At 37.9% G+C, this 72,089-nt stretch overlaps 1 protein-coding gene across 1 annotated transcript; it reads right to left on the bottom strand.

The window, feature by feature from the left end:
- Nucleotides 1-5,614: 5,614 nt before the first annotated feature.
- Nucleotides 5,615-25,400, bottom strand: VCAM1 (vascular cell adhesion molecule 1). Its single transcript, XM_004026199.4, has 9 exons — nucleotides 24,808-25,400; nucleotides 23,981-24,256; nucleotides 21,393-21,713; nucleotides 19,817-20,083; nucleotides 15,289-15,564; nucleotides 13,150-13,470; nucleotides 11,984-12,250; nucleotides 9,896-10,162; nucleotides 5,615-6,537 (listed from the first exon to the last, which is right to left on the bottom strand). The coding sequence occupies exons 1-9, from the start codon at nucleotides 24,869-24,871 to the stop codon at nucleotides 6,377-6,379; spliced, it is 2,220 nt and encodes a 739-aa protein (XP_004026248.2). The 5' UTR covers nucleotides 24,872-25,400; the 3' UTR covers nucleotides 5,615-6,376.
- Nucleotides 25,401-72,089: the final 46,689 nt, after the last annotated feature.

Consider the following 72,089-nt stretch of genomic DNA (forward strand, 5'->3'; position numbering starts at 1 on the left):
GTGGTGATATCCCCTTTATCATTTTTTATTGTGTCTATTTGATTCTTCTCTCTTTTTTTCTTTATTAGTCTTGCTAGCGGTCTATCAATTTTGTTGATCCTTTCAAAAAACCAGCTCCTGGATTCATTGATTTTTTGAAGGGTTTTTTGTGTCTCTATTTCCTTCAGTTCTGCTCTGATTTTAGTTATTTCTTGCCTTCTGCTAGCTTTTGAATGTGTTTGCTCTTGCTTTTCTAGATCTTTTAATTGTGATGTTAGGGTGTCAATTTTGGATCTTTCCTGCTTTCTCTTGTGGGCATTTAGTGCTATAAATTTCCCTCTACACACTGCTTTGAATGCATACCAGAGATTCTGGTATAACCAATACAGAGAAGTGCTTAAAGGAGCTGATGGAGCTGAAAACCAAGGCTCGAGAACTACGTGAAGAATGCAGAAGCCTCAGGAGCCGATGCGATCAACTGGAAGAAAGGGTATCAGCAATGGAAGATGAAATGAATGAAATGAAGCGAGAAGGGAAGTCTAGAGAAAAAAGAATAAAAAGAAATGAGCAAAGCCTCCAAGAAATATGGGACTATGTGAAAAGACCAAATCTACGTCTGATTGGTGTACCTGAAAGTGACAGGGAGAATGGAACCAAGTTGGAAAACACTCTGCAGGATATTATCCAGGAGAACTTCCCCAATCTAGCAAGGCAGGCCAACATTCAGATTCAGGAAATACAGAGAACGCCACAAAGATACTCCTCGAGAAGAGCAACTCCAAGACACATAATTGTCAGATTCACCAAAGTTGAAATGAAGGAAAAAATGTTAAGGGCAGCCAGAGAGAAAGGTCGGGTTACCCTCAAAGGGAAGCCCATCAGACTAACAGCGGATTTCTTGGCAGAAACCCTACAAGCCAGAAGAGAGTGGGGGCCAATATTCAACATTCTTAAAGAAAATAATTTTCAACCCAGAATTTCATATCCAGCCAAACTAAGCTTCATAAGTGAAGGAGGAATAAAATACTTTACAGACAAGCAAATGCTGAGAGATTTTGTCACCACCAGGCCTGCCCTAAAAGAGCTCCTGAAGGAGGCGCTAAACATGGAAAGGAACAACCGGTACCAGCCGCTGCAAAATCATGCCAAAATGTAAAGACCATCGAGACTAGGAAGAAACTGCATCAACTAATGAGCAAAATCACCAGCTAACATCATAATGACAGGATCAAATTCACACATAACAATATTGACTTTAAATGTAAATGGACTAAATTCTCCAATTAAAAGACACAGACTGGCAAGTTGGATAAAGAGTCAAGACCCATCAGTGTGCTGTATTCAGGAAACCCATCTCACGTGCAGAGACACACATAGGCTCAAAATAAAAGGATGGAGGAAGATCTACCAAGCAAATGGAAAACAGAAAAAGGCAGGGGTTGCAATCCTAGTCTCTGATAAAACAGACTTTAAACCAACAAAGATCAAAAGAGACAAAGAAGGCAATTACATAATGGTAAAGGGATCAATTCAACAAGAGGAGCTAACTATCCTAAATATATATGCACCCAATACAGGAGCACCCAGATTCATAAAGCAAGTCCTGAGTGACCTACAAAGAGACTTAGACTCCCACACATTAATAATGGGAGACTTTAACACCCCACTGTCAACATTAGACAGATCAACGAGACAGAAAGTCAACAAGGATACCCAGGAATTGAACTCAGCTCTGCACCAAGCGGACCTAATAGACAGCTACAGAACTCTCCACCCCAAATCAACAGAATATACATTTTTTTCAGCACCACACCACACCTATTCCAAAATTGACCACATAGTTGGAAGTAAAGCTCTCCTCAGCAAATGTAAAAGAACAGAAATTATAACAAACTATCTCTCAGACCACAGTGCAATCAAACTAGAACTCAGGATTGAGAATCTCACTCAAAGCCGCTCAGCTACATGGAAACTGAACAACCTGCTCCTGAATGACTACTGGGTACATAACGAAATGAAGGCAGAAATAAAGATGTTCTTAGAAAATCTTAAAGAATCTACGAAAAACTACTAGAACTGAAGTAGGGAGTTTAGCAAGGTTGAAGAATACCCAATCAGTATACAAAATTGATTGCATATTCATATATTAGGAACAAACAACTGGAAACTGAAATTTAAAAACCAATATCATTTATAACCACATCAAAAACCATGATATACTTAAAGATAAATTTAGCCAAGAATGTATAAGACTTGCACACTGAAAACAGTAAGACATTGGTGAAAAAACTAAAGAAGACCTAAGAAGATGAAATTATACATATGTGTGTTGGAAGACTCAATATTTTTAAGATGATAATTCTTCCCAAATTAACGTATAGATTCAATGAATCCTAATCAAAATACTTGCAGGGTTTTTTACAGAAGTTGACAAGCAGATTCTAAAATTCATATGGAAAGGCAAAGGATCTAATCTAGCCAAAAATTTTTGAAGAAGTTTAAAATTGGAGATCTCACACTATCTGATTTCAAGGCTTATAATATAATGCTACGGTAGTCATGATAGTGTCATATTGTGTATGAAGAGATATATCAATCTATGGAACACAAAAGAAAGTTCAGAAATAGCCCCACACACACATGCCTGTAGTCCCAGCTACTCAGGAGGCTGAGGCAGGAGAATTGCTTGAACCCGGGAGGCAGAGGTTGCAGTGAGCCAAGATCATGCCACTGCACTCCAGCCTGATGACAGCACAAGACTCTGTCTCAAAAGAAAAAAAAAAAAGCCCCACATAAATATGGCCAATCGATTCTTTGCAAAAATGTCAAGGTAATTCATGAGAGAAAAAGTCCTTTCAACAAATTGTGCTATAATGGTTGAATACACATATGCAAAAATGACTTTCACCATGGCCTCACATCATACACAAAATTAATTTGGATTGGGTCATAGACATAAATGTAAAACTAAAAGTATGGTGCCTCTAGAAAAAAATGAATGAGAAAATCTTTGTTGCCTTGGGATAGGCAAAGCCACTGTTAAAAAAAAAAAATGAAAATGCAAGCCACTGCAATTACTGAAAGAAAACATTTGCTAAATGTATATTCCATAAAGAATTTCTATTCAGAATATATAAGAGAACTCTTAGAATTCAATAAGAAGACAACCTGATAAAAATTTGGGTGATGGTTTTTAATAGATGCTTCCCCAAATAAGATATATAAAAATGATAAATATATGAAAAGATGCTCAATCTAATTAGTTACTGGGAAATTAAAACTACAGTAAGATACCATGACCCAACACTAGAATGGCAAAAATTTAAAATACAAATGCCAAGTGTTTATGTAGATGTAGAGTAACTGGGACCAAAATCCTAGGTCTCTCTCTTTCTTTCTCTCCCTCTCTCCATATATATATATATATTCACATATCCACATAAATATCTGTATTTAAATATTTATACCAGACTTATTAACAATAGCCAAAAATCATAAACAACCCAATTGTCTACTGATGACTAAATAAGCTTTACCATAAGCATTCAGTGGTATGCTCTAACAATAAAAAAATAACAAACCGTTGATATACATAATGACATAAATAAACCTCAGGAGAGTCAAGCTAAGTGAAGGAAGACAGACATAAAATACTATATACTGTACAATCTCATTTATATAAAATTCTAGAATAGGCAAGAGTATAGTAACAGAAAACAGATTGATTTTTGCCAAGGGCCAGAGGAGGTGGTGGGTGGGGAGATTCACTGCAGTGGAACCTGATGGAAATCTTAAAGTGACAAAAAAAAGTTGCATTTCTTGATTGTGGTGGTAGTTAATGAATTTTATTGTATGAAAGTTATACCTCAAATAAACATAATTTTAAAGATACTGTGAATAATAGTATAAAAATCCAAACTCCATAGAAATAAATTTTTAAAAGGAATAAGGCGTTTATGAAATTAAAAAAAACATTTCTGTAAGACATCAAAGATAATCTAAAAATAATAACTATACTTTGTTCATGAATTAGAAGACTCAATGCTTTAAAAATATCAGTTCTATTCAAAGTGATCTATATATTCAATATAATTTGAGTTAAAAATCCTAATTTTTTGTTCTATATCAACAAAATGACTTTAAAATTTATATGGAAGTTCAAAAACTAGAATAATCAAGAGACATTTATAAAAAGAAATATATATTAATTTATGAATATAAATATATATATTCATATATATAATGAGCTTTTCAATAAATGGTATAGGGACAATTGTTTCATACCCACCCTGCGTTGTATAAACAAATCCATTCCAACTATACAGCCATAAAAAAGAATGAGATCATGTTCTTTGCAGAGATATGGATGAAGCTGGAGGCCATTATCCTTAGCAAACTAACACAGAAAACCAAATGCCACATGTTCTCACTCATGAGTGGGAGCTAAATGATGAGAACACATGGACGCATACAGGGGAACACACACACTGGAGCCTTTTGGAGGAAGGAGGGTGGGAAGAGAGAGAGGATCAAGAAAATCAGCTAATGGGTACTAGGGTTAATACTTGGGTAATAAAATAATCTGCACAACACAGACCCCCATGACACAAGTTTACCCATGTAACAAACTTAAACTTGTACCCCTTAACTTAAAAGTTAAAAAAAATCCATTCCAAGTGGAGAAAAATGAATGACCTATAACTACACAAATGTATTATGAAAAACATAACTTTGAGTGAAAGAATAGTTACAAGGCAAATGTATAATTGGATTGTATTTATATAAAATGCAAAATCTGGCAAAACTAAGTAATGTACTACTTAGGGATACATAGACAGGTATAAAACCTCCAAAGGGGCGAGGCGCGGTGGCTCACACCTGTAATCCCAGCACTTTGGGAGGCCGAGGCGGGCGGATCACGAGGTCAGGAGATCGAGGCCATCCTGGCTAACACAGTGAAACCCCGTCTCTACTAAAAATACAAAAAAATTAGCCAGGCGTGGTGGCGGGCGCCTGTCGTCCCAGCTACTAGGGAGACTGAGGCAGGAGAATGGCGTGAACCCAGGAGGCGGAGCTTGCAGCGAGCCGAGATGCGAGGTGGCGCCACTGCACTCCAGCCTGGGCGACAGAGCGAGACTCCGTCTCAAAAAAAAAAAAACAAACAAAAAACCTCCAAACGAAGCATGGAAATGATCAATGTATGATTCACGATATTTATGGGTTACTGCTCAGTGAGGGAAGAGTGTTGCCATCACTATGTGGTATGTAAAAGGCTCTGAAGAATAGTTATACTATCTCTTGCTCTTAATGTTCTGTACACAGGTGTTCATTTGTTGCCCATTAACATGTGCATGTTCATCTGCATCAAATCTTTTTATGTATATTTTTCTAAATTAAAAAATTGCAGATTCCAAGGACCAAAAACTAGACACTTCTATTCAATGTCTTAGTCTGGCACCAAGAAATCTACATTTTTATCAAGTTCCTACAGTAATTTTAATAATAGTAGTCTGAGGGTCACATTTTGAGTATCCGTATTATTTCCATAGTTTGAATATTTTACTCTTATAACTTAGCACTTCAGAAAGAGCTACAATGTGACTAAAGGAGGCAGTTTATAATAAACATACAACCATTCTAATTCCAGAAATTATCACTTTACTATACAAAAGAACCTAAACATTTACAAAATAAAATAAAAAGAAGTTGCATTTTTAGGCCACATTGGGAAAGTTGCACAGGAGTCTGACGAACAAACTTCGTGAAACATCTCCGTACCATGCCAGTACTATACAGAGAAACCCAGTCAACCATTATACCATAGGTTGAGGTATTTAGTACCTGAAAGCCAACCCAGTGCTCTCTTTGCTTATTATTTGTCTACAAAAATATAAAACCCGGCATCTTTACAAAACCTGAAATTATTGTCAATAAACTATATAGGAATAAAATTTTGTTAAAGGGAATAAAATAGAAGAAAGATGACAAAGGTTAGCTGTCAGCAAATATTAATGTGAAATTTTCCTAACATGCATTAAATTATAACAGTCCAAGCAACACTAGTTATTTTAACAATCTAAATATAGAGTGTTGCTATTTTAAGCAATCTTGCTACGGCATAATTTTATTTTACATATGTACAAATTATGTTATTGTATATACAGATCAAGGAACTCCTCCAGTTCTCTCATCTTGATGGCAGTTACTGTTTTTCAGGCAGCAAGTTTTACTTTGACTTCTTGCTCACAGCAAGGGACATAGATGGGCATTTCTTTCCAAGTTCAATACATTCAGGGAAGTCTGCCTCTCAGCTCATTGTTTTTCTCATGGAATGATGAGCAGTATCAAGGATTTGCACAGATAAATAGTGTCTCCAGTTGAACATATCAAGCATTAGCTACACTTTTGATTTCTGTGCTTCTACAAGACTATATGACCCCTTCATGTTGGCTTTTCTTGCAAAGTAAATTATCATTCCAATGGCAGGTATTATTAAGGAGGATGCAAAATAGAGCACGAGAAGCTCAGGAGAAAAATAGTCTTTGCTGTTTTCTCTTCCTGGAAAATAACGAAATGGATGCAATTAATATCTAGTACAAAAAGATAGCATTTAATAACAACAGTTACATGTTTATTATAACAGTACAACTAGTTCTCCAAAGAGAAGGGAATCAAAGCAGTGATAAGGACCATCAGGACCCAAGATGCATGTTTGTCTGAATTATCCAAATAATCAGTTGGTGGTTGCTATGGTCATGATGGATCTAAAGATGATAGTTGTTGGCTTCCACAAACTTGGATTCAAATAGATTCAGGTTCAGTTGTAAAATGGCAGGGAGGGTACAAGTTTTTAACAAGAACAGGAATTGGAGAGAGGCAAGAACAGGAATTGGAGAGAGGCACTTGCTTGGGGAAATAAAAATATCTACTAAAGAACTGGGACTCTGATGACCATGAATTGAAATGACTAACCAGTTCTCTAAGAAAATCCTTATAATATTCAGAGTGTGACCATTATAGCTAAATGCCACAAATAAGATCGTGAGAGAAAAAAAAATCTTGCCAATGGCTTTCTCAGAGATATATAGAAATTTCTATGTTTTTTATGTCAGAAATAGGGCATATTAATATGTTTTTCCTCTTCAGCATTTATATCATCTTTTGATAAACTGGAGTTCTTTGGACAGTATTATGTTACAGCTTAAATGTTTCTTAGAGGCATTCTCTGATCTATATCTCCCTCATTCTAAATTAAGAACCTCAATATATTCTCAAAACCCACTCGTTTTCCCTTCAAAACCCTTATTACAGCTTTTAATTAAACATTTATCCATGTAATTACTTATTAAGTTTAGTTTCCTCCCCTAAGCTAAAAATTACATCAAGACATGTATATCTATTTTCTTCTTAGTCCATCACTGAACAGCCAGCACCTGACTCACTGCTTGGCCTAGTTGGCACCAAAAAAATATTTTTTAAACACTAATAACATTTTTTTCTCTCTACATTTTGCTTTTGCCACTTAGTTGTAAATGGAGTACAGTAGGTAACAGCATACAAAAACTTTAAAATTAGTATTCTTTCTAATCTGCTAAAAAAATCATCTGACAGCTGCTATACTGCTTAACATCTTAACTTTATAAGAGCAGCTGAAGAAGATAGTGTGTCATTTACTGAAGACTCACTTCTGTTTATACTTTGCACAGCATCATGTGACCACACAAGTATTAAGTTTCACCAAGTGGCATATACATTGTCTCAGTCCTGGCAGAAACTAGAGATCTGACTTTGGTGATTACTACATTCTTTCCAGAGCTTTCTAATCACTGGAGGTCAACCAAGTAAAAAGAATCACGAGCATCAGATGATGTGAAGTCACTTTTTCAAATTATTGAAGAAAAACAGTTCACCCTAAGCATAATGATAATTGTCTCACTTTTTGACTTTCCCTTGCTAGAGCTGAGCTAGTCAAAGTATAAGGGTAATATTTGAATGGGATGTCCATCAACACGGTTATGGATAGGCATCAATATTGATGATATGCTGAGAAACAGAAATACTATTTCTATTTCTTTTCTTTCTTTCTTTTCAATGTAATATACATTATCTTTTGCCTTTCAGCCTTCCCCACAGGCATTGGCAGAAAAATACAAATTTGCTGCCAAGGTAGTTGCCAGGGCAACCTTCAAATACAATTTTCTATTTGTCATATAAACACTGAATATCTTTAAAAAATCCTGATGATTTCTATTAATGGAATACGTTCAAGCTAAGACAAAATGAAACAAATAAAAAATCCAGCCAAATGCAAAAGAAATCTAGTTCAAAATACCCAGAAAAATATCCATTTTTTGGTCTTCATTAAAATTTAGCTAGTTTAAACTATATTCAGTTTGGGGGCATGAGTTTCTAGCTGAGTGCTTAATATTCTTTGATTGTTCATTTAAATAATGAGTAAAAAGTAGCAACTGTGTAAGTGGCTAATTTGATAAAGCAATTAGAAAATAAAGCAATGTGTGTGAGACAGAGTCAAAAAGTAGAGAAGCAGGTTTGATGTGTCTTTAAAAGGTCACAATTAATTAACAAAAGAATTACAGAAATGTTAGGGGACCAATTTCCCAGGGCTAGGCTTAATTAAAGGTGGCCCAGAGGCATTAAGGATTAAAGAAAATAGGGATGAATAAATTCAACCTACTCATAACTGAGATTGCAATCTGTCCAGAATCATCCCCAACCTCATTGGAAGCACTGATTACATATACCCCTGAATCATTTTGAGTGACATGATACAAAGTAAATGTTCCCTTCTTTGAACACGTAGTAACTTCATTGGCTAGATCAATTCTTTTCAGGATAATCACTGCAGGTGGATGACTAGAAGTTTCATATATAATCGTGATGTTTTCCCCTTCTTTAACATTTCTAGATGGATGTATAGCTATATAGCTATTCTCATGTTTTGAGGAGGTACTGTGAAGATGGAAAACATACATATGGTAAGGCTTGCCATTTTGAGAAATTTGGGTAGACGAACAAAAATTTTACCTGTTTTTGATGTAGATTCAAATTTTCTCTGCATTGACAAGTGATTGCTCACTCCAATAGCCAAGTGCCAGACCTCTTAAGACTTGGCATTTGTTTGCAGTCCTGTTTGCACTCCACCGCCAAGTATGGCCTCCATTACACAATAGCAGCTAATTGGTGTGCAAGGGGTGCGATACTGATCAGCCAAGGCTGATGTATTTTGCTTACACCAATAAGATCAGCAGATCCTACCAACTGTGCATTCACAAGAGGGCTTAGGAGATTAAGGGGCCCCTGAAGTTTCTCCAATGAGGATACTGCTCCTCTCTTTCTCTGTCCACCAGAATAGAGTAGGATGGCAAGTGGGTTGGAATTTTAATGAGGCTTTTCGATAGTCTAGAGATTTTTTTATGTTGTTCAGGATCAAGTTTACTATTCCCAATTATTATCCTGAAAAGAGCCAATCCAGAAAATTGCAGTTACTCCATGTTCAGAAAATAGTGTTTCCTTCTGGTAGAAAGGAAGAGGGTCTGGATAGAACCCTTCTTTTTCAATGTGCCAATCCTACTTCTTTAGTTTCCTTATAACCTCCTGGGAAAAGGTTTGAAAATATGGTTAAACATTTAGCAACTGCAAGACCTCAGAGACAAATGATAAATTGTAAACTGAAAAAAGAAGCAGGAATTCCTCAGTCACGAATGATTAATGTCAACTTCCTGGCTAAACTTTATAGGATAAAGCAGCTGTGCTTGATTTTTCCAAGAATCCTTAAGAAATAAACCACAGCTCCATTTTGCCAACTCATTCATCAAATATTGGAAACTCTTAGTAATCCTTGGAACCTCTGAACTATTACCAAGAAAACAAAAACAAAAACTCAAAACAAACTCACCTTGAACATCAAGTGTTAAACTTCTTAATTGTGAGCCAACTTTGTTTTTAGATTCACATTCATATACTCCCGCATCCTTCAACTGGGCCTTTCGGATGGTATAGGCGCCATCTATAGATTTTAGTACTGTGTCTCCTGTCTCCGCTTTTTTCTTCAGGATTATCCATGTTTCTGGAACATTTCCACATGTACAAGAGATGATGACAGTGTCTCCTTCTTTGACACTCTCAGAAGGAAAAGCTGTAAGTTTTATGTCCTTTGGAGTAACTGTAAAGAGAATTTAAAAGGCATCTCTGATTGAGTGAAATATAAACCAATTCCATATTAATTTAGCAACATCAGCAACAGCTTCCCTGGAGCTACTTATGCTTAGTGTTTGCATTAAATGTTAAGAAGGGCAAGTAAAGAAGTCAAGCATTGCTGGATTGTTGGAAATGATCATGTTTTAACTAAGAGAGTACATGGCTTATGCTTCTTTCATGTTCCTTAATATAATTATTTACCCAGCCTAGCACAAAGAATAGGTGTTTGATATGGTTTGGCTCTGTGTCCCCATCCAGGTCTCAACTTGAATTGTAATCCTCACGTTTTGAGGGAGGAACCTGGTGAGAGGTGACTGGATCATGGGGGCTGTTTCCCCCATGCTGTTCTCATGATAGTGAATGAGTTTTTACAAGAACTTTTGGTTTTAAAGTGTGGCACTTCCTCACTCTCTCTTGCCTGCCGCCATGTTAAGGTGTGCCTTGCTTCCCTTTCTCCTCTGCCATGATTGCACATTTTGTGAGGTCTTCCCAGCCATGTGGAACTGTATTAAACCTCTTTTATAAATTACCAATCTCAAGTAGTATCTTTATAGCAGTGTGAAAATTGACAAATACAGTGTTTAATAAAGAGCTATAGAATTCAGATGTGAAATAGAAACTTAATTTTTTGTAATACTGTTTTGCAAAAATTTCCTTGAAGTACAAAGGCCTTTACAGGTTTCTGAGTTTTGAGTTGGATCCTTCAATCAAGAAGTTAAGCTGTACAGACGTGGCTTTTTCACTATCCTTAACAATACTACTGCCATTTATTAAGTTCCAAGCACTGAGCTAAGTACTTGACATATAACATCTCTATTAATGCAACAACCACTGGAGGCAGGTACCATATCACCAATTTTTAATCCCTATTAAGGTCTTCTATTTTGTAAGTCGATTTGAAATTCTTTCCCCATCCAAGGTCATGACAACCATCCAAAAGGTTTTTTTGTTTGTTTGTTTGTCTGTTTTTTAAGGATGTGTATTGTCTTTCCAATATTCTTCTTCTAAAATACAAATCTTATTGAGTTGAGATAACAAGAAAGTCACTAATATCTTAGTGGGAATAATGCCAAGGGGTAATAGAGGAAATGACAACCCTGGCAAAGAAAAGAACCCTGATACCCAAAAGGGATGGGATAGAGGAAATCCACATTGATCACCTGATGATTTTGCTCTTAACTCCATATGGCTTCAACCTGCAAACTAAGAATTGTCTTGTTCTCAATCTTGGGTCTCCATCCTAAAGAGAAGGGGCCTAGATCTGTTGACTTAATCTACTTTAGTGGTTCCATGCTCTCAGGCTGATGAACCAAAGGACAGAGTCATGGCTACTCATAATCTCAGAATTTGCAAAAGACTTAAGTGCCAGCTTAGGCTTCTAAGCAAATACTACTGGCCATCTTGTGAGATTGCCACTCAGAGTTCAATTCAGCCAGATATGGTAGCTTTAATCCTACATAATCCCAAATGCAGATATTCCTCTTCCTATTCTTATTTCAATACCATAACCATTGCCTCATAAGTGTAACTGGAACTTCTGACACAGGTTCTGAAGGCTTGCATTTTACTTGAGTTTAAAAGAATCTCAGGATAAGAAACTTGTAACAATTCATGAGAAAGGACAATTTCAGGAGATTTCTCCATACATTGGAAACATCATAAACTCTTCAAAACCCTCATCACACTTTTGTAGTAAAAATTTTGTTTTCAAAGACTTTACTCATAATCAGTAACATAACCAAAAACATTACTAGCAAGGATAACTCATTACTCACACTCTGCTCACCTTGGATAATTAATTCCACTTCCTTTCCGCTTCTTCCAGCCTGGTTAATTCCTTCACATAAATAAACCCCAGAATCTTCCATTTTTGTAGAAATTAAGGTGAGAGTTGCATTCTCAGAAAGAGGCTGTAGCTCCCCGTTAGGGAGCTGCCTGCTCCACAGAATTTTCGGAGCAGGAAAGCCTTGGCTCAAGCATGTCATATTCACAGAGCTGCCTTCCTCCAGGATGGAGGAAGGGCTGACCAAGACGGTTGTATCTCTGGGGGCAACTGAAAAGGCAGAGACGCTTGTTAGCTTGACCTATTATGCCCTGAGTTCCAAAGAGTTTTAATAATGTTGCAAAACTGGGCTATGGATTCAGCAGACTCAAAGAGTTTGTAAACCTTGATAATTTACCACAAGAGGTTTTGGTCCTCATTTACTTTAGCTGATACCAAATGATAGAGTAGAACATGGACACGTCATGGTGTTTTCTAATGGAAGTAAGTTCAATATACACTTCCTTGCAACCAAAGAATGACGAGGGTCAATGATAGTGTGTACTGCCATTTATGGTAGAGTCAACATGACTGTGAATTATTTGAATCTCCTTCTGTGAAAAGATGTGGTCTATTTTTCCACCCCTTGAATCTCTAGGCTGGCCTCATGACTCACTTTGACCAATTGAATGTGGAAGAAGAAGTAACACTGTAGGACTTCCAAACCCAGGCCTTGAAGAGGCTGCTTTCATTTACACCTTCTTGAAACACTGAGCTCTGGAGAGTAAATCTAGGCTACTGTTCCTCAGGGTGACACCACATAAAGAAAGAGAGGCCAAGTCATCCCAGATATGGCTCCAGACATGTGGGTGAAGTCATCTGAGACCAGCCAGCCCTGCTAACCTTACTGAAAATGCACGAGTGAGCTCAGCTAATACCATATTGAACAGAATAACTGCCTAGCTGGTCCCTTCCTAAATTGCCTACTCAAAGCATCATAAGCCAGTAAATAGTTACTATTTTAAGTTTAGGGAGGGTGATTTGTTACAATCATCATTATTTTGAAATTTCTTTTCAGTAATGTTTTTTCTCCACAGAGGTTTTAACGATTAACCTTATGTTAACTATTGCCTGGCAAACACGATAAAGAGACAGGTATTAAACTGTAGATACCTCACATATGTACTTACCATTGACATAAAGTGTTTGCATACTCTGCCTTTGTTTGGGTTCGAATTCCATGTCATCAATATGTAACTTAGCCTGACAAACAAGAGCTTTTCCAGTATCTTCAATGGTGGGGATGAAGGTCATTTCCAAACTTTTGTTCTCTAGAGATTTCATATCCGTATCCTCCAAAAACTCTATATTCTCCAGAATAGTCTCCCCCTTAAGTAATTCAATCTCCAACCGGTCAAGGGGGTACACGCTAGGAACCTTGCAGCTTACAGTGACGGAACTCCCATTCACGAGGTCACCACTCATCTCGATTTCTGGATCTCTAGGGAATGCTGCAAATCGCAAGCAAAAACGATTTTTATTCTTGATATTCAAGGAAAAATTGAGCTAAGTTTTATTAAATGTAAAGCCCTAAAAATGACAGCTTTAAGTCACCTGGGATAGAATGACTGTCAATATATAAGTAATGACAGTATTTATAAATGACATATTTATGATATTATATATGAATAATGTTAGAAACAAAAACTACTTAGTATATCCAGTCATTGAGTAATAAATTTTCACTTATTTTTTTTTCTTCTTAATATGCAATCTTGCTGTGTGCCATGGCTTGACCTTTTCTAAGTACACATCAGTTTCCACCATCTTATTTAGTAAGTATATATTTCATGTTTTAAAATTTGCCATGTTATGTTGAATACTTATTGTAAACTAGTCCCCTAATATTCATTATCTCAGTCTTCAAAGCAGCTGCGTAAAATGAGTATTACTTATTTTACAGCCAGGAATACTGAAACATATAGAGGCTAAGAGACTTTCTTCACACATTATACCTAGTAAGTCACTGAGATGGGCTGCGAATCCATATTTCTCTGACCTCAGAGCCCAGCTTTGGTTTTACAGAGCTGTGCAGTCTCTCAGTATCAAATAAGACAAACAAGGAAGTTCTCAACTTAGTTTAAATTTTAATGACCAAATTTAGGCAGCAAGTTTTAAATATTTCTCAGATAATACTTGTAATCAAGAACTGCCTTAACTGTGTTCTTTATAATACAGTACAAATCAGTAAAATGAGACTAAGATAGCTATCAAGGGCAAGAATAATGCTTAAACATTTTTTTCCTTAACCAAAGTGTTGTTAAAGTGATACATGCTCAAATATTTCTATGTTGCAATAAGACTCCACTGCTGGTTCTCATTTCTGCTGGGAATGTGCCTATCTCAGCAGATCATGGACTCTGGGTAATATGATAATGCAAATAAAATTTATCTTTCTTTGGAGAGACCCAAATCCCTTTACAGGCATACTGTAACTCATTCTGAACAAAATCCTGAAGGGTAACACAAGTTTGGTCAGGGTTTCTGGTAGAAAATCTCTACAATATGTTCTCTTGAGTTCTACTGAATAAAACAAGGCAGAGTGACCCCCTCAAAAAAAAAAAATAACTTTATGGTCACTTTGCATATTTTGTTCTTCATTCAATATGGACTGAGGAACTCCAGCAATGTCAAGTTCATAGAGATTTGAGGTTGCAAAGAATGTTTATTAAGACAAAAGAAGAGTGAGAGAAAGTGTAGTATATGTAGGTGGCATAAATCAACATTAAGATCTAGTGCTGCTTCCTGATTCTGCTTTTCACCTGAGCCACTGCCACTGACTATCCCCATCCCCAATCTAACTTCTTATCTTTAATTTTGGCTTCCTTCTGCTTCCTATTCCCTTATTTTTTTCCCATCCTGCAGACAGCTCTTCCAATGTGCCTTTAAAACAGTGCCTTAAAACAGTTTAAAACTACTCATTCCCAACTGGAGTAGCTGAACAGTAGTCACCTCCACCCAGTCCTCTGAATGGGCACTGACCCCAATGCGCTCACCTCCAGCATGGAGTGTGTTCAAGTGCATGATGAGAGAGTATTGACAAGGCATAAACCAAGGATTGTGGGTGCTGTGTACATATGTAATATATACTTAAGATTTAGGCTAATTATGTTGCATCAAACCATTCTGATTCAGATTTAGGAACAAAATTCACAAGGCTAAATTCCTTTTCTAAACATAAGGATTTCATTGCACTTCACAGACTTGCATTCTTTTTCTTCCAATAGAACTGAAAAAAAAACCAATAAACAATTCTGAAAACCACTTACAGTAGAGCTCCACCTGGATTCCCTTTTCCAGTTTCTTATGTCCACAAGTCACTGTGCACAGATAAGAGTGTTCGTTCTCAAAACTCACAGGGCTCAGGGTCAGCGTGGAATTGGTCCCCTCACTCCTCACCTTCCCGCTCAGAGGGCTGTCTATCTGGGTTCTCCAGGAGAAAGATGGGGATTCACAGCCCATGACACTACATGTCAACATGACTGAGTCTCCAATCTGAGCAGCAATCCGGGGTCCAGGGGAGATCTCAACAGTAAATGGTTTCTCTGGGACACAGGTGGAAAACAAGATGAAAAGAACATAAGATTCTTTTCTTCTTTCATCACATTCTGACATATGATCTTTATTTTTCCTGATCTCCTTTCAGCTAATATCCATGCCAAGAAGAAATTACTCTTTTCCACCTTGGGACCATCAGAAATGAGACCACATCTTTTAAGAATGAAACCACGATAGTTTGTTGATTCATTCATTTAACAAATTGAATAGATAAAAATTTGTCAAGAGAGGTTGCTATCTCTTCACAGCAATAATAGAGTATCTGCTCAAATGTAGTTTATCAAATCACTGTAAGAGTGGACAATCACTCACATAATTTAAGTGGTTCTTGTGTGTCAAGCACTATCTAAATTACCATGTATATATATATATATATATATATATATATATATATATATATATATATTCTCATTTAATCCTCACAACAATTTCGTACACTAGTACTATTCTTTCCTCTTTGCCTTCTCTTTCTGCTTCTACTCTTTCTCTTCCTCCTTTTCCCCCTCCTTTTTCTTCTTGAGGAAATTTAGGCTCAGAAATGCTAAATAACTTTGCCCAGTTTGCAAGCAGCAAAATTAGGACTTGATGCCAGGTGGGTCTGATTCAAGATCCCAGCTTTTCAGTTGCTACAACAACTAAATCAAGTCATCCTCATATGGCGATAAAATGGTCTAAAAGAGGTACTGGAAAAAGCTACAAAAAAATGTCTTCTAATTAGATACAATGCCCACAGTGGACAAGCATTTAGAGCTTCTGTTCCAATAATACAGTTATACCACTGAAAGTCACATAGCATCATCCTGAAATCAAAGTCAAAATCTAAGCATTAAAATGATACATAAGTCACCTCCAAAATTTGCCTGATGCAATATAAAAATATTTTACAATTAATTCAGGGTCTGAAAGCCGAGATGTGAGGGCAAACTCCTAAGATTCAAATATCCAGGAATGCTCTTTGGCCATCAGCGCTATCCCGGCTGGGTGCATGGGCTTCTTTTGGATGACTGCTATTTAGGGAGAAAGGGAACACCACATCTTGGCTCTGTTTCCCTGAAGAAACTGGGAGTGTTTGGGCAACTTTTAAAGCAACAGATGAGACCCCCCATAAAAATCACTGAAATCTTACTTGTAAATTACAGGCTTAAGGTAAAAGAAAGAAATCTCAATATATAAATAATCCAAACATATTATATTTTGCATGGTTCTCATCTGTGCCATAAGTTATTTTTCTCAATAGGTTTGTCTAATTGTGACATCTTAGTATTTTCTGAAGAAGATTCTCCTCAATAAACTGATATGCTATTAGATTTTGAAAGAGAGCTCATTCACAAAAACGACCAGAGCTTCTGAATTTCTTATATGCTAGTGTGAGAATGAGGAACTTTAAAAAACAGATCCACTGCCTGTCTGTGAACATTTCTCAAGTCATTCTTTACAGTGGCCACATGTATTGCCATGTGAACTGGGAACCATTGGAGGAGTAACTCTTTTAGGTAGCTGAAGGTTTCTCTGAAAGTACTTTCAGTACTTTAGGCCAGTAGTATCCCATGTGATGCAAAGTGCAAAACAACTCTCCCCAGCCCCAAAATACATGTCCTTTGTACATTTAAATAGGATACAGTTTATTATGGAGTGGCATTATTCCAGGGTGAATGATTAGCTTTACACACTTTTAGTAGTATAACATCTTTCCTGGTCACTTGAGAATGCTAACCTAACATCCAACCGAGATAATCTACTTATGGTGAGTTTGATTTTTATTTTAATCATCCAAGTTTAAATACCATGTTTTCACAATTTAAAAATTTGTGTTGAGCTGGGTGTAGTAGCACGTGCCTATAATCCCAGCTACTCAGGCAGCTAGGGTGGGAGGATCACTCGAGCCTAGGAGTTTGACTTCAGTGTGGGCAACATAGCAAGATCTCATTTCCTAAAACAAACAAACAAAAGACTATGCTGCCCATGTTTATAATCTATTCATTAATTCAGCAAACATTTACTGAACATTTATTATGTGTTAGGTACTGCTAAGAATCCAAACATTCACACACACACACACACACACACACACACACACAGAGAGAGAGAATTCCTAATTTTAAGGAGTTTACAGATTTTTTAAAAATTAAATAGAAACAGGAGGTCTCACTATGTTGCCGAGGCTGGTCTTGTACTCCTGGCCTCAAGCAATCCTTCCACCTAAGCCTCCCAAAGTGCTGGGATTATAGGCTTGAGCCATTGTGCCCGGAGCAGGAATTTACAGTTTAGTGGAAAGACACATTTAAAAAGATATATTATTTTGGCTCTTACTAAGGAATATGTGAGTTACCTATTTATATGCCTGTCCTTCCTTCCTAGTTTGTATGCTCCCCTAGGGCAGTTGTCATATCTTTTTCATATCTGTACCCCCAGTACCAAGTACAATTCTTGGATTCTTGGACAAGGGCTCTTAATATTTGTTGAACTGAACAGAATAGCATACATGACTATAAGGAGTGTTGAGTGTACACGAAGGAAAGAATATGTAGTTTGGTCTGACACAGTCTGGAACTGGGAGGCTGACATGAGCTTCGTATTGGAGAATGGCTAAGATTTTGCCAGATGAAGGAAGGAGAAAGGCCATTTCAGGCAGAAGGAACAGCATAAGCAGAGGCACTGAGTCATCAACAGATCTGCAAAGGTAGTTTCTGACCAGATCATAAAGAGTTCTGTGTGACAGTTTTAAGAAATGTGATGGAAGTTATAGAAAATGAGCACCTTTTTGTTTAAGGTAATAAACCCTGGGAGCAGTGCATAAGATTGATTATATTAGGGACAGAATGTTAGCAGGGAGACTATTTAAAGATAATTAGCCATAAAATATGTGAAATATTATTCAGCCTTAAAAAACAAAAGAGGAAATTCTGTCATTTGCAACAAAAGGGATGAACCCAGAGGACACTATGCTAAGTGAAACAAGCCAGGCACAGAGAAGCCAGTACCTCCTGATCTCACTTACATGTGGGATCTACTTCTAAAGTCATAGAAGTAGAGAGTAGAATGGTGGTTACCAGAGGCTGGGGCGAGGAGTGGAAGGGAACAAGGAGATGTTGGTCAATGGGTACAAAGGTTCAGTTAGACAGGAGAGTAAGTTGTTTAGATCTATTGTACATCATGATGACTATAGTTAATGATAATATATTGTATATTTAAAAATAGCTAAGAAAGTGAATTTCAAATGTATCACCACAAAAGAGCAAGTGAGGCAATGGATTTGTTGACTTGACTTAATCATTCTACATTGTATACCTATACCAAACATCACATTGTAATCTATAAATGTATACAATCATGATTTATCAATTAAAAATATTTTAAAAAAGAAATAATAAAGACAATTAGCTATAAAATTAAAAAGGCAAAGGGGTTTTCATTAAAATGAACCTGCATTAAAATCATAGTAAATGCAACTAAAGAGCTATTTAGCCCCAGGAAAAGTATGAACTATGCTGAGCCTGGGTTTTTAATAGTGTTGTGGTAAAGATTAATGAGATAAAATATATAAAGCAGAATATAGAATTCCTGGGAAATATTAGGTGTACAATCAATAGGTGGTGACATTATTAATCTCTGGGAGATTCCACTCTCTCATCTGTAAAATGAATACAAAATACTTACTTTTTAGTTATTTCTTGAGGATGGCATATGGAAAGTGCCAGAAACCTATCTGGTGTTTAGCAAATGCTGTTATGTAAGAATATCTTGCAGGAGCTCAAGTGAGAGATGATAAACTAAGGCAATGGCAAGTGGGGTGAAGAAGAGGTCATATTCCAGGGAGCATTTTGAGGTAGAACTGACAGGATTTAACAGCATGGAATTGGAACATGAATTTGGGAGCAATCAACATATTGTAGTCCAATTCTTGGGAGTCTAGCGTGAGAACAGAAGAGGACCCAGGGGTGTAAACTTGAAAATACCAATATCCAAGGGGAAGGAGGAAGAGAGAAAGTGCAGGAATGAAGCAGAGAAAAAGTGATATGAGATGAAAAAGAATCAGAAAAGCAGAGCCATGGAAACTCTGGGAGGGAGGACTTCCACAGAGTACTAGTAAGATAAACATATATTTGTGCTAAAGGATATGGCAATCAGATAGGTCATCAGTGAAACTAAGGGAAGCAATTTCAGCATTGAAGCTGTGTTGACTATTGCTCAAATCCCACTGACAGCACCTTTATCATTCCTTTTTCACATTCTACTCACCTTGAACAATTAATTCCACCTCTTTTCTGTTTTTCCCAATCAAATTAACTCCTTCACACACATAAATTCCAGAATCTTCCATCCTCATAGCAATTAAGGTGAGAGTTGCATTTCCAGAAAGGTGCTGTAGATTCCCATTATCTAATTTCTTACTCCAGAAAATCTCTGGAGCTGGTAGACCCTCACTGGAACAGGTCATGGTCACAGAGCCACCTTCTTGCAGCTTTGTGGATGGATTCACAGAAATAACTGTATCCTTGGGTGATACTGAAAAGGCAAAAATAATATTAGCAATTGCTAAGCATCATCCCAGTGCAACAGAGGTAATGTATTTCTCTTAGTATTTATGTGCTTCCACCAATTTGATGAAATTACTCTGCCAAATTAGTATAAAGAACTGCTGAATCATTCAAAATAGTCTATCCAGTTTCTGACTAAACTGATCAAGTTTAGTTGATGTTTCATATTTTTCAGATGGTTATAGATACTCAGAAATTCAGAAGAACCATGTGGCTTAACCTCCCACTTAAGGGTAGGAGTCCCATTTAAGCATTCTTGCCAAGTGCCCATTCAAGTCAGCTTCAACATTTACTGAGAGAATCAACCCACTGCTTTCCAAAAGAGTCAATTTGATTTTTGGACAGCTCTACATATTAGCACATTTCTCCCCATTGAGCTGAAATCTTCTCTCTATACTATTTTAAACATATTGGCCATAATTCAGCCCTGTGCTGTTACAGAATAAGGTAAATCACTCTTTCATATAACTGTCTTTCAAATGCTTAATTAGATGTCTTTTCCAGCCAGGTTTTGTATTCTCTTCAGAAAAATATCCTCTATCTTGACTATTCTTCTCAAAATATTGTTAAAAGCCTTCCCAGCTCATTCTCTTTCAGCTAAACATGCCGTAGTTGGCAATACTCCCTTTAAATGTGGTACCCAGTGCAGAACATAGCATTTTAGTCCAGAACAGAGCACAGTGAGCCCACTCCTACACAACGCTGGGACTACAAGACTCCCACAAATCCCCTGGCAGTATCAGGGAGACTGAAGGCAATCAAACCCCGTCATTTTTCCCCTGTCCAGTGCACATATGTATGTATGTGCATATGCATACACACACACACATACACACACAGAGAGAATAAGTGATCACCTTGTCAAGTTTCTGTACCTGTGCAACTAATAGTTCAAGGCATACTATAAGAGTTTACAAAACAATATTAAAATGTTTTATCATTTGAGCCTATTTCCCACTACCCAATCAGGTGGTATTACTATTCCCCTTTTATACACTGGGAAATAGAGAAATTAAGTAACCCAAACTCACACAGTTAATAGAGCCAGAAATTAAGCTCAAGCCTTCTCAGTCCAAATCCAGTGTTCTTTTCACTGAATTATACTATTGGCAAACATTATGTTCTGAATGAATACAAATGGAATACAAACTATGTACAAGGGTTTTTTGGTTTTTTTGTTTGTTTGTTTGTTTTTTTACTTTTCTGCTAAGTTTATTGCTATACACAACCAAGGTGGGATTCCCACAAAGACTGGAACACATCACACAAGTACTTACTGTAGACTTGCAATTCTTTTACAGCCCGCCTTTCTGTGGGCACAGAATCCATTTCATCAATGTGTAATTTAGCTCGGCAAACAAGAAGTTTTCTAATATCCTCAATGACAGGAGTAAAGGTTACTTCCAAACTCTTCGTTTCCAGGGACTTCCTGTCTGCATCCTCCAGAAATTCCTGACTCTTCATGAGATGATCTCCTTTCAGTAAGTCTATCTCCAGCCTGTCAAATGGGTATACATCAGCAACCGAACACTTGACTGTGATCGGCTTCCCAGCCTCCAGAGGGCCACTCAAATGAATCTCTGGATCCTTAGGAAAAGCTGAAAACGCCAAACAAATACATGGATGGGCTTTTTGCTAATGTGATATAAGGTCTCTTACCGCTTTAACACAATGCAAATCAAGTCTAGCGTTTTTGTTAATATAGTCTTAATACGACAGAATTGTTTAAATAGCCTTTCATGATTTGGGGTGAGTTCAAGGCACAAGAATTGGAAGCAAACATTTTTTACAACATTATTCAATTCTGATCCTGTATATATTAAGAGTTGCATGTTATTACAGTAAAAGAAAGAAGAAAAAATAATGTTTATATTGAACCTTACATGTGGCTGTCACTGTGCTATAGATTTAACATGAATGATTTCATTTTATCCTCACAATAACTCTAGGAGATAGAGATCACATTTCACAGAAAAGAAGACTTGGACTTAGTACATTTACATAACTTGTCTAAGGTCACACACCTAGTAAATGGTAAAGCTGGGATTTAAACTCAGGATTTCCATTACTCTGTTTGCTACTACAGATTTACATTATGTTACATCACATTTTCTTATTATAGTCAGGGCAGATATATTTCCATTTTACAGATAATGACTGTAAGGCTTGGAATGTCATTGCAAAGAATAGTTATTGTCAAGATATTCTAAGAAATGAAAAGACCAACTTTAAGTAATTAGCTTCTGAAAATGGTGCCTCTGACAGGAATTCATCCACCAGAAAGATACATTTGTGCAATCTTTATGTTCTGGAACACATATTTGCCTCCTGAAATGCCTAACTCACTATCCCAACAAGTGTTCCATTGAAGCTTCTAGTACAAGGAAATACACTACTTCACGTGGCCATTGCCTCCTTTGCAAGAGTTACCTTTTTCATTATGCATTATCATGAAGTAACATATTGGTGGATTCAAAACTGTGTAGCAAAAAGAATACAAAGGTCTCAACTCTAACCACTATTATAATCAAATGTGGAAAGGAGACAGAACTGTTATACATAATGAGAAACAGACACTCTTGGAGAAAAACCTCAGGCAAGATAATTAAAACCAGAAGCGTCTTCATTTCTCTTTCTTAAATCTTCAACTATTTGGTACTAGTGGGCAAAAGAGAAAGGAGCTGGAAATTCTTTGCTATGTGAAGAAACATGGTATTTTTCATTTTTCCGGCAATAATTTCTGTCCCTCATATTCTGTAAGAAATGTTCCTCTAATTCACGCAGTTCGATGTCAGGTAACATAAGAACTTGCTACTTTTCCCTGTATTTACATAAGGGAAGCTTTCAAGGAGCTCGGGAGGCTGCACAGACATAAACTATGCACATACAACCAGCATAATTGAAAGCAGCCGGCCAAGCACAGTTTCTTGGGAAGCTTGAGCAACACATGCGGCTTGTTGCAGAATCAATTAAGGTTACTGGGAAAAGTTGAGCTCCGGTACAATAGAACGGAACCAAAGTAATTATAATCAAATGAGGTCTTCATGAAGACATGACCATAAATGGGTTCAGTTTTTTAGAAAGAGAGGCCATCAGTAACAAAAGGCAAATGATTTATGTCTGGTTAGTTTTTTACTCCTCTTGCTAACTTTGTTTGCTGAATGGAGAATGGAGTGGGATGCATTTTGGCAGGCTGGTAAACTAAGGACATCCACTCACTTTCATGAGGCAAATCTAGTTCATTATATAAATATCTTTGAGGTTGAGCAGTTGAGCACCAAGGCTTCATGGCACCAAAAAAACCAAAAAAAAATCTTAAATGTGTCAACACCAAAGTCAAATGATTGAAACGTTTCCAGATATTAACAATTATGTCTAAGGAGAACACTTTTATACTAATACATATTACTAACTATAGATCTACTTAATGTTTAAACTAATTTTAAGCATCAAATTGCATAAGAATAAATGAATAGAAAATCCCTGAAGGATGGAATTCATAAATCAATCAGACACATAATCAAGTAAACATGTAAGGATGTAATCAAATGGAAATATTTTTTAATAAAACAAAAAGAACCTTAGAAATGATCATTTTACAGCTAAGGAAACCAGAGCCCAGAGAGGTTGAGTCTTATACATGGTCACTGTGTTTGTGGCAGAGGTAGAAATAGAAGCCAAGATTTGGATTCCTGCTCTCTCTCATGTTGGCCTTAGCTGTCCCTAGCTTTCCTGATGTTGTATGTTCTTTAGCCAAGAATCTGTACATGAATATCCATTTTAAAACTTTTTTTAAAATATCATTTTTAAAAAGTGATTTTAAAGTAAAATTGAGAGAAAAACAAAGATTTTCTAAAGCACTCACAGTAGATCTCCACCTGGATTCCTTTTTCCAGTTTCCTAGATTCACAAGTTGCTGTGCACAGGTAAGAGTGTTCGTTCCCAAAACTAACAGGATTCATTGTCAGCGTAGATGTGGTCCCCTCATTCGTCACCTTCCCATTCAGTGGACTATCTATCTGGGTTCTCCAAGAGAAAAATGGGGACTCACAGCCTGTGGTGCTGCAAGTCAGTGAGACGGAGTCACCAATCTGAGCAAGATATCTAGATTCTGGGGTGGTCTCGATTTTAAAAGCTTGAGCTGCAAAAGCAAAAAAAGACAGAAGCAAATTTACCACTAGTTTGTCTAGTATTCTCCTCCTTCTTCTCTGTATAATGTCTAAAATATGATCAGACTGATCTCTTTCCTAAGCTGCTTCAAACTAACTGCAAGGTAGCCAAAAAGCACCGAAGTCACTGCCAAAAAAGTTTATGGAATCATCTTCAGTAAAGAGAATTCTCAGTTCCAACCTTGATGCCCATTTATCAAAGCTGTTTTGTTATTTGCTAAGTTTGACCTCATTGTCAAGTATAGGAAACTAAAGAGACAGACCGACTAGAGACAGAATCCAAATTACTCAATTGCCTTTGGAAAAAAAGATACCAAAAACATCAATTTTCAGCTCTAACTATGACAGTACAATGGTATATAGCAAAACTCAATTGCATATTAAAAGTTAGGCTAAATTAACTTTTCCTACTGTTTAAAATCCTAGTGTCTTTACTTCACTACTATCGCAAAACTGACTGAAGCCAAAACCAGGGCTAAAATTGAATGCTAACATTTGAAACAGATGAAGGGAAATAACTTACAAGCTGCAAACATTATCCAAAGTATATTTGAGGCTCCAAGGATCACGACCATCTTCCTAGGCATTTTAAGTTGCTGTTGTGATGAGAAAATAGTGGTTCCAAAACCCTTATTTGTGTCCCACCTGTGTGTGCCTGGGAGGGTATTCAGCTCCTGAAGCCAGTGAGGCCCGATGCCGATGCAGCGGAGTGAAATAGAAAGTCTGTGCTTTATAAAGGGTCTTGTTGCAGAGGCGGAGGGAAATCCCTTCAAGGGGAAACCCAGGGCAGAGCCAGGGAAAAAAGTTTAACAGACACCCAGCCAAGTTCCACTATTAACCCCTTCAGTTGCTCTCACTGCTGAAGCTCCTCTCTCTGTCCTGGCAAAAGATGACACTTCCAAGACTATAAAATACAGGCTTTTCCTCATCTTGGACTCCAAAAGGCTATCTTTACTGGAAAGATAAAGGACAATGGTGATTGCAGAATGAAGCTTTCTGAATCCAATGTGGGTTAAGGGGGTGGGGAGACAAAAAATGGAGACAGAGTAGTAAATTCTACTCTGGTTTTTGAACTGGATAAATAACGACTATGCCATGTGAATTGATTTTCTCCATCAAGGAAATATGTTTGCAATTCTAAAAGAGATTAATTTTTTTCTCTTACAAGAGAAAGGAAAAAGTTATTTCTTTTGATGAGTCATTTTTTAAAAAAGAGACACCATAACTTCTTAGTTTTATATTTATTCATAAAAATAGTTCTTTTAGCAACAAACATCAACTTTTTGAAACTATTTTCTTGAGTAGAAAGTAAAGGACTGTAACTGAAATTGCTGCCAAAACAAGGGAAATAATTTTTTTTTGTTTTAGAAAAGTTACCAATAATTTGGTTAAATTGCTGGATAATTGGAATTTTTTTGCATACTTAAATGCAAGTGTATGGAATCCATCTGAAGCGGCAAATCTCTTGGGCTGTGAGATTTAACCTCAAACCCAGTTAAAAAATTAAAAATAATAGGTTTTCATTATAGGGAAGGGGACAATAACCAACTTTATGTTCCTTTTCCCCCCAGTGAAGTGCCTTTTTAAAAAAATCCCAATTAACTAACTGGCTTAGCCTTGCACACACATAGCCCAAGGCCTTGCAAAATGCTTGCCCATCAAAAAGAAACCGGAATAGCCACTTCCTTTTATTAAACACGTGCAGGTCTATCTCCCCCATTGGATCATCAGTTCCTCTCATGGTCAGGACCAGTTCTTGTTCATTGTTATATCTACTTCTACAATATCTAATGCATGATTTTCCACTTAGTGGATACAAAAAATGCAATAATAAATGTATACATTTGGAGAAGAAAATTCTAAATACTAGCAATAATACGTAAATACGGCATGAAAAAACTATTAAATTCTACAAGAAAATTCTAAAGCTCAGAGGCTCAATGGGATGTGTAGAATAAACTTGTACTATATAACATTTGTACTCTGTAACAAAGGCCATAGCAGAGGTCTGGAATCTATAACTGTCCCTACCTGGTTGGAGAGGCTTCTGGATCTCCTCTTGGATACTGATGTGGCTCCCACTAAAAGACAAGGAGGGAAAAATAAGTTGGAGATGCTGTTCTAGGGTGTGGGGATATATAGGTATGACTTCACCTACCAAATATCTAGGGATCAGAAAAATTGATTCAGGAAATACTAGCTTATAAACAAGTAACCCAGAGGTCCTTTACAGTGTTTGTGTCATCATCATGTAAATTCACTACTTAACTTCAGAATAGATCAAAAGGGTATTATGGAGTTTTAATATGTTCCTTTGAGGCTCAAAGACAATGGCCAATAGGATCCTTGGGATCATTATGACCAAGCTATGTTGTTCTGAGTTTGGATATGATTCGACGCTTGCAACATTGGAGAAATGCCTAATCTATTCATTTAACTCATAGTGGTCTTGGCAAATGTTTGATCAAGTCCCTCACTATGTCTTTGAGTTGGATGACATCTGAAGTCCTACCTGCTCCTCCCAGGTTGAGTGGATTGCACCCTCCTCGGTGGCCTCACTACAACAAGTGCATATTGATGGAGCATTCATCATTCTGCATTTACTGGTTAATATGCCTATATTTTCTACTTTGCTAACTCATATGGTTTCATTTTTTCATCTCAGCATTTAGCTTAAAATAAAGCATTTATTAAAATTTGCAGAATTAATGAATGACCAGAGTTGCAAGTGTAAGGTTAACAGATTTAGACTAACCTGTCTGAATAAAGTACTACTGAGTTTTGTCTTTGAACTTGTTCAGTTTAACCTTTTTATTAGTAGCATAAAGCACATAATATGGTTTGGCCATGTCCCCACTGAAATATCATTTTGAATTCCCATGTGTTGTGGGAGGGACCCTGTGGGAGGTAACTGAATCATGGAGGCAAATCTTTCCCGTGCTGTTCTCATGATAGTGAGTAAGTCTCACAAGAGCTGACGGTTTTAGAAAGAGCAGTTCCCCATGCAGAAGCTCTCTCTCTTTGCCTGCCACCATCCATGTAAGACGTGACTTGCTCCTCCTTGCCTTCCACCATGACTGTGAGGCTTCCCCAGCCAGGTGGAACTATAAGTCCATTAAACCTCTTTTTCTTCCTGGTTTTGGGTATGTCTTTATCAGCGTGTGAAAACAAACTAATACAGCACATGATTATCTAACCTATTAATAATGCAAAACTGGGAAAGACAACCTTAGAGATGAGAGAAGCAAGATAAAGAAGATCTCAAGGTATGTAATAATATTCCAGATGACGAAGTAAAATTTAATAGGAATGCATTAAAGGTCAGCATTTAAATGTTTCCAATGTTTGAGTACAGTATGGGAGAGATCTGACTTGGTCACAATTCACAGAAAGAAGGTCTTGTGATTTTACGAACCATAAAAATGAACACTGCCATGAGAAATCAAAATAGCTGTGATGAGTCCAGGTTGCACTCCTAGTAATTCAACCTTCAAGTCTTCTGAGGCCACAGTCTCTGAGCACTACACACCCACCAGATCATACTGGGAGCCTGGGTGTCTAATTCAGAATGCCACTCCTTAAGAAAGATGCTGACGAAATTGAGGATGTCCAGAGAAAAGTAATAGCTCCTATGTTGAAGAAAAAGGACATATTTTGTCTGGAGAAGAGGCACCTATGAAGCAATGTGATAACTGAATGATTAATGCACAGGGGAAGGAATTTACTTATTACTCTGTGCTATACCAAAAGCTAAAAGTACGACTCATATGTAGGCAGTTACCAGATTATTAGCTCTAGAGGAACCAAGAATGTCTATGTCTTGTTCACCATTAGTGCTTCAGCACTTTTAACATAGTAACCAGTAGATACTAGGAGCTCAGTAAATCCCTACTGATTGAATATATAACAATTTAAAGGAGATCTGGACTCAGAGTCTAATAGTCTTGTCTTCAAGTCCAGGTATTCTACCTAGGAATTGTGAAACCTTGTACAACTATAGGTAGCCTCTCAGAGCAGATTTACAAATGCTCAGATAGTATTATTTCAAGTGATTCATATCATTTTATGACTATCAATCAACACTGATCATATGAAATCTGTTAAAATAAATATAGTAAAATGCTATATAAATGGTATATGGTAATAATTAGAGTAGGGGGCTGGGGGAGGGATAGCATTAGGAGAAATACCTAATGTAAATGACAAGTTGATGGGTGTAGCAAACCAACATGGCACATGTATACCTATGTAACAAACCTGCACATTGTGCACATGTACCCTAGAACTTAAAGTATAATAATTTTAAAAAGATACAATCATATTAAGTTGATTGTAAAAAGGACTTTCCAGTTAAATCTTTTCAATAATGCAATAGATCACCTTTTGAATTCACTAGCTATTAATCACTGGAGTATTCAAGCAAAGGTTGGATGACATCTGTGAACAATATGGTAGAAGTCAAGTTTTGCCTTGAGACATAGAACTGGGTGGCCATTAAGGTGCCCTCCAATGCTAAGATTCTGTTATCAGGGTCAGCACTCTCCATTGTTTCTAGTCTAGCTTCACCAACCCCTTCACTGTCCACATCAAAATTATAATCATCTTCTGATGCTGCTGTATCAGTTGGTATCTCAGTCGGGCTCTGAGATACTTCAGGCATACTTCTTTCCACTTATTTAATAACTACTGAATGCATTGCAACTCCAACACTTTCAGGACTTCCAATTAGTCAATTTATTATGAGCCTCCCTGAAGCAGAGATGATTCTGAACCTTTTTTCTTGGGTGGCCTAACACATCTTAGGGAAGTGACATTCTTAGCAGTAACTGTGGCTCACTGTGGAAGCAATTCTTTATTTATTTTTTATTTTTTATTTTTATCCTTGCAAGAATATGGCAGCAATTCTTACCCAGATGAGAGGAGTATTTTTTTTTTTGCAGGGCATTATCAGAATGGGGTAGAAAAAGTGAAAAACCATCTCAGTAGATTCTATAATGTCAACTACTTCCCCACTAAGCTAGACAGAGTCAAAGGATCTATGTCTATGACTCCATTTGCCTTTATGTAACAGAAACCTTTCACAGTGGCTTAATTAAATAGAGGTCTAAGGGTACACAGTTCAAGGCTGGACCAACTACCAGAGAGAAACATCAAGGACCAAGATTGATTTCAGATCCAGTTTTATCATCTTTTACGTGTAACAAACCCTCATAATTCTAAGATGGCTTTGTCATCAAACAGTACATCTGCATTTCAGTCAGCAAAGCAAGGAAAAAAGTGAAGGGCAAGAAGTCAAAGCCAGTGGAGTTTGTCTCCTTTTAAATAACTTTCTAAGAAGTCACAGGCAGTGATTTCCACTCATATCTCACTGAAAAAGTAGGAGATTCAATATTTTACCTGAATACATGGTGGCCTCCAAATAAATTAGAATTCTGTTTATAAGAAAAAAGGAAGAGTGGATGACGAGTAGGCAGGCAATTAGCAGCATCTGTCACAATTCCCTAATTCAGTTCAATTCATGGAATGTTTATTGAGAGACTGCTATGCTGACACTTTTCTAGCACTGAAATATACAGATGAGGACATGGACACAGTTCCTATATCAGAATGGAAAAGATCTGTGTGGTATTAGTAAAGAACTTTCACATAGTTCAACTCAGAAGAGTTGAACTTTGTGACTCAGAAGTGTCACTTTATTTCCTGATTGCAGATAAATAAATGGCACCTATTCCGAGTCACCAGAATAGGTGCCATTTATTTATCTGCAATCCGGAAATAAAATATATTTGAGTAAGCTGATAGAAGTGTGAGATTTTTCTGGAAAGTAAACTACAGGAAAGATCATTATCTGGTAAGAATCTTGCTTAACCATGAATTTATTGTGACCTTTTGTAATTTTGCAAAAAAAGATTATTTCTTATTAAGAGTAAAACTTCTATTTAATAAAATGTACACACAAGATGTGAGAGATTTACTGAATTTTAATATCACACTAAATGATTACATAAAATAATAATAGGAAGAAGACTGCCAATATGAAAATTATTACTCCCTTCCCTCTTCTAAATTTACTTAATGGAATTCAGAATTTGATTATTTACGCTTTTACTATCCCATGTGTTTAAATTTGGCATTTCAGGTGGACAGAGGATCCTTTGTATATTCCAGTTCTCCTGTTTGGGATGAACTTCCCTCTTTGCAAATCTGTCTCTGGCCTTCTTAAAAAGCATTTTGCCTTGTATTTGTTTTATTACTTACTGTGTCCAGATGGGGCTTTATTTTCTCAACATATTTAACCTCTTTAAGTAGAGAAGTCTTACTCATTTTTACATATTACCTGATCTGATGCTCTGTCCGCCCCAAGTGCCTATGAATTTATATGAAATAAATAAACATGTTTTTGAGGCAATAATTCAGTACACTTCTTTCAGTTACTAATAACACTTCACATTTGTGAAACTCTCTGTTGTTTTTTGTTTCCTTGCCTTTTGTTTTGAGACAAAGTCTTGCCCTTTCACCCAGGCTGGAATGTGGTGGCATGATCATGACTCACTGCAGCTTTAGGACTACAGGCACAGGCCACCATGCCCAGCTAATTTTTATATATGCGTGTAAAGACAGAGTCTTACCATGTTACCCAGACTATTCTCAAACTCCCACCCCAAGAGATCCTCCCACACCAGCCTCTCAAAGCACTGGGATTACAGGCATGAGACACTGTGCCCAGCCTCACATTTGTGTAACTCTTTATCTAAAGCAAGCTTGTCCAATCTGTGGCCCAGAACAGCTTGGAATGTGGCCCAACATAAATTTGTAAACTTTCTTAAAACATTTTGACATGTTTTGGCAATTTTTTAAGCTCATCAGCTATCATTAGTGTTAGTGTCTTTTATGTGTGGCTCAAGACAATTCTTCTTCTTCCAATGTGGCCCAGGGAAGCCAAAAGATTGGACACCCTTGATCTAAAGAGTTGTCCAAATGTGTCCGGAAGTGGTTCCTTCTGGTGGGTTCTTGGTCTCACTGACTTCAAGAATGAAGCCACAGACCCTCGTGGCGAGTGTTACAGTTCTTAAAGATGGTGTGTCTGGAGTTTCTTTTTTCTGGTGGGTTCGTGGTCTTGCTGACTTCAGAAGTGAAGCTGCAGACCTTCGCAGTGAGTGTTACAGCTCTCAAAGGTGGTGCATCCAGAGTTGTTCGTTCCTCGCAGTGGGTTTGTGGTCTCGCTGACGTCATCTCGCTGACTTCAGGGGTGAAGCCACAGACCTTTGCAGTGAGTGTTAACAGCTCTTAAAGGTGGCGCGTCCGGAGTTGTGTGTTCCTCCTCGTGGGTTCGTGGTCATTCTGGCTTCAGGAGTGAAGCTGCAGACCTTCGCAGTGAGTGTTAGAGGTAATGCAGACCCAAAAAGTGAGCAGCAAGATTTATTGCAAAGAGTGAAACAACAAAGCTTCCACAGGTGGAAGCAGACCCAAGCAGGTTGCTGCTGCTGGCTCTGGTGGTCAGCTTTTACTACCTTATTTGGCCCTGCCAACATCCTGCTGATTGATCCATTTTACAGAGTGCTGATTGGTCCGTTTGTACAGAGTGCTGATTGGTGCTTTTACAAACCTTTAGCTAGACAGAGTGCTGATTGGTACGTTTTTACAGAGTGCTGATTGGTGTGTTTACAAACCTTTAGCTAGACACAGAGCACTGATTGTTGTGTTTACAATCCTTTAGCTAGACAGAAAAGTTCTCCAAGTCCCCACCCAACCCAGAAGCCCAGCCTCTTCACCTCTTACAAAGTGCCTCAGGATTATGGCCTGTGAGCCTCACAGCAACCCTATGCGAGAGGTAATGTGGATGCTCTTATCTTCACAGTGTTGATCAGGAAACAGAGGCCCAAAGAAATTTGGTTGCTTGAGCAAGCTCACGCAGATAGTGGCAAGAATTGGATCTTTACCCCAGCTCATCTCATTCTCACTTCTCTACTTGGTGCACTATGCCAAATCACCTCAGTGTTTGTGGGAGAGATGCACCTTCCCTTCAAGTATTAATGCTGTCACTTAGAGAACCCAGATGCCCATAAGGTCTCATTCCAGTCTGACACTTTGAATATGACAATGACCCAGGAGACTGCATCCACTTCTCCTCAACTTGATGACTATAAGCTTCTTATCACAACTTTCAGGGCGATTTTTGAATATTAAATACCGGGACATCTTATGATGAGCATTCAGAATCTGCTTTAGGAGTCCAAGAAGGAAAGGGATGAGTAGACAATATGGAAACACCTTGTCCAAATTCACTCTAGGGGCCTAAGACTGTAACTCCAAAAAGGGAATTCCCTGTGCCACTTGCTGGTGCTTAGAAGGAACATTAATGGAGCCTGATATGGTCTGGCTTTGTGTCCCCACTCAAATCTCATCTTAAATTGTAATCGTAATTGTAATCCCCACATGTTGGGGGAGGGACCTTGTGAGAGGTGATTAGATCATGGGGGTGGTCCTCCCATGCTGTTCTCATGACACTGAGTTCTTACAAGATCTGACGGTTTTATAAGGAACTTTTACCCCCTTCACTCTGCACTTATCCTTCCTGCCACCATGCGAAGAAGCACGTGTTTGCTTCCCCTTCTGCCATGATTGTAAATTTCCTGAGGCCTCCCCAGCCTTGTAAAACTGAGTCAATTAAACCTCTTTTCTTTATAAATTACCCAGTTTCAGGTATTTCTTCATAGCGGTGTGAAAATGGACTAATACAGAGCCCTGAGTACCAAAACATTCCTCCTCTTCATGTTCTTATGGCTGCCTTCATTCAGTCCAAGTGCAATATCCTTGGAAAACAGCCCTATATGCCCATCCCACCATACTTTCTGGCCCCACATGGATTCAACTCTATAACTCATTTGCAACACAAAAGAGCTGAGGAGGTAAAAAGTATTCAGGCCCCTCCCATTCTAAAATGATTGCAAAACATCTGTTTACATTTTTGAGAGGAGACTTGGACATTTCATGAGCTTTTGGTAGATAGGGAACAAGTAAATACATGAAGAAGAAAAGGAGCAAATAAAATGATAGAAAATTACTCTAAACAAATGTATTATATTTATTTATAAATGACTCGTAATTTGGGAATTGTCTCATAATGTACAAAGCTCAGAGTTTGGTATGTCAAACAAGTAAAATAAATACTTTTCCCATTTGACTATAACATAAACATGATGATTTTTTAGTTATATGTTAAATTAAAATTACAATTTTGATAAGCAACACATAAGATTTCTTTTTGGAACCTAGAAGACTTTCAAGAATTGTAGGTCAGCATTGTACTGTTAAACTGTTTAAGACATTTTGACACTTGCAGGGTACCATCAAGAAAGCAGAAGTAGGCCAGACATGGTGGCTCATGACTGTAATCCTAGTACTTTGGGAGGCTGAAGCAGGCAGATCACTTGAGGTCAGGAATTCAAGACCAGCCTGGTGAAACCCTGTCTCTTGTATACACACAGACACACACACACAGACACACACACACACAAAAAAAATTAGCTGGGCATGGTGGTGTGCACCTGTAGTACCAGCTACTCAGGTGGCTGAGTCATGAGAATCACTTGAACCCAAGAAGCGGAGGTTGCAGTGAGCTGAAATCATGTCACTACACTCCAGCCTGAGTGACAGAGTAAGGCTCTGTCTCAAAAAAAATGAAAAGAAAAAGAAAACAGAAGTAGTCAGAAGTAAAGGAAGCTAGGTTCTTATCTCTATTCTGTAAATAAAAGGGTAATCTGAGGTAAAACTCTTTACTTTTAGGGTTTAAGTTTTCTCACCTGCAAAGCAGAAGAAGGCAGGCTAGATGGTCACTAAAGTCCTTCCCTTGCATCAGTATGATTTCTGAGCTAATAATGAGTAATTGAAGAACCATAGACAAATTGGCCAAATATCTGTGAAGCCAGGTATTATGACTACAAGAAAACGAACACAGGTCTTCTAACAAAGCACCTGTTCTTAGTAGGAGCTTCATGGAAATCTTATTTCATGTCTTCAGGTCATTGCTATTTGCTTTTTTATGCTTTAGACAGACTTTCTGCTGTTGGCTGCAGGATCTAGCCTCTTGAATTTACTTTGTATGTTCCAGTGTTTCTATCTGAGTCCCTAGACATGGACATGTCTATTTCCCTCTATGTTAAGGTTGGTGACAAAATGAATATTTTTTTAGTACCTCCTGTGTGCCAACCACTGCTAGGTGCTCAGGAATACAATGATGACAAAGCAAACAATATTCCAGCTTTCATGGAGTTCACATTCTAGTGAAACTGAACAGAGAAACACTGGGAGCAAAGGAACTAGCAGAGGGAGGGTAAATTGGAAAGGAGAGGGAAACAAACCCCAGGTGGAAGTACAAAATGGTTGAACAAGAAGACGACAAGCCTCTTTCAGAACCTCCCCCTCCTCAGTCTATTAAAAGAAAGAGGCAGGGCGTAGTTAGTAGCCTACAATAAACAATATGGATGGTGCGAAATAAATAGTCATTAAAGAATGATGTAGTGTCACCAGAAGATACCAGGAGGCTAACGGAGATAAGATTTGGACAGCAGTGGAGCGGGAAAATGTTTCGGAAGTGGCCACAAGAAGAAGGATTCCTAATCTGACTTCCAGGCTCTGTGGCACGTAGGGTCACCATCTGACGAGTCTCAGATATAGTGTTATTTACCAACCCAGTCTTCCATTAGGATAAAAAGATAAAGGCTTAATGAAGGTAGACAATATCAGGGATTTTGCAGACGATTCTAGAGGGCACAATGAAAGTCTTGAGAAACCCAGAATTGGCTCAGAATAAGGAACGTATGGAGATATATTGATAATAAATCCAGAAGTTTGGACTTATTGAGAGAGATGTGAAGAAAGATGGGATTAGTCCTGATCATCTGTTAGAGAATGATCTGAGAGCAGATCACCATCTTCTGGGTATGGCTTCATAGGCAAATTCATAGGCAATTTGCAGTGGTAAGACCAGCAGTGGAGGGGTGATCTTTCCAGGAGCTCACTGAGCTTTGGAAGAAGAGCAGAAGACAGGAGGGTAGTCTTAACAGAAATAACAGGAACTCAGTAAGCTCCTCTTACATCCTATAGCAGAACCTACTCCAAAAAGCTAGTAAGATAGACTTATTAGCGTATAAATAAATTATGATATAAACACCACCATGTCCTGACAAAGAAAAATGTCCCAGTTAATCTTGCCATTATATCCAATTTAAACATTGGGTGTTCAAAGATTAACTGAATTATAGAAAGATGTTATAAAGATATCTCACATCAGTAATGTGCTTCATAACTTTAAAAATTATTTAATATAGTTTATCGTATGTGAGCCTTTTAACAATCCTAGGAAATATGCCAGGTGAGTATTTTTTTTTAATTGTCATTAAAAGGATGAGGAAACTGAGGGTCAGAAAGGTTAATTGACCTACTCGAAGCCACACAGCTAGGTAATAAGAAAACTAGGACTAGAGGTTAAGTTTCCTGATTCTACATTGAGTGCTCTTTCCATTCTAGCACACTGACTACTTTCAAAACAGTCTCAACTCAGCTCAACCCCAGACCTTTTTGAGTCTTCCTGTACTGGTGGTTGTCCAGGAAAGCTTTGTACTTAACTTAGGCATCGTCATTTCCTTTGATATGGCATCATCAATGCAAACTATTTTTACCATTTTTTCCTCTGAATTTATAAAAAACCAACTTTCCATTCCCAAATCATACTTAAAATTCATTGCCCTGTTAAGCAAATATATCTGCAAAAAAAGTAATGTTGTGAAGTAAGCCAACTAGATTCAAAAATTCCCTGCTCTCTATCTCTGTATATTTTTGTTGGCTCAGAACACAAGCTGTGGAAATTCCAAGACTTCCATACAAAAAATTCTAAAAGCTTGCTTGCAATTTGCCACATTACAGTTAAAATGGGACTTAAGGAAAATATCCTGTTTTTGAAGCCTTTGAGCCAGGATAAATAGGATAAATACTAAGTGATTAAAATGCTCAAAAAGGAAATTGTAACACAAATATTGCATTGTACTTATGGACATTCCAAATATTTTCTAAAATTTCCCCAGGCAGGCTTTTTAAAATCCAAAAGGAAAAAAATAAATAAGGAGAAGTGCTGGATGTTAACATGTAAGTAAACAGTTTAACTTAAAAGATTTCCCCATTTGATGGATTCAGGCATCTACCATTCAGGGGGTTCTATTGTCTTCTCCATCCCAGGGCTGAGGTCATCTTTGTTTGAGATGACAATGATCTTCACAAGCCAGCAGGTACCACACAGCCTGACATTTTCCATGTCTCTTGAGATTCTGCAGGAGAAATGATAGAGTCTAGTCATTTTGTTTTCTTCTCATTGTTGCTCTCGAGTGCTTTCAAATAATAACCACTGCACCTTGTTTTCAGATTAGCACACTGGACAAAAACTGAGAAATAATTGCACCATGTAACTCATCTTCCAAGCAGTGAATCTGGAAAGACTATCATGAGGTCTGCTGGGTAAAAGTCCAAGGCTGTAAATGAGATGTTTGTGTAGGAAGGGATCTGAAAAATCACTGTCTTGTAATTCCAACCACAGAGTGGTAATCAGGTGTGAGCACTATCATCAATAACTTTTTGTTAATAATAGTGTGCTGCCTTTTGGAAATGTTCTTGATCCAGAGAATTAGAAAATGAGGGCAATCAGGGGCGTCATATTGTAGGGTCTCATTGTAGTTTGTTTATTTCCTCTAGGTTTAATAGGCTAATAGTTTTTGAACTGGGCAATATCTTGGCCTTTGTCTATCTATCTAAAGCCCAGAGTAGTTATCATGTTCCCAAATATGTATGGTTATTTGCAGCAGAGAGGGCAGCTTGAGCCCAGGCCTCTGGCCTACAATTAGCTCACTGTTTTTCCAGTAAACTAATATACTCTCCTACTTTTTGAAAAATAAAAATATCATGGCAATTGAGGGAACCTACAAGAATTTTTTTTTCTAAAATCCTAATCTGTCCTCTCAGTTAAGTCAGTTTCCTAATACTTGTTTTACAAAGTCTGTAAAGACATTTGCTCAAGTAGCTGGTGACATTGCCATTATCTGTAAGGCTGATTGTCCTAAAAGTCACAGGATGAGGTGGAGGGCAGATGTAACAAAAATCACTGGGGGAGGGGATCAGTATCTTTTAGGTAAAAGCTTACAGTATGAAAATCTCCCACTTCCCAAACACACATACTTTAAGAAGAGTTTTCTTTCCCTTTTCCTAAGTTAAGATCAATCATTGCTCTTTACGAAACCAGTTTCCATCCTGATTAACAGGATGCATTCTCCCTTGTAAGCAGATTCTTTGATTCAGCATCAAAGTTCAAGGCCCTTGTAAAAGACAGAAATGTCTGTATGAGAATGTCTGGAATGACTGTATCAGGTTTTCTCAAGGGCTGAGAACCTTGTGTTGATAAGAGAGATATCACAATGTGGCCCTGAGGCTGCTATGTGACAGTATCAGAAGAATGTAGGGGCTTTATCTGGAATAATATTAAAAACAAACAAAACAAAGCTTATATGATGATTATGTGAACTACAGAATATGATTGTTTTAGTTCTCATATTGGTTATCATTGAGTGTTTATCGAATATTTTTGAGGAATCATTATAAGGTGTCTTTACCTCATTTTCTTTTCCCAGCAGATTGAAACCTACTCTCCCCTTTCACAAGCCCATAGTCATTTTTTCAGGCCTCCATATGTCAGACATACAAGAGATATGAATTAAAAAGCTGTATTGCCCTTGCTTTAATGGACCTGCAGGAACCAGTCATCTTGGAAATATACCTCTATGTCCTGTGCCAATAGGTTGCAGGCATTTGCTTGCCCTTGATTTCAATGCAGAGGTACTATTTCTCGTTCACCAGAAAACAGTTAAATGAGGCCACCAGAGTTGCTGTCAGCCAACAGGGAACTTGTATCTCCCACATCATTAGCTTAGCTCTGTGAGTAGCTACTTATACCATATTCCCAAAGGCGAATGTTAGCCCCCAGGAAAACAATGCAATTAATCTAATCTCAGCATTTCTCAATTTCAGGGTAAGACAAGTTTGTGGAGACAATGTGATGTGGTATAAACAGTGAAGAATGCTGTAGTCAGAAAAGTAAAGTATATACCTAGGGTCCACTCTGTATTCACTGAGTGACTGTAGTATCTCACTTAATGTGTGACCCTTCCGTTTATTCACTTGCAAAATGTGATGATAATAATAATAATGCCAGCCTCACATATATTTCATCTATAAGAAAAAGTGGAACAAAAACTAGAATAGTTTAAGTGTATTTTAACTTTATTAACAGCAATTTTGCTCTTGCACATAGAGTTCAAAGTAATTCTCACACAGTTCCATAAGGGTCATGTACATGCATATTGGTTTCAGCATCATTTGGGGTGCGATAACTGGAGGTAATATTGGTCAACATCACTGGGAGAGTATGTAGGGAAAATGTGCACATTGTGTAGTGGTTAGAGGCAAGGGATTATATGTACACACAGCAACATGCATGGCTCTTAAAATATGGTCCAAGGAAAATAAAATCTAAAATGGATTGAATTTTATGATGTGATATTATTTATGTAAATTTGATGTACACAAAAATATGCATTTTGCAAGAACACATGCAAACAGAAAGGTACACGTTTAATATATTAGAAGAGCTACCTGTGGAGAGGTGGAATGGGAATGAGGAATGGAAATAAAATGGAAAAAAATTTTTATAAATAAAGCCTTGCTGCGGCCAGTGATGAAAATGACCCACGAATTGAATTATGAACTCAATTATCTGCATCTGATGTCCAGAAGGGAAAAAGAATTATAATATAAAAATGTTTGTTAAGATAATTGTTTCCTCTCACTACAAATTCTTCAGCTTTCTTTCAATGTTTCATTGAAGGATTTTCCTTCCTCTGATCCTTAATCAACTATTGCATTTCCTCTAGTAGAGAAACTGATATGAATAATTAATTTGTGTTACGTTATTTCGAATCCCACTATCTTATTTCCTCTATCTTTTATTATTAGATAAAAAGAAATGCTTAAAATAAAAGACTCCCCCTTCATGGTGGAATTTAAGGCCAAGGCAAATGGGGGGACTATTTGGAAGAATGGAAGGTACTCCACTAGAGCCAGGTCAAAGGCATCAAAGGTCCTCAGAGGTCAGTGACAGTGGATTGAAAATTTGGATAGGATCTCATATAATTAAGGAAAGAAGATCACAAGTGGCTGATTATTTTCTTATCTTCTTGAAAATTGGCTCCTGATAGAGGGTTTCAGGCCAAGGTGATCCCCCTATCACTCTTCCTCAGTACATATGAGGAATATGTCTGCCCTAATCAGTAAATATGTCTAATCTATTTACTCCTATGAGATTTTATGAGTGGGACAATAAAAGGAGAGATGAGGTGGAGTTGGAAGACTTCAATAACCAGGATTTAGGGGGTACAAATAAAAGACTGATGAAGGTTAAATACAGCTTGCTGGATGTGTTGCCCAGTTAAGTCTTTCACACCAGGCACCACCACACTTTCTAGCCATCTGATTTCCCTCCACCAAGGAAGTTAAGGAGTTACAGTGAGAGGCTCTCTTTTATCTATTAACAAAAGGGCAGGTGTTTGTAGGTGTACTGCGGAGGAGGCTTCTGACGTTTCTTATTCCGTGGATTATGTTTAACTTGTCACCCTGTCATCTTTCTTTTGTGTTTCTTGTATTCCTCCTTTAACATTTTCCCCTTGCTCTACTGACTTCTTTGTTCTATGAGATGTTAAGGGTCATCAAGACTTCATAGCCATTGTCAAGACACTGTCATTTTGTCAGGAAAATCAGTCACTGCAATTGTCCCCTTCTGCCTGGTAACTTCTTTGTGAAGTTAAAAGTATTGCAGACACTCTTCTTGCTCTTTGCTCCATCTTGATTACTCAGTCTCTTGGATCATCTAAGGCAATGAAGGAGCATAGTACCTGGCCTTCCCACAAGAGGTTTATCTTCCAAAAAGTAGTTTACAATAAGAGCATTAACAAACAACAGCATTATCAGCTCCTGTTCTTTTCCTTGTTTACTTGATTTAGGAGCATTTTTGCAGTAACTCTTTGGCCAGCATGCTCTGTTACTTCCAAGAAGGATCCACATATTGAATTGTCAGATGCTGAAAAAATAAATAATTTTAAAACATCATTATTTCTTGTATACTGAATTAGTGATTGAATTTCTTTGCGGTTATTTGTAGGAGTTTAAGTTCTATTGTGATGTCCAAATAAGAATAAAATTTAGTCTATATCATTTGCCTGGATTTCCTGTGTCTTAGTATCGCAGGGCCCTGGAAAATTTATCTCTGAGACACACAGAAAAGTGTTGGCCAGGCTGGATGCTGCCAGTTGTTCTAACCAGCCACAAGTCAGCATTACGAGAAGGATGTTTTTTCCTTTGAGTTTCTAAGGAAATATTGCTGCAATTTATAGAGTCAAAGGGAAGAATTGGGCAGACAAATTACATTCCAAAATAATAAGAGCAGCTGTTAGTCATGGTATAGCCTTCCCTTGTCACTTATAGGAACAATTGAGACAACCAGGTTTCCTTAAATGCATTCCGATTCTGGTATATGGGCCAAAAATACACAATTCTTCAGAATCCTGTGTTTCAAAGTATAATCTTGCTTGACCCTTACCCCTCAGGCAGATTTGTCAGAAAAGAACTGTGCAAAACAAATCTCCAGAAAAGCTAAGCAACATAATCGAAAATGTCATTCATTTCTTTCATTATTTTCTTTATATCACTTTAATAATTTCTTACAATGAAATACAAAATCTACGTTTACAATGTTATTACAACTGACATGACAGCAAGTATGTGGGCTGCCAGCTTTTTCCCACCAACTTTAATGTCACCGCACATGTGATGGGGAAGAAGATGGAGCCGAAACATCAGCATAAGAATTAGAGGCCCCAGTTGAAAGGCAGTTGTGTAGCAGCTAATGGAGATGACTGGGGTTGGGTAAGATTGGGAAAGCACCAATAAAGAGTTGAAGAAAGCTGGATAATATGGCCAAGAAATAAGCAGAGGAAGAAATTTGCAGTTATTTTCTTTTCCTCTTTATTGCATTAGAAGAGCTTTCCCTATTTGCCGTGTTACCACTGCAGGACAGAAAAACCAGGCCAAGGCAGTGCTAGCCAGAAACAGCAGGATAACAGTGTGCTAGTGCCAGAACCCAGCTGGGGGAGAAGCAGGTAATAACAGATGCAGGCAGAACAGCAGCCCCCTAAGAGTTCCTTCTTCCCCTTCCCTCTCCTCTCCTTTTATATGCTGAGGTTGTGGTGGCTTTGTAATATGTCAACTTGGCTAGGCTGAGCTAAATTTCCAAGGATTCCTTTCCTTGTATTTCTAGTTAGGGTTAAAGACTTTTTTTGTGCAATATTGGAGAGTGAAAGTGAAGCAGCACTCAGGCTGGTTTTGTTTGTTTGTTTGTTTGTTTGCTTGCTTGCTTGCTTTTTGAGACAGTCTCTCTCTGTCACCCAGGCTGGAGTGCAGTGGCATGACCTCGGCTCACTGCAACCTCTGCCTCCTGGGTTCATGCAATTCTCCTGCCTCAGCCTCCTGAGTAGCTGGGATTACAGGCGTGCGCCACCACACCCAGCTAATTTTTGTGTTTTTAGTAGAGACAGGGTTTCACCATGTTGGCCAGGCTGATCTCAAACTCCTGACCTCCTCGTGATCTGCCTGCCTCAGCCTCCCAAAGTGCTGGGATTAAAGGTGTGAGCCACAGTGCCCGGTTTCTTTTTGTTCTGTGTGTGTTTGTATTTAATCCCCAGTAACACAGGGCATGATAACCAGGAACTTCTGAAACTCATGCACATTGTCATTTTGCTGGCTTATTTCATGGAGATCCAAAAGGTCCAACTTGACCTGCACCCTCCTTCACCTTCTCTGACTCATGGTCCAAATGCGTTTAGCTCCATGATGAAGGGTTTCAGCTTCTTCCTACTTCAAGGTTGAAGGCAGTGAGAACTGGTGTGAGTTCCAGTCCATCACTGTGGGTTACCACTCATGCTCATGTGTTCTAGTTTTTCCTCGCTCTCCCTAACTTTACATCCATTTTTCCTTTCTGATTGCCTTCCCTGCAAACTTCAAACTCAGGCATCAGACAGGAAGACAGCTGCCCTACAGAGACTGTTTAACCAGCTCATTCAACGTGTAGGTTTGAATCCCCTAACAAATCTCTTAATATAAAGAAATAGATGGATTTTTCTTCTAGTGATTCTTCTTAAACTGATACAGAGATCTAACATTTCACTAAGTGAAAGAAAAAGCTTTTAGAGAGCACAGTCCCCTAGAGGAAGACAGGACAACATTTGCTGGAGAACAAGATAAACTGTTTTGGGGGAAAGAGGGATAGCAAAGAAGTAATAGAAGCATCTCAATTCCCCTCTTGTGCTGACTTCCTGACCCTACCCCTATTCCTTAAACTTACCAAAAAGTTCAGAGTTACAGCCTGGAATTTAACCCCTTCTTAAAAGTTAACTGATACATGCAGGTGAATATGAGCTCATAGGCAAACTAATAAGACATCTGACTTCCATACCAGCATTAAAAAACAAACTGTAAAAGCTATACCGGGAAAATCTGGCCTAATGAACCAGAGAGAAAGTGATTTAAAATGATTAACACTGGGCAAAATATAATGAACAATGGTTTTCAAGACTTTGGAATCAGATAATGAGTGGCAGTGACTACTGAGATACAGAATGCAAACATAGTAAACCCTGAGATTTATAACCATCAAAAAGATGAGGGAGATATTGGTGACATAAAGGGAGAACAAGCAATTCCATAGCATAACCAAGTAGAAATACTGTAGTGGAAACATAAAATTTGAAATAAAGAACCCAGTACATTCTATGACAGAAGAATAGATATGGCTAAAGAACAATTAGTGAGCTGGAAGATGAGAGTAAAATCTCTCTGTGAAGGCACCAGAAAGATAAAGTTGTGGAAAATGTAAAATGTAAGAGATGTGAAGGATAAAATCAGAAGAAAAACATTCATATGGGAGTCACAATAAAAAATAAAAGTAAAGAAAATTTTGGAGGAATAAAAGACCAAGAAGTTCCAAGAATTAGAGAAAGATGTAAGACCTTGGAATTAAAGGCTCATAAAGTACAAAAATAGTACGAATAAGAAAAATCCTTTACTTATATATCCTATGATAAAATACTTTTAAAACTAAAATGCAAAAAAAAAAATCATTTAATGTTATCGGGATAAACAACAAATCACCTCTAAAGAAACAGGTATTAAACCAATATCAAATTTTACAACAGCAACTTGGACACAAGAAAACAATAGATATTGATTTGAAGGAAAAGATATTTTACTGCCAACTAAGCTATAATTTAAATGTGATAGAAAAATAAATGCATTTTAGGTGTAAAATATCTCAGAAGTTGGCTTCACAAGAATCTCTTTAAAAAACTCTTGGAGAAAGTGCTCTACCAAGAAGAGCAAGAAATCCAGAGGATGCTATTAAATACATGGTGTTTCAGGTATCTAGGACTGTATAATAAATCACCCCAAAATGTAGTGGCTTAAAATAACCACAGCATTTATTTTGCCCACTAATCTGCAAATGAGGCAGGGTTAAGAGGACGACTCGTCTCTGCTCCCCTTCGCAGTGTGGCTCAAAGGCTTGTATTTAGAATGAACTGAAAGCCCATTTCCTCATGGGCTGAGAAGACTCCATCAGCTGGTGATTGGAAGAGCCAGGGTTCCCAAAGTATCCCAAATATACTCTCCATAGGATCTCTACAACCCAGCAACTTTAAGCTAGCCGAACGTGTAACATATTGACTTAGTACTGCCAAGGCACATGCTTCAAGGCAGAAAGCCAGGCATACGTTGTACTGCTTTTTAATCTATCTTACTCTGTCTTGACTGTTAAGAACTATGAAGGATATGAGATTTTACCCTACTTGCAAGCTAACATGTTAGCCTGTCACAGGTTCATGGATGTTAGCAGAAAACTCAAGGTTCCTAGGTCAGAGACAAAGGATAGTTTATGATTCACAGAAACAGCCACAGATGAGAAATAATTATTTTATTCCATCAATTCCTTGAGCCCAAATTCTGACAGGGTGATGCAAACAGGACCAAGTGATAACTTCCTACACACTGGGTTGCATTATGGGAGAGGCGCGTTGAGCTTAGGAAGCCCAAATATATGATACTGGAAAGTAAGCACGCTTGTCCTTTGCTCTGGAGAGAGACACTATATTTTCCAATCTTTAAGCAAGCCTGCCCTTTGTTACAGAGGGAAACACTATTGTATCTTTTAAGTCATTGGTTATACAAATATTCTTCAAAAGATAGTCCAAAACAAAGGTGTTCAGTTTCTCTGCTTGAAAGACATACTGAAATGCAATGAAACCCATGGATATTTAACTCTCAAGAGTCTCATTTCTACTGCATTCTGTCAGAAGTATAAATATTTATTCTTTTAGAAAGGTTGAGTCATTGGGACTTCTATTTCTAACCAAGATGAAGTAACAAGGGCCAGATTTAACTTCCTGTCTTGAGAGCAAAATCTGGAAAAAAAAGTGTATGAAACAATGGTTTTCAGGACATTGGAATCAGATAATGAGTGACAGTGATCCCTAAGATATGGGAAACAAACCTGGTAAACCCTGAGATTGCCCCAGCTGCTGAGTTGAAAGAGTTTTCAGGCCTTGGCACTGGGAAAGGGAACCCAAGCAGAGCTCAGAAAGTTTCCTAGACAGAGGTGAGAGTCCTGGGAGAGCAAGGTGTTTAGAGTTCCTATAGCAGAGTACCAGAGGAGAGAGCTCTGTCCAAAGAAAGAACCTAGATGTCTGAAGAGGGACCCTATTGAGTATTCATCACAGTACTGATCAGTACATGTGTGTGAGTAAGTTACCTGAGGTGAGAAAGGAAGCACCTGAAAAAATTAAAGAGACCAATAACCAGAGATTACACAGATATGGGATGAGTGCTGCCATGCTGAAAAGTTTTTGACTTAATGGGACATTAGGAAGAGTATTCAGACATGTCTTGCCTTAGTAGTGATGAGTAATTACTCTAGAAAAGATGCTCTGGTCCTGCCTAGCAAATGTTAAAAAAATTGTTATAATCATATTCTGTATGTTTAAAAGTTAGGAAAAATAATGGACCTGTTAAATAAAGACCTGGAAGGGATAAAAATGAACCAAAAGAAACTTCTAGAGAGAAAAATTATAATGTGTGGGATGCAAAATGCACTGGATGGAATTAATGACAGATTAGACAATGCAGAAGAAAAAGTTAGTAGATTTGAAGACAAATAAGTAGAAGTTTTCCAAAGAGAAACAGGGGGCAGAGAGGACTAAAAAATGAGAATGAAGAACTAGTAGGTAGTAAGGATAACTTCAAGCAGCCTAGTATACATGTTAATGGAATACCTCTCCTTTGGAAAAGGAGACAGAAGGATGCAACATAAAAAATATTTGAAAAAAAAATGGCTAATTTATTCCAAATTTGATTAAAACTGTAAAAATCACAGATCCAAAGTTAATTTCTTAATTTTAATAAATGATGTACAGTTATATAATATGTTAACATATAGGCAACTGAAGGGTATATTAGAACTCTGTATTATGTTTGCAAGTCTTTTGTAGAATTGCTATAGAAAAAAAGAAAAATTGCTGTAGAATATAGAAAAAAGACCAAAACATATGCCACCATTGAGGAATCTATTTTAAATATAAACCCAAAAATAAGCAAAGAGTAAAATAATACAAAAAAGGCAATTGCAACAAAAATAAAAATTGACGAGTGGGGCCTAATCAAACTAAAGATCTTTTTTGTTTGTTTTTTGTTTTTTAAGATGGGCCTTCACCATGTTGTCCAGGCTGGTCTCAAACTCCTGGGGTCAAATGATCCCCCTGCCTCTGCCTCCACCTCCCAAAGGGCTGGAATTACAGGCATGAGCCACCACACCCAGCATAATTAAATTAAAGATCTTTTGTGCAGTGAAATAAACTATCAATAGACTAAACAAACAGCCTATAGGATGGGAGAAAATATTCACAAACTATATATCCAACAAAGGTCTAATATCCAGAATCTACAAGAAACTTAATTCAACAAGCAAAAAACAAAAAATTCCATTAAAAGTGGGCAAAGGACATGAACAGACACCTCAAAAGAAGACATACAAATGACCAAAAAAACATGAAAAAATGCCCATCATCACTGATCATCAGAGAAATGCATATCAAAAGCACAATGAAATATCATCTTACACCAGTCAGAGTGGCTATTAATAAAGTCAAAAAATAACTGATGCTGATGAGGCTGTGGAGAAAAAAGAATGTTTGTACACTGTTGATGGAAAGGCAAATTAGTTCAGCTATTGTGGAAAGCAGTTTGGAGATTTCTCAAGGAACTGAAAAAAGAACTACCATTTGACCCAGCAATCCCATTACTGGGTATATATCCAAAAGAAAATCATTCTACCATAAAGACACATGCTCTCGTATGTTCATCTTTACACCGTAACAAAGACATGGAACCAACCTAGGTACCCGTCAATGGTGGGTTGATTTTTTAAAAATGTGATACATAGACACTAAGGAATATTACACAGCCATAAAAAAGAATGAAATCATGTCCTTTGCAACAACATGGATACTACTGGAGGCCATTATCCTAAATTAATGAAGGAACAGAAAACCAAATAGCACGTGTTCTCGCATGTAAGCGTAAGTACCCAATGGGTACTTGTGAACACAAAGATGGCAACAGTAGACACTGAGGACTACTAGAGTGAAGAGGGAAGGAGGGTGGCAACGGTTGAAAAACTAACTGTTGGGTACTATGCTTACTGTCTGGTTGATGAAATCATTTGTATCTCAAACCTCTACATCATGGAATTTGCTGCACATGTAACCCCTGAATCTAAAATAAAAGTTGAAATTATTTTATAAAAGGATACAGAAACAATACTATGTTAACATAAATAGAAATTAAGAGTAGTTATACTAAATTAGTCAAAGTAGGTTTCAGAGAAAAGAATATTACAATGAGTAAAGAAATTCATTCCATAATGATAAAAGAGCAATTCATGAAGAGAACATAACATTCCTAAATGTCTATGCACATAATAACAGAGCTTCAAAATTACATGTAGCAAAATCTGTTAGAACTGCAAGGGAGAAACTACATCCAAGCATTTGATAATATTCAATATCCCTTCACGATTTAAAAAAAAACCGTCAAAAAACTTAGTATACAAGGAACACACCTCAACACAATAAATGCCATATACATCAGACCCACAGCTAGTATCATAGTGAATGGGGAACAACTGATAGCCTTCCCTCTGAGATCCGGAACATGACACGAATACCCACTTTCACCACTGTTATTCAACATAGTACTGGAAGTCCTAGCTAAAGCAATTAGACAAGAGAAAAAAAATAAAGGGCATCCAAATTGGAAAGGAAAAAAGTTATCCTTGTTTGAAGATGATACGATCTTATATTTGGAAAAACCTAAACCTAAAGTCTCCACCAAAAAAACTACAAGACTTGATGAATTCGGTAAAGTTGCAGCATACAAAATCAACATATAAAAATCAGTAGCATGTCTATATGCCAAAAGTAAACAATCTGAAAAAGAAATTAAGAAACTAATCTCATTTACAATAGTTAGAACTATAATAAAATACCTAGGAATCAACTTAACCGAAGTAGTGAAATATCTCTACAGTGAAAACTATAATACACTGCTGCAAGAAATTGAAGAGGACACAAAAAAATGGAAAGATATTCCATGTTCAGGAATTGGAAGAATAAATATTGTTAAAATGTTCATACTACCTAAAGCAATCTACAGATTCAATTCAATCCCTATCAAAATACCAAAGACATTCTTCACAGAAGTAGAAAAAAAATCCTAAAATTTATATGGAAGCAAAAAAGGCTCACAATAGCCAAATCTGTCCTAACCACAAATAACAAAACTGGAGGCATCACATTACCTGACTTCAAATTATACTACAAAGCTATAGCAACCAAAGTAGCATGGTAGTGGCATAAAAACAGACAAATACACCAATGGAACAGAATAGAAAACCCAGAAAAAAATCCACACATCCACAGTGAACTCATTTTTGACAAAGGTGCCAAAAACATATTTTGGGGAAAGGACAGTGTCTTCAATACATGGTGCTGGGAAAACTGTATGTATATCCATAAGCAGAAGAATGAAATTACACCCTTATCTTTCACCATATATAAAAATCAAATAAAAATAGATGAAGTCTTAAATCTAAGACCTCAAACTATGAAACTGCTAAAAGAAAACACTAGGGAAACTCTTTAGGACATTGGATGGGCAAAGATTTCTTGAGTAATACCCCACAAGCACAGACAATGAAAGGAAAAATGGACAAATGGAATCACATCAAGTTAAAAAGCTTCTGTATAGGAAAGGAAACAATTAACAAAGTGAAGAGACAACCCACAGAATAGGAGAAAGCATTTGCAAACTACCCATCTGACAAGGGACTAATAACCACAATATATAAGGAGCTCAAACAACTCTATAGGGAAAGAAATCTATAATCTGATTTAAAAATAGATAAAAGATCTGAATAGACGTTTCTCAAAAGAAGACATACAAATGGCAAAGAAGCATATTAAAAGGTGCTCAATGTCATTGATAATCAGATAAATGCAAATCAAAACTACAGTGAGATATCAATTCACCTCCATTAAAATGGCTTTTATCCAAAAGACAGGCAATAATAAATGCTGAAGAGGATGTGAAGAAAGGAGAACCCTGTTACATTGTTGGTGTGGTGAAGGTCTTAGATATTAAATTTGGCAATAAAAAAGGAGAAGAAGCATTCCCTTCCAAGATGGCAGGTAGGAGACACGGCTACCATGCATCTTCCACTTAGACAGACCGAACAGCATGAGGAGATTCACACTGTGAAATTTTGCTCCAAGAATCACTGCAGAAATGTACCAGGAAAACAAAAGAATTCACAGATCCTTGGAAAGAAGTGGCATGCCACTGCAAACTCCATGAGACAGATGAAAAACTGTGAGTTCAGAGTGTGAGGTGGGGGAGAACCTGCCTCAGAACACACATCCCCACTAGGGAATGTGAAAATCCAGTTCACGGTAGAAGGCTTTAGCCTTACCTAGAGCTTGAATGGATTTAGGGGGTGGTGTGAAATATAAAAGTAAAACCAGGAGCAGGAAGAGTCTCTGTAATTGAGAGCTCCCCCAGCCACCCTCATCAAGGCTGGGACCTCGGCCCACCATTGGATATTACATCTACCCACCTGCCTTAGCCACAACCAATGCCTACCCAGAGATACCTCTCCTATTGGCCTGAAGCCTGAATCATCAACTTTGTAAATAAAATACTGGGAGAGAATCACACAAATAAAGTGTACACCACAAGAGAATGAGATAAGCTTCAAGCGATCTCTGCCATTCCAACTCCATAGGAGACAATGAACTCACCCACATATCAAGAACATAACTACTACAACCAGCATCAGGGAAAGCCAGTGCACAAAGACTGTCTATAACTAAGAAACTCATACAAAGTCTTAACCCCTATAAGCATCAAGAATCAAATTAGGCTAAAATAAACATTAAAGTCCAGTCCTTAAGAGGTGGGGGCAAAGAAACTTAAATTTAAAAAAGCACAGTCAAATCAAAAGTAAATTCAAGAACAATCTGAAGAAATAGTCTACCCAAATGACAAGGAACCAGAAAAGTAATTCTGTTAATATGACAAAACAGGATTCTATAATGCCTGTAAAATACCACACTAACTCCCCAGCAATGGATCCAACCAAAGGAGAAATCTCTGAATTGCCAGATAAAGAATTCAGAAGGTTGATCATTAAGCTACTCAAGAAGATACCAGAAAAAGATGAAAACCAACTTAAAGAAATTACAAAAACAATACAGGATATGGATGAAAAATTTCCAGAGAAATAGATATTATAAAAAAAAACTTCTGGAAATGAAAGACACACTAAGGAAATAAAAATGCCGTGAAAAATGTCAACAATAGACTAAAACAAGTAGAAGAAAGAACCTCAGAGCTCAAAGACAAGGCTTTTGAATTAACCCAAACAGAGAAAGACAAAGAACAAAGAATTTTAAAAAATGAACAAAGTATCCAAAAAATTAGGGATTATGTTAAATGGCCAAACCTAGTGTTCCTGAGGAAGAAGAGAAATCTAAAAGTTTGGAAATTTTATTTGAGAGAATGATTGAGATGAACTTTCCTGGCCTTGCTAGAGATCTAGACATCCAAATACAAGAAGCTCAAAAAACTCCTGATAAATCCATCATAAAAATGGTTATTACCTAGGCACATAGTTATCAGGTTAACTAAAGTCAAGATGAAGAAAATAATCTTAAGAGCTGTGAGACAAAAGCATCAAGTAACCCATAAAAGAAAATCTATCATATTAACAGATGATTTCTCAGCAGAAACTTTACCAACCAGAGGAATCAGAGTCCTATCTTTAGCCTCCTTAAACAAAATAATTGTCAGCTAAGAATTTTATATTCAGCAAAACTAAGCTTCATAAATGAAGGAGGGATAAAGACTTTGTTAGATAAACAAATGCTGAGAAAATTTGCCACTACCAAACCAACGCTACAAGAAATACTACAATAAGTTCTAAATCTTGGAGCAAAACTTCAAAATACACCAAAATAGAACCTCCTGAAGCACAAATCTCACAGGCTTATAAAACAATAATACAATTAAAAAAATAAGGTATTTAGTCAACAACTAACATGATGAATAGAACAATACCTCAAATCTCAATACTAACCTAAATGCTCCACTTAAAAGATACAAAATGGCAGAATGAATAAAAATCCACCAACCAAGTATTTGATGTCTTCAAAAAACTCACCTAATACGTGGCTCACATAAACTTAAGGTAAAGGGGTGGACAAATACTCTATGCGAATGGAAACCAAAAGCAAGTAGGAGTAGCTATTCTATTATATCAAACAAAACAGACTTCAAAACAACAGCAGCAAAAAAAAAAAAAGACAAAGAAGGACATTATACAATGATAAAAGGAGTAGTCCCACAGGAAGATATCACAATCCTAAATATATATGCATCTAACACTGGAGCTCCCAAATTTATAAAACTAGACCTAAGAAATTAGTAGACACCAATACAATAATAGTGGGAGACTTCAATACTCCACAGACAGAACTAGATAGGTCTTCAAGACAGAAAGTCAACAAAGAAACAATGGACTTAAACTATACCCTAGAACAAATGGACTCCACAGATATTTACAGAACATTCCAGCCAACAACTCCAGAATATACATTCTTCTCATCAGCACATGGAATATTCTTCTCCAAGACAGACAATATAATAGGTCACAAGACAAGTGTCAATACATTTAAGAAAATCAAAATTATATCAGTTATCTTCTCAAACCGCAGTAGAATAAAACTAGAAATGAACTCCAAAGGGAACCCTCAAAACTATACAAATACATGGAAATTAAATAATCTGCTCTTGAATTATCTTTTGGATTAACAGTGAAATCAAGATGGAAATTTTAAAATTCTTTGAATGGAACAATGATAGTGACACCAACTAATCAAAGCCTCTGGGATATAGCAAAAGCAGTGCTAAGAGGAAAGTTCATAGCTTTAAATGCATACATCAAAAATTCTGAAAGAACACAAATGGAAAACCTAACGTCACACCTCAAGGAACTAGAGAAACAAGAACAAACCAAACCAAAATCCAGCAGAAGAAAAGACATAACAAAGATCAGACCAGTAAAGAGAATTGGGATTATGGAGGATAGGAGACAGAACCAGATTGCAGCTCTGACTTGGATGGACAGAGCAGCATGTGAAGGTTTGCATCATGAATTTTAGCTCCAGATCAACTGCAAGAACAAACCAGGAACCCCGAGAGGACCCACAGACCCTCTTAAGGAAGTGGACTGCTCGTGCAGGAACTGGGAGATACCCCAAATACTATGAGTGCCCCACCTGCGGAGGTGGAAAAGGAAGATCCTCCTCTCCTAAGCACACAACCTCACTGGGGAAACTGAAAATCTGTTTGCAGGACAAGTTTCCGACCTTACCTGGAACTGACTCAATTTAGAGAGCTGAGTGAAATACAGGGATAGAGGAAGCAGCAGTAAAGGCCCTGGGAGCTCACTGGGTCCCCAAGCTGGCCATTCCTGCCTGGCACCACACGGATCCATTGGGAGGGTGGTCAGAGGAGCAGGGGAAAATGTCACAGAGAGAAGGAAGTCTCCAGCTGAACTTTGTAACAATTTGAACCGGGCAAGAAGCCTCTTGGCCAGAACTCAGGGAAGAGCATGAATCCAGTGGGCAGACTCCACAAGTGGGGGAAGAACCAAGCCCTTTTCTTTAGCAGCTGGGAGGCGGGTAGCCTGGGGCAAGTTCTCAAGCCCTGTTCACCCACAGCCTGGAAACAAACTTGATACTTTTATAGGGGACATGGTGGGAGTGAGACCAGCTCTTCGGTTCGTGTGGGAGCTGGGTGAGGCCAGTGACTGTTGGCTTTCCCCCACTTCCCTGACAACCTGCATGACTCAGCAGATGCATCCATAATTCTCCTAGGTACACAACTCCATTGACCTGGGAACCTCACCTCTATCCCTCAAAGCAGCTGCAGCAAGCCCAGCCCAAGGAGAGTCTGAGCTCAGACATGCCTAGCCCTGCTCCCACCTGATGGGCCTTTCCTATCCACCCTGGTAGTTGAAGACAAAGGGCATATAATCTTGGGAGTTCTATAGCTCCACCCACCACTGGTTCCTCTCCATACTACCACAGCTGATGCTCTCTGTTAAGCATCACCTACTGGCAAGAGGCCAACCAGCACAAAAATAGAGCATTAAACAACCAAAGCTAAGAACCCTGAGAGAGTCTCCATTTCACCCCACTGCCACCTCCACTGGAACAGGTGCTGGTATCCATGGCTAAGAGACCCATAGACAGTTCACATCACAGGACTCTGTGCAGACAACCCCCAGTACCAGCCTGGAGCCAGGTAGACTTGCTAGGTGGCTAGATCCAGGAAAGACAACAATCACTGCAGCTCGGCTCACAGGAAGCCACAACCATAGGACAAGGAGGAGAGTACTACATCAAGGGAACATCCCATGAGACAAAAGAATCTGAACAACAGCCTTCAGCCCTAGACCTTCCCTCTGACAGAGGCTACCCAAATGAGAAGAAACTGGAAAACCAACTCTGGTAATATGACAAAACAAGGCTCTTTAACACCCCAAAAAATCACACTAGTTCACCAGCAATGGATTCTAACCAAGAAGAAATCCCTGGTTTACCAGAAAGAAAGTTCAGGGGGTTATTAAGCTAATCAGGGAGGCACCAAAGAAAGGCAAAGCCCAATGCAAAGAAATCCAAAAAACAATATAAGAAGTGAAGGAGAAATATTCAAGGAAATAGCATAAAGAAAAACAATCAAAACTTCAGGAAATATTGGACATACTTATAGAATTGCAAAATTATCTGGAAAGTCTCGGCAGTAGAATTGAACAAGTAGAAGAAAGAAATTCAGAGCTCAAAGACAAGGTCTTCGAAGTAGCCCAAACCAACAAAGACAAAGAAAAAAGAATAAGAAAATATGAACGAAGCCTCCAAGAAGTCTGGGATTATGTTAAATGACCAAACCTAAGAATAACCAGTGTTCCTGAAGAAGAAGAGAAATCTAAAAGTTTGGAGAACATATTTGGGGGAATAATCAAAGAAAATTCCCTGGCCTTGCTAGACACCTAGACATCCAAATACAAGAAGGACAAAGAACACCTGGGAAATGCATCACAAAAAGGTTGCAATAGGCACATTGTCATCAGGTTATCTAAAGTTAAGATGAAGGAAAGAATCTTAAGAGCTGTGAGACAAAAACATCAGGTAACCTACAAAGGAAAACCTCAGGTTAATGGCAGATTTCTCAGCAGAAACCATGTAAGATAGAAGGGATTGGGCCCTATCTTGAACCTCCTGAAACAAAATAATTATCAGCTGAAAATTTTGTATCCAGCAAAATTGAGCATCATATATGAAGGAAAGATACAGTCATTTTCAGACAAACAAATGCTGAGAGAATTCACCACTACCAATCCACCACTACAAGATCTGCTAAAAGGAGCTCTAAATCTTGAAATAAATCTTGGAAACACATCAGACCAGAACCTCTTCAAAGCATAAATCACACATGACCTATAAAACAAAAATACAATTTAAAAAGCAAAAACCAAAATAAAAAAACAAGGTACACAGGCAACAAATAACATGATGAATGCAATGGTAGTTCACATCTCAATACTAACATTGAATGTAAATGGCCTAAATGCTCCACTTAAAAGATACAGAACTGCAGAATGGATAAGAACTCACCAACTATCTGCTGCCTTCGGGAGACCCACCTAATGTATCAGGACTCACATAAACTTAAAGTAAAAAGGTAGAAAAAGGCATTTCATGCAAATGGACACCAAAAGTGAGCAGGGGTAGCTATTCTTATATCAGACAAAACAAACTCTAAAGCAACAGTGGTTAAAAGAGACAAGGACATTATATAATGGTAAAAGGCCTTGTCCAACAGGAAAATATCACAATCCTAAACATGTATGTACCTAACACTGGAGCTCCCAAATTTATAAAAAATTACTAATAGATCTAAGAAATGAGGTAGACAACAACACGATAATAGTGGGGGACTTCAATACTCCACTGACAACACTACACAAGTCATCAAGACAGAAAGGCAACAAAGAAGCAATGGATTTAAACTATACCTTGGAACAATTGGACTTAACAGATATAGAATTCTACCAGACATTCAAAGAAGAATTGGTACCAATCGTTTTGACACTATTTCACAAGATAGAGAAAGAGGAAACCCTCCCTAATTTATTCTATGAAGCCAGCATCACCCTAATACCAAAACCAGGAAAGGACATAACCAAAAAAGAAAACTACAGACCAATATCCATGATGAATACAGATGCTAAAATCCTTAAATAAATACTAGCTAACTGAATCCAACAACATATCAAAAAGATAATCCACCATGATCAAGTGGGTTTCATACCAGGGATGCAGGGATGTTTTAACACATGCAAGTCAATAAATGTGATACACCGCATAAGCAGAATTAAAAACAAAAATCACATGATCATCTCAATAGATGCAGAGAAAGCATTCGACAAAATCCAGCAACATTTTATGATTACAACTCTCAGAAAAATCAGCATACAAGGGACATACCTCAATATAATAAAAGCCACCTATGACAAACCCACAGCCAACATAATACTGAATGGGGAAAAGTTGAAAGCATTCCCTCTGAGAACCAGAACAAGGCAAGGATACCTACTCTCACCACTCCTTTTTGACATAGTGCTGGAAGTCCTAGCTAAAGCAATCAGACAAGAGAAAGAAATAAAGTGCATCCACATCGGTAAAGAGGAAGTCAAACTGTCACTGTTGGCTGATGATATGATTGTTTACCTAGAAAACCCTAAAGACTACTCCAGAAAGCTCCTAGAACTGGTAAAAGAATTCAGCAAAGTTTCTTGATACAAGATTAATGTACACAAATTAGTAGCCCTTCTATACACCAACAGAGACCAAGTGGAGAATCAAATCAAGAACTCAACCACTTTTACAAAGCTGCAAAAAAAAAAAAAAAGAAAGAAAGAAAAGTAGTAATACACCTAACCAAGGAGGTGAAAAAGTTCTACAAGGAAAACTACAAAACACTGCCAAAAGAAATCATAGATGACACAAAGAAATGGAAACACATCCCATACATCCCATGCTGACAGATGGATAGAATAAATATTGTGAACATACTGCCAAAAGCAATTTACGAATTCAATGCAATCACCATCAAAATATCATCATCGTTCTTTACAGAATTAGAAAAAACAATTCTAAAATTTATATGGAACCAAAAAGGAGCCTGCATAGCCAAAGCAAGACTAAGCAAAAAGAACAAATCTGGAGGCTTCACACTACCTGATTTCAAACTATACTATAAGGCCATAGTCACAAAAACAGCATGGTACTCATATAAAAATAGACACATAGACCAATGGAACAGAATAGAGAACCCAGAAATAAACCCAAATACTTAAAGCCGACTGATCTTTGACAAAGCAAACAAAAACATAAAGTGGGGAAATGATGCCCTTTTCAACAAATGGTGCTGAAATATTTGGCTAGCCTAATGTAGGACAATGAAACCGGATTCTCATCTTTCACCTTATACAAAAATCAACTCAAGATGAATTAAGGATTTAAATTGAAGACCTGAGACTATAAACATTCTTGAAGATAACATTAGAAAAACACTTCTAGACATTGGCTTAGGCAAGAATTTCATGATCAAGAACCCAAAAGCAAATGCAGTAAAAACAAAGATAAATAGTTGGGACTTAATTAAACTAAAGAACTTTTGCACAGCAAAAGGAACAGTCTGCATAGTAAAAAGACAATCCACAGAGTGGGAGAAAATCTTCTCAATCTATACATTTGACAAAGCACTACTATCCAGAATCTACAACTAACCCAAACAAGCCAATAAGAAAAAAAACAAATAATCCCATCAAAAAGTGGTCTAAGGACATGAATAGGCAATTCTCCAAAGAAGATTTACAAATGGCCAACAAACATATGAAAAAATGCTCAACATCACTAATAGTCAGGAAAATGCAAATCAAAACCACTTTGCAATACCACGTTAGTCCTGCAAGAATAGCCATGATCAAAAAATCAAAAAACAGTAGATGTTTGTGTGAGTGTGGTGATCAGGGAACACTTCTACAGTGCTGGTGGGAATGCAAACTAATACACCCACTATGGAGAACAGTGTGGAGATTCCTTAAAGAACTAAAGGTAGAACTACCATTTGATCCAGCTATCCCACTACCCAGAGGAAAATAAATCCTTAAATGAAAAAGATACTTGCACATGCATGTTTATAGCAGCACCATTCACAATTGCAAAATCGTGGAACCAGCCCAAATGCCCATCAATCAATGAGTGGATAAAAAAACTGTGGTGTGTGCATATATCTATGTATGTATATACACACATATACATAAAGTATATATATGCATATGCATATACATATAGTATATATGCACATACATATACATATAGTATATATGCACATGCATATAGTATATATACGCACATGTATATGGTATATATGCACATGCATATAGTATATATACGCATATGCATATAGTATATATATGCATATGCATATGCATATAGTATATATATGCATATGCATATGCATATAGTATATATACGCATATGCATATACATATGCATATAGTATATATATGCATATGCATATACATGTATATATACATATATAATCATATATGTGTGTATATATACACATACACGCATATATGATGTATATATGTGTGTATATATATTTATATATACAAATACATATGTGGGATATTTGGCTAGCCACATGTAGGAGAATGAAACTGGATTCTCATCTTTCACCTTATACAAAAATCAACTCAAGATGAATTAAGGATTTAAATCGAAGACCTGAAACTACAAATATATGTGTGTGTATATGTATATATATGTGTGTGTGTGTGTATACATATACACACACATATACATACGTATGTATATGTATGCACATATATATGTGTATACATACATATATATGTATACACACATATATATGATGAAATACTACTCAGCCATAAAAAGGAATGAATTAACAGCATTTGCAGCGACCTGGAAGAGATTGGAGACTACTATTCTAAGTGAAGTAACTTAGGAATGGAAAACCAAACATCGTATGTTCTCACTGATATGTGGGAGCTAAGCTATGAGGATTCAAAAGCATAAGAATGATACAATGGACTTTGGGGACTTGGCGGGAAGGGTGGGAGGGGGGTGAGGGATAAAAGACCACAAATAAGGTGCCGTATATACTGCTCTGTGATGGGTGCACCAAAATCTCACAAATCACCACTAAATAACTTACTCATGTAACCAAATACCACCTGTACCCCAATATCCTATGGAAAAATTTTTTAAAAATATTTGAAAAAGATCAGAGCAGAACTAAATGAAATTGAAACAAAAAAATACAAAAGATAAATGAAACAAAAAGCTGGTTCTTTGAAAAGATAAACAAAATTGATAGACCATTAGTGAGATTAATAAATTTGTTCTCTGATTCTCATTTCCCAATTTTTGAAATAAATATTTAAAAATACCTGCTGTGTCGATTTCACCAGACTGGTAACTCTCAAATAAGAAAATGTATGTAAAAGTGTTTGATAAAAGGTGTTTAAAGTATTATTGTTGTTCTTATTATATCAGCAATTTGCTCACTGTTTAGCTGTACTTCTCTAAAAATTGCAACACAAAGATGTCCTTTAGTAGGTGAATGGATAACTGTGGTATATCTAGACAATGAAATATTATTCAACACTAAAAATAAATGAGTTATCAAGCCATGAAAAGACCTGGAAGCAACTTAAATGCATATTACTAAGTGAAAGAAGCCAGTCTGAAAGGGCTATGTACTGTCTGATTCTAAATGTATGACATTCTGGAAATGGCACAACTATGGAGACAAGAAAAAGATCAGCAGTTACCAGGAGTTAGTGGGCAGGGATAATGAACAAGCAGAACACAGAGAACTTTCAGGGCAGTGAAAGAGTGAATCTTAATGTAAACTATGAAGTTGGGGTAATAATGAAGTATCAATGTAGGTTCATCAATTGTAACAAAGAGGCCACTTTGATACTGGATATTGATAATGGGAAATATTATGCATATGTGGGGTATATAGGATATCTCTATACCTTCCTCTCAATTTTGCTGTGAACCTAACACTGCTTTAAAAAGGTTTTTTTTAGAAAAGAACATTTTCATTATTTGCTCAGTAGTCATTCAGGAGCAGGTTGTTCAGTTTCCATGTAGTTGTGCAGCACTATTCATAATAGCAAAGACTTGGAACCAACCCAAATGTCCATCAATGATAGACTAGATAAAGAAAATGTGGCACATATACACCATGGAATACTATGCAGCCATAAAAAAGGATGAGTTCATGTCCTTTGCAGCGACATGGATGAAGCTGGAAACCATCATTCTCAGCAAACTAACACAGGAACAGAAAAACAATCACCACACGTTCTCACTCATAAGTGGGAGTTGAACAACGAGAACACATGGACACAAGGAGGGGAACATCACACACTGGGGCCTGTTGGGGACTGGGGGGCTAGGGGAGGGATAGCATTAGGAGAAATACCTAACGTAGATTACTGGTTGATGGATGCAGCAAACCACCATGGCACATGTATACCTATGTAACAAACCTGCACTTTCTGCACATGTATTCCAGAACTTAAAGTATAATGACAAATAAAGAACACTTTAATATAATAAAACTATCATATACATATATTGAATACATATATTTTCCCATTATTTTTCACCACGTGAAAAGTTAGGTATTAATATTTCCAGTTTAAAGATAATGATGCTGTGGTTCATAGAGACCACAGAACTTCACCAGGAGTGCCCAGTTTGAAAATTAGATCTAGTGTTAAACTCATATATTCCTGACACTGATACTAAAATACACTATATTCACTAAGTGAAATATATGTAATATACTATATTCACTAAGTGAAATATATATAATAAATATTCTAACCAAATAATGAGTAAACACACTGAAAAGAGTTAAAACTAGCAAAGGAAATGGCCCCTTAGTCCTTAAGGAGGAGTGTAGGGTGTAAGGAAGTAATTAGAGAAGCAGTCAGCTTTCATTGCACCTCAGAGCCTGAGAGAAACTGCAGAGTCTTAAACAGTAATGAGGCATCTGGTTCCAAGTCCTTAGCCAGTGGTCACTAAGCATGGCACAGAAAACCCATGTACCGTCAGCCATCCCATACAATGATCTATTTCAGAAGAAATGTATGCAGATAACTTTTTCTTCCTCACATGGAGTTCTAAGAAAGCACAAAATGAAGCCAGATGCTGAAATGAAGGAACAGCCTTTCTCAGCAAGATTGGAACCAGCTGAATCTTCTAGGCCCTGGGCTCTGTTCACTGGGTTTATCAAGAGCATCCAGGAACCTGTGCCTTTCTCAGCAGGGAAGAGCAATCAATCCATGTGCAATGGAGACAAGATGATCAGAAGAGTCTCAGTGGTCCCCTTGCTTTAAAGATAACCCAAGACGTCAGTCAAGTACTTTCACTCAGTGTCAGCGAAAGGCAAGACTTAGTTAAAATTGTGAAGAAGCCACTGTAGATCCTCCGTGTGCCCCTCATCCCATGTTTCAGATTCTTCTTGCTGGGAAAGTCCCATTTCCCCTTCCCCTTGCTGGCCAGCTTTCTCCAGCTTCCTCTTTGCTCCAGCTGCATATTTTTTTTAATCATTTACACCTCAGGGTAAAAACAAAAGGCTTTGTTCTGGGGTACACTTGCTTTTGAATCTTCATCTCTAATTGGTGACTGAGAGACACAGTCACCTCCTCAAGGCAACTGTGGGAAGACAGAGGAGGAGATTTGTGCAGAAGAAGCTAAAGGTCCTTCCCAGGCCTATGAAGTCTCAGGGCTGGGGCCACTTACTCCTAAGCTGCAGGACAAAGTGGGCAATTCCCCTTTCACTCATCAGCTGTCAGCTCCAAATTACACCATTTACTAGCTGAGGATTTTGAGGAAGGAAATTTTGTGGCTACCTGGTCAGCGGGGGAAAAAAAGTCCCATTGAAGTAGGTGGGTTGTTTACTAGCCACAAGAGGAAATTAAAATCTGTTGCTACTGAAACATGAAGCTGTGCTATTTTTAGGCCAGAAGTAATGAAAGCAGAAGTAGAAGAAAAACCGACACAAATCATTAGATTTTATAATTAAATAAAATATTTCAACCTTAGACCTTTCTGCAGAAGCTAAGACTTGAGAATAAAAGCAGTCTGAGCCCTTTTTTTTAAAACTTTTAACCATAAAAGTAGAAATTATTTGGTTAATGGATTCCTCAAGAACAGAAAGTGCAGTAGGGGTAAGGAGGGAGATGAGGGACTCTTTCTTTTACCTACTAGCATGCAGTGGCCTTGAATGCAAAGATTGTGTATTATTCACCTTCGTATAATCAGTGTTTGGCATATAGGGGCTCATGGATATTGCAAAGGTTTTAACTTGGTTGTCAACTACTGTCTATTCATAGTTACTACGGGGTGTTCTGTGTTGAGGATTCCAAGGCTCAGAGGAAAACAATGCTGCAATCTATTAGTGCTGTCTTCCATGGAACGGGGGGCAGAGGGTGGAGGATGGGGCTGCAGAATTTACCATCCCTTTAGTGAAGAGTGAATAAATTTGCTTTTGGTAGGGAAGGATGTGAAGAAAATTTTAGCAATGTAAGAATTTATGTTTAGGGGACTTCTCTGCAGAAATAAATAATCATCTGGCAATGCTATCTCAGCGTCTGAACAATTCTTGTCCCCACCTCCAAAAAAGAAAAACCTCAGGCAGGGGAGTCAACATTTCTGTTCATCAGTGAGCCACAGGACCAAAGCTAAGTGTCATCTGCACAGGTGTTTATTTGATAACCAGGGAGTACGGCTAGAAGACCAGAGCCAGTAGTGGGACCTAAAGTGAATAAAGACCGCAGAAAGGTTTTATTCATAGCTATCTTCTTTTGGTTATAAATCCTCAATAAGACCATAGTGTTATAATGAAAGTTTAGTGGAATTAAACTTCGGCATCTCAAAATTATGTTATACAGCCAAGATGGCCAAATAGGAACAGCTCTCGTCTACAGCTCCCAGCGTGAGCGACGCAGAAGACGGGTGACTTCTGCATTTCCATCTGAGCTTTGAAGAGAGCAGTGGTTCTCCCAGCATGCAGCTGGAGATCTGAGAACGAGCAGACTGCCTCCTGAAGTGGGTCCCTGACCCCTGACCCCAGAGAAGCCTAACTGGGAGGCACCCCCAGTAAGGGCAGACTGACACCTCACATGGCCAGGTACTCCTCTGAGGCAAAACTTCCAGAGGAACGATCAGACAGCACCATTCGCAGTTCACGAAAATCCGCGGTTCTGCAGCCACCACTGCTGTTACCCATGCAAACAGGGTCTGGAGTGGTCCTCTAGCAAACTCCAACAGACCTGCAGCTGAGGGTGCTGTCTGTTAGAATTTCTAACAAACAGAAAGGACATCCACACCAAAAACCCATCTGTTCATCACCATCATCAAAGACCAAAAGTAGATAAAACCACAAAGACAGGGAAAAAACAGAGCAGAAAAACTGGAAACTCTAAAAAGCAGAGTGGCTCTCCTCCTCCACAGGAACGCAGTTCCTCACCAGTGACAGAACAAAGCTGGATGGAGAATGACTTTGATGAGTTGAGAGAAGGAGGCTTCAGATGATCAAACTACTCTGAGCAACAGGAGGAAATTCAAACCAAAGGCAAAGAAGTTGAAAACTTTGAAAAAAATTTAGACGAATGTATAACTAGAATAACCAATACAGAGAAGTGCTTAAAGGAGCTGATGGAGCTGAAAGCCAAGGCTCGAGAACTACGTGAAGAATGCAGAAGCCTCCGGAGCCGATGCGATCAACTGGAAGAAAAGGTATCAGTGATGGAAGATCAAATGAATGAAATGAAGCGAGAAGGGAAGTTTAGAGAAAAAAGAATAAAAAGAAATGAACAAAGCCTCCAAGAAATATGGGACTATGTGAAAAGACCAAATCTACATCTGATTGGTGTACCTGAAAGTGACGGGGAGAATGGAACCAAGTTGGAAAACACTCTGCAGGATATTATCCAGGAGAACTTCCCCTAGTCTAGCAAGGCAGGCCAACATTCAGATTCAGGAAATAGAGAGAAAGCCACAAAGATACTCCTCGAGAAAAGCAACTCCAAGACACATAATTGTCAGATTCACCAAAGTTGAAATGAAGGAAAAAATGTTAAAGGCAGCCAGAGAGAAAGGTCGGGTTACCCACAAAGGGAAGCCCATCAGACTAACAGCAGATCTCTCGACAAAAACTCTACAAGCCAGAAGAGAGTGGGGGCCAATATTCAACATTCTTAAAGAAAAGAATTTTCAACCGAGAATTTCATATCCAGCCAAACTAAGCTTCATACGTGAAGGAGAAATAAAATCCTTTACAGACAAGCAAATGCTGAGAGATTTTTTTTTTTTTTTTTGAGACGGAGTCTCGCTCTGTCGCCCAGGCTGGACTGCAGTGGCGCGATCTCGGCTCACTGCAAGCTCCGCCTCCTGGGTTCACGCCATTCTCCTGCCTCAGCCTCCCGAGTAGCTGGGACTACAGGCGCCCGCCACCACGCCCGGCTAATTTTTAGTATTTTTAATAGAGACGGGGTTTCACCGTGTTAGCCAGGATGGTCTCGATCTCCTGACCTCGTGATCCACCCGCCTCGGCCTCCCAAAGTGCTGGGATTACAGGCGTGAGCCACCGCGCCCGGCCAATGCTGAGAGATTTTGTCACCACCAGGCCTGCCCTAAAAGAGCTTCTGAAGGAAGCGCTAAACATGGAAAGGAACAACTGGTACCAGCCACTGCAAAAACATGCCAAATTGTAAAGACCATCAAGGCTAGGAAGAAACTGCATCACCTAATGAGCAAAGTAACCACTAACATCAAAATGACAGGATCAAATTCACACATAACAATATTAACTTTAAATGTAAATGGACTAAATGCTCCAATTAAAAGACACAGACTGGCAAATTGGATAAAGAGTCAAGACCCATCAGTGTGCTGTATTCAGGAAACCCATCTCACGTGCAGAGACACACATAGGCTCAAAATAAAGGGATGGAGGAAGATCTACCAAGCAAATGGAAAACAAAGAAAGGCAGGGGTTGCAATCCTAGTCTCTGATAAAACAGACTTTAAACCAACAAAGATCAAAAGAGACAAAGAAGGCAATTACATAATGGTAAAGGGATCAATTCAACAAGAAGAGCTAACTATCCTAAATATATATGCACACAATACAGGAGCACCCAGTTTCATAAAGCAAGTCCTGAGTGACCTACAAAGAGACTTAGACTCCCACACAATAATAATGGGAGACTTTAACACCCCACTGTCAACATTAAACAGATCAACGAGACAGAAAGTTAATAAGGATACCCAGGAATTGAACTCAGCTCTGTACCAAGTGGACCTAATAGACATCTACAGAACTCTCCACCCCAAATCAACAGAATATACATTTTTTTCAGCACCGCACCACACCTATTCCAAAATTGACCACATACTTCGAAGTAAAGCTCTCCTCAGCAAATGTAAAAGAACAGAAATGATAACAAACTGTCTCTCAGACCACAGTGCAATCAAACTAGAACTCAGGATTAAGAAACTCACTCAAAACCACTTAGTTACATGGAAACTGAACAACCTGCTCCTGAATGACTACTGGGTACGTAACGAAATGAAGCAGAAATAAAGATGTTCTTTGAAACCACGAGAACTAAGACACAACATACCAGAATCTCTGGGACACATTCAAAGCAGTGTGTAGAGGGAAATTTATAGCACTAAGTGCCCACAAGAGAAAGCAGGAAAGATCTAAAATTGACACCCTAACATCACAATTAAAAGAACTAGAGAAGCAAGAGCAAACACATTCAAAACCTAGCAGAAGGCAAGAAATAACTAAGATCAGAGCAGAACTGAAGGAAATAGAGGCACAAAAAACCCTTCAAAAAGTCAATGAATCCAGGAGCTGGTTTTTTGAAAGGATCAACAAAATTGATAGACCGCTAGCAAGACTAATAAAGAAGAAAAGAGAAAAGAATCAAATAGACGCAAGAAAAAATGATAAAGGGGATATCACCACCGATCCCACAGAAATACAAACTACCATCAGAGAATATTACAAACACCTCTATGCAAATAAACTAGAAAATCTAGAAGAAATGGATAAATTCCTCGACACATACACTCTCCCAAGACTAAACCAGGAAGAAGTTGACTCTTTGAATAGACCAATAACAGGCTCTGAAATTGTGGCAATAATCAATAGCTTACCAACCAAAAAGAGTCCAGGACCAGATGGATTCACAGCCGAATTCTACCAGAGGTACAAGAAGGAATTGGTACCATTCCTTCTGAAACTATTCCAATCAATAGAAAAAGAGGGAATCCTCCCTAACTCATTTTATGAGGCCAGCATCATCCTGATACCAAAGCTGGGCAGAGACACAACCAAAAAAGAGAATTTTAGACCAATATCCTTCATGAACATTAATGCAAAAATCCTCAATAAAATACTGGCAAACCAAATCCAGCAGCACATCAAAAAGCTTATCCACCATGATCAAGTGAACTTCATCCCTGGGATGCAAGGCTGGTTCAATATATGCAAATCAATAAATATAATCCAGCATATAAACAGAACCAAAGACAAAAACCACATGATAATCTCAATAGATGCAGAAAAGGCCTTTGACAAAATTCAACAACTCTTCATGCTAAAAACTCTCAATAAATTAGGTATTGATGGGACATATCTCAAAATAATAGGAGCTATCTATGACAAACCCACAGCCAATATCATACTGAATGGGCAAAAACTGGAAGCATTCCCTTTGAAAACTGGCACAAGACAGGGATGCCCTCTCTCACCACTCCTATTCAACCTAGTGTTGGAAGTTCTGGCCAGGGCCATTAGGCAGGAGAAGGAAATAAATGGTATTCAATTAGGAAAAGAGGAAGTCAAATTGTCCCTGTTTGCAGATGACATGATTGTATTATCTAGAAAACCCCATTGTCTCAGCCCAAAATCTCCTTAAGCTGATAGGCAACTTCAGCAAAGGCTCAGGATACAAAATCAATGTGCAAAAATCACGAGCATTCTTATACACCAATAGCAGACAAACAGAGAGCCAAATCATGAGGGAACTCCCATTCACAATTGCTCCAAAGAGAATAAAATACCTAGAAATCCAACTTACAAGGGATGTGAAGGACCTCTTCAAGGAGAACTACAAAACGCTGCTCAATGAAATAAAAAAGGATACAAACAAATGGAAGAATATTCCATGCTCATGGGTAGGAAGAATCAATATTGTGAAAATGGCCATACTGCCCAAGGTAATTTATAGATTCAATGCCATCCCCATCAAGCTACCAATGTCTTTCTTCCCAGAATTGGAAAAAACTACTTTAAAGTTCATATGGAACCAAAAAAGAGCCCATATCGCCAAGTCAATCCTCAACCAAAAGAACAAAGCTGGAGGCATCAGGCTACCTGACTTCAAACTATACTACAAGGCTACAGTAACCAAAACAGCATGGTACTGGTACCAAAACAGAGATATAGATCAATGGAACAGAACAGAGCCCTCAGAAATAACGTCGCATATCTACAACTATCTGATCTTTGATAAACCTGACAAAAGCAAGAAATGGGGAAAGGATTCCCTATTTAATAAATGGTGCTGGGAAAACTGACTAGCCATATGTAGAAAGCTGAAACTGGATCCCTTCCTTACACCTTATACAAAAATTAATTCAAGATGAATTAAAGACTTAAACGTTAGACCTAAAACCATAAAAACCCTAGAAGAAAACCTAGGCAATACCATTCAGGACATAGGCATGGGCAAGGACTTCATGTCTAAAACACCAAAAGCAATGGCAACAAAAGCCAAAATTGACAAATGGGATCTAATTAAACTAAAGATCTTCTGCACAGCAAAAGAAACTACCATCAGAGTGAACAGGCAACCTACAAAATGGGAGAAAATTTTCACAACCTACTCATCTGACAAAGGGCTAATATCCAGAATCTACAATGAACTCAAACAAATTTAGAAGAAAAAAACAAACAACCCCATCAAAAAGTGGGTGAAGGACATGAACAGACACTTCTCAAAAGAAAAAATTTATGCAGCCAAAAAACACGTGCAAAAATGCTCACCATCACTGGCTGTCAGAGAAATGCAAATCAAAACCACAATGAGATACCATCTCACACCAGTTAGAATGGCAATCATTAAAAAGTCAGGAAACAACAGGTGCTGGAGAGCATGTGGAGAAATAGGAACACTTTTACACTGTTGGTGGGACTGTAAACTAGTTCAACCATTGTGGAAGTCAGTGTGGCGATTCCTCAGGGATCTAGAACTAGAAATACCATTTGACCCAGCCATCCCATTACTGGGTATATACCCAAAGGACTATAAATCATGCTGCTATAAAGACACATGTACACGTATGTTTATTGTGGCACTATTCACAATAGCAAAGACTTGGAACCAACCCAAATGTCCAACAATGATAGACTGAATTAAGAAAATGTGGCACATATGCACCATGGAATACTATGCAGCCATAAAAAAGGATGAGTTCATGTCCTTTGTAGGGACATGGATGAAATTGGAAACCATCATTCTCAGTAAACTATCGCAAGAACAAAAAACCAAACACCGCATATTCTCACTCACAGGTGGGAATTGAACAATGAGAGCACATGGACACAGGAAGGGGAACATCACACTCTGGGGACTGTTGTGGGGTGGGGGGAGGGGGGAGGGATAGCATTAGGAGATATACCTAATGCTAAATGATAAGTCAATGGGTGCAGCACACCAGCATGGCACTTGTATACATATGTAACTAACCTGCACATTGTGCACATGTACCCTAAAACTTAAAGTATAATAATAATAAAATAAAATAAAAATTTTTAAGAAAGAAAATAACAAAAAAAATTATGTTATAAGTTGCACTCACCTTCAATCAAAAGGGCCTGACACCTGAAGGCTGTCAATTAAACAATAGCAGTGGCAGCAGATAATGGTGCACGTCGAGTGTGCGGACCAAAAATTTTGAATGGCAAAGAGATTTCCGAGACAAGAACAACTTGATTTATTCTTCCTCTAAGATCACTCCAGTTACAAAGTAAACTCACTGTAAGAAATTTAATTTCTTTTTCCTAACAAAAGGATGATTGATAGCACCCAAATGAACAAGGGAATTCAGGAAGAGGAAACGATAAATGAGCCTTCCTCTGCTCAAAGGAGATATTTAAACTCTTGAGTTTAGCCTACAGGATGGGCCAGTTTCCCATCTCTATACACACACTGCAGTCTTGGAGTCCAGTAGGGAGCAATTGCCAGTGATCTCCATATGCATTAGACATGAAGCACTGTGAAGCTGCCAAACACTTTCAGTGTAACAGGCATATACACCTTCCTTCAAAATGATAGTGCTATAAAAGCCATTCTCACACGGTCATGGAGCCTTTGTTAAATGCTAGAAAACCATAAACTTTTCTGCCTCTCAACCACTTTCTAGATTTGGAGAGGAAGAAAAAACAAAAAGAAACAGATAATGAGGAGTAGGAAACTTGTCAGGAAAGATTTCATAGAAGGGATAACCCTTGAGCTGAGACTTGCAAGGTGAGTAAATATTCTCCTGGAATTTTGGAAGAAAGGACAATCTGAGCAAAGATTTGGAGGTGAGAAACAGCCAGACATATAAGATTCACATCTTCCACATTATTTTCATTCTCTGGAATAAGCTTATAATTTGGGATGAAGGCATTATAGCCTGCTCTATTTAAATGGTTTTTCTCACCTACTTGCTTCCCAGTGGCTCAGACAGATCCATTCTAAGAATATCCACCCTCAGCAAAGAGAAGCCTCAGAGTTTTAATGGAAGAGATAACACGATCAGAGCTGTGCTTTAGAAAGATCACTCGGGCAGCAGTGAGGAGGATGAAGCGGAGAAAGACAATTTGGAGTGAAATGAAATAGCCCAAAACATAGCAAGAAAAGTTGGTAGCCTGAACTAAGATTATGTGGGGAACTTGAGTAGGCTGATTATTCCTCTTTCCTGCAAACTGATGTTTTTAAAATATTTGCTCAACATTTGTTCATAGAAGGAGCTGGTTGCTAGTCCCCACTCACAAAATCAGAGCCCTACATTATCCAGAACCCATTTGCTTCCTAATGCAGTTTAGTAAGTATTGGCTGCAACTGAAGCAGGCCCCATGAAGGTTTCAGCCCTCACCCAAAGGCTTTTCAGTGTACTTCTTTCAATCAATGCAGTATCCTCCTTTGAAGGCTATTGGTATATACAAGAGGTACAATGGTCTGTAAGCACCACTTATAGATTAGCATCCCAAGCTCCTAGCTGGCACGACCTTACCCCTTGGTCTGCCTTTGCTTGAATTAAAGCATAAAGAACATTTGGCCAGGTGCGGTGGCTCACGCCTGTAATCCCAGCACTTTGGGAGGCCAAGGCGAGCGGATCACAAGGTCAGGAGATTGAGGCCATCTTGGCCAACATGGTGAAACCCCATCTCTACTAAAAATACAAAAATTAGCTGGGTGTGGTGGTGCATGCCTATAGTCCCAGCTACTTGGGAGGCTGAGGCAGAAGAATCGCTTGAACCCAGGAGGCGGAGGTTGCAGCGAGATGAGATCACGCCAGTGCACTCCAGCCTGGGGACAGAATGAGACTCTGTCTCAAAAAAAAAAAAAAAGAAAAAAGGAAAAAAAAAAGAACATTTAGGTAGGAGAAAATTGATACAGGCACTATTTTAAAAAGTATGATCTATATGGCCCAGTGACTATAAAGCAGGAGATAAGGCAGAGGAAAGCAAAGTCAGCAATGGACACTGAGAAAGAAGAATTGGAAAATAGAAGAAACTTGAAACAGATGGACTTGAAAGTTGCATTAGACAGGGTTGATTAATCACTCCCAAATCTCAATGGCTTAACATATAAAATTCTCACTTATACAAAATCCAATGTAATTCCTAGTAGGAAGGGCTTCTTGAGAGGCTCCCCTCAAAGTGATGACTCATAGACCCAGACTCCTTCCACCTTGTGGCTCTGCCATCTCATGGTTTCAAAGTTATCCAGGTACCACCCTGTCAGCAGATGTTTAGAGTATCATGCATGCTCAGATACAGTGCACACACTTCCTCTCACATTCCATGGGCAGCTGCTTGTCATGAAACCCACCTAGACATGCGAGGGAGTCAGAAAGTTAGTCCCTGTCTGGGCACTGCTGTCTAACAACTCTACACCGTGGAGGGGATCACAAATTTGGTCATCACCCAGCCGACTCTGTCACAGAGTCGAGAGAAGAGAAAGTTTCAACACATGAGTGACTATTACATTTAAAATTTTATAATTCAACAAATGAATGGATAAACAAAATGCAGTCTACACACAATATGCAATATTATTCAGCCTTAAAAAGGAAGGAAATTCTGACACATACTAAAACATGGATGAATCTTGAAGAATTGTGCTAAATGAAACAAGCTAGTCACAAAAAGACAAATATTGTATGATTTCACTTATATAAGGTACCTAGAGTAGTCAAATTTAGGGAGACAGAAAGTAGAATGGTGGTCAACAGGGGAAAGGGGGTGAGGGAATAGGGAGTTATTGTTTAATAAGTACAGAGTTTCAGTTGAGGAATATGAAAAAGTTCTGGAGATGGATGGTGGGTATGGTTGCACAACCAAGTGAATGCACTTAATGTCACAGAACTGTACATTAAGATGGTAAAAATGGTAAACTTCACATGTATATTTATCATAATGATTTTTTAAAAACTTTTTATGAAAATGTTTAGCCCTCTGTTGCAATATCTACTATCTAATATTTATTGGCCATAAATCCTTCCAGGATAAGGTCATACCTAAATAGATAACACCTAACTTTTTAATGTTTTCATATGTTATCTGCTTTAACTAAATGAATAGTCACAGAATAATTTGTCTCCAACTTGATTTCCAACTCTTGTGGAGACTAAATACCACAGGTTTTCAGGTCTAGATGTAAAAGACAACTGGATTTCTTTAAAGCTTTGCCTTGTTCCGTCATGCCTGGATTAAATACCCCAAATTCTTGACAAGTTGGTCCAGCACAAAAAAAGTAGATCAGAATGTCAGTGGAAGAAAAGCATGGGAGCAGATCATATATACACAATATCAAACTTCTTTTTCTCATATATATGATATATATTTACTTATTAATACATGTATCACTTAAAAAGTTAAATGTAATCTACTGTAAGCATTGTGATTACAAGAGCTGGTTGCTTTATTCTGTATATTTGCCTTCTATTTCCAAAATGTAGTTCATATGTGTATATTACCTTTCCAATCCACTTGTCTAAAAAGCTGTTAGGTTGCTGCAAAAGTAATTATGGGTTTTGCCATTAAAAGTAATAGCAAAAACCGCAATTACTTTTGTACCAACCTAATATATAGTGCTCAGGCTTTGAGACTGTTGGTATTGTTAATGTTGGGGAAAAACTTTTAGCATATACATAAGGGTTGATCTCTGAGATACATCTTTCCTCCAGAGATTTTCTATCTAAAAAAATTTTAAGTATATTTGACGCCTTCTAACCTGAGCCTGCTTAATCCTTCTACAGGCTTAGTTGACCTCTGTAATTTAACATTTTTCAGAGGAATAGAAGACCTCTTGCTAAGAAACATGCCACATAAACGACTTTTTTAGTGACTTTAACCTTCCTAACAAATATTTCTGTTATAGAGGGGACAGAGGAAGTGACAGGATGTCCAAGTAAAATATGCAACGATGGCAAGAAATACATTTATGAAACTGTCCCCAAAGTCCTGACAAACACAATATTTGTATTCTTCAACATTTTCGCCCTTCATTCCTCTGACTCTTTT

Source organism: Gorilla gorilla, chromosome 1 (assembly GCF_029281585.2).
Source record: "Gorilla gorilla gorilla isolate KB3781 chromosome 1, NHGRI_mGorGor1-v2.1_pri, whole genome shotgun sequence".
NCBI classification, from domain to species: Eukaryota; Metazoa; Chordata; class Mammalia; order Primates; family Hominidae; genus Gorilla; species Gorilla gorilla.

Bases quoted from the DNA above. Each gene is read 5' to 3' on its own strand.
- VCAM1 (XM_004026199.4), bottom strand. From the start codon at position 24,871: ATGCCTAGGAAGATGGTCGTGATCCTTGGAGCCTCAAATATACTTTGG. The intron at 15,565-19,816 runs GTGAGTAGAATG...CCTGTGTCCCAG, and splicing joins GGTGGAATTAATTGTTCAAG to AGAAACCATTTACTGTTGAG. The intron at 12,251-13,149 runs GTAAGTACATAT...CTGCCTTTTCAG, and splicing joins GCAAACACTTTATGTCAATG to TTGCCCCCAGAGATACAACC.